General features: G+C 35.1%; 5 protein-coding genes across 18 annotated transcripts; 3 read left to right on the top strand and 2 right to left on the bottom strand.

Moving 5' to 3' along the window:
- Positions 1-960: 960 nt before the first annotated feature.
- Positions 961-7,181, bottom strand: LOC112294751 (uncharacterized). 5 transcript variants are annotated; one of them, XM_024545539.3, is made up of 11 exons: positions 6,769-7,181; positions 6,596-6,643; positions 6,035-6,305; positions 5,218-5,504; positions 4,206-4,971; positions 3,721-4,096; positions 3,496-3,575; positions 3,170-3,364; positions 2,152-2,838; positions 1,732-1,939; positions 961-1,424 (listed from the first exon to the last, which is right to left on the bottom strand). In XM_024545539.3, exons 3-10 carry the CDS (start codon positions 6,278-6,280, stop codon positions 1,733-1,735), a joined length of 2,844 nt encoding a protein of 947 aa, XP_024401307.1. In that variant the 5' UTR covers positions 6,281-6,305; positions 6,596-6,643; positions 6,769-7,181; the 3' UTR covers positions 961-1,424; position 1,732. The 5 variants fall into 5 exon arrangements, 3 of the variants coding, with proteins under 3 accessions (XP_024401307.1, XP_073396494.1, XP_024401308.1); XR_016497897.1 differs by having other exon boundaries at positions 2,286-2,388; positions 2,572-2,838; positions 6,035-7,065; XM_073540393.2 differs by having other exon boundaries at positions 2,152-2,388; positions 2,572-2,838; positions 6,035-7,065.
- An 11,159-nt stretch (positions 7,182-18,340) lies between these two features.
- Positions 18,341-21,657, bottom strand: LOC112294870 (putative inactive purple acid phosphatase 2). Of its 3 annotated transcripts, none has more exons than XM_024545821.3 (3): positions 21,588-21,657; positions 19,842-20,589; positions 18,341-19,635 (listed from the first exon to the last, which is right to left on the bottom strand). In XM_024545821.3, exons 2-3 carry the CDS (start codon positions 20,571-20,573, stop codon positions 18,361-18,363), a joined length of 2,007 nt encoding a protein of 668 aa, XP_024401589.1. In that variant the 5' UTR covers positions 20,574-20,589; positions 21,588-21,657; the 3' UTR covers positions 18,341-18,360. The 3 variants fall into 3 exon arrangements, with proteins under 3 accessions (XP_024401589.1, XP_024401590.1, XP_024401588.1); XM_024545822.3 differs by having other exon boundaries at positions 21,565-21,649; XM_024545820.2 differs by having other exon boundaries at positions 21,149-21,595.
- Positions 21,658-22,641: 984 nt separating this feature from the next.
- On the top strand, positions 22,642-28,124 carry LOC112294307 (uncharacterized). 6 transcript variants are annotated; one of them, XM_090243673.1, is made up of 7 exons: positions 22,642-23,565; positions 23,724-24,249; positions 24,449-24,808; positions 24,992-26,130; positions 26,353-26,428; positions 26,637-27,062; positions 27,205-28,124. In XM_090243673.1, exons 2-7 carry the CDS (start codon positions 24,102-24,104, stop codon positions 27,867-27,869), a joined length of 2,814 nt encoding a protein of 937 aa, XP_090099799.1. In that variant the 5' UTR covers positions 22,642-23,565; positions 23,724-24,101; the 3' UTR covers positions 27,870-28,124. The 6 variants fall into 6 exon arrangements, with proteins under 6 accessions (XP_090099799.1, XP_024400365.1, XP_090099800.1 ...); XM_024544597.3 differs by having other exon boundaries at positions 23,808-24,249; XM_090243674.1 differs by having other exon boundaries at positions 22,642-23,213; positions 23,332-24,249.
- A 130-nt stretch (positions 28,125-28,254) lies between these two features.
- LOC112294386 (polygalacturonase) lies at positions 28,255-31,084 on the top strand. 3 transcript variants are annotated; one of them, XM_024544715.3, is made up of 4 exons: positions 28,255-29,102; positions 29,434-29,576; positions 29,845-29,957; positions 30,290-31,084. In XM_024544715.3, exons 2-4 carry the CDS (start codon positions 29,498-29,500, stop codon positions 30,536-30,538), a joined length of 441 nt encoding a protein of 146 aa, XP_024400483.1. In that variant the 5' UTR covers positions 28,255-29,102; positions 29,434-29,497; the 3' UTR covers positions 30,539-31,084. The 3 variants fall into 3 exon arrangements, with proteins under 3 accessions (XP_024400483.1, XP_024400484.1, XP_073396163.1); XM_024544716.3 differs by having other exon boundaries at positions 30,296-31,084; XM_073540062.2 differs by having other exon boundaries at positions 30,402-30,540.
- An 8,694-nt stretch (positions 31,085-39,778) lies between these two features.
- On the top strand, positions 39,779-41,283 carry LOC112294272 (phospholipase D gamma 1). Its single transcript, XM_024544567.1, has 4 exons — positions 39,779-39,796; positions 40,514-40,711; positions 40,894-40,964; positions 41,100-41,283. Exons 1-4 carry the CDS (start codon positions 39,779-39,781, stop codon positions 41,281-41,283), a joined length of 471 nt encoding a protein of 156 aa, XP_024400335.1.
- The last annotated feature ends 30,806 nt before the right edge of the window (positions 41,284-72,089 follow it).

A 72,089-nucleotide genomic window follows, 5' to 3' on the forward strand; every position in this document is an offset into this window, starting at 1 on the left:
AAGTCACACTGAAAAAATAGCATTTGTGCTACATTTTCAAACTCAAAAACATACATTTCAGGCATATTCATAAACCATAATAAAAAATTAAATAAAAAACATAAAATAAAATGAAGATGAAAATGAAAATGAAAATTTAAGAAAATCTCATGTGTGTTTCATTTGACTATTAATTCGTGATAAAATACAAAAAATAAAATATATACATAATAAATCTTTTGTGATTTACATTTTTTGTATATATTTTATTCTACTTAGCAATTATAATTTAATTTTCTTGGATAAACCTACTTCAACACATTAGTTTAAGTCAAACAAAAACTATTGAAATATTAATATTTTAAATTACCAGCTATGAAAAATCATAATTACATTTTCTTTGCAAAAAATAAAATAAAATAATGATTATTTTAGTTTGATTTTAAAATACTTAATAAGTATTTGATGATTTTATGTTTAATTAAGTATGTAAAAATAATTTGGTTTGTAAATACGAATTACCAAGAGATATATATTTATATTTACATATATATTTGAACTATTTCTCCTAGTTTTATCTTGGAATGTAGTGTAATTACTTTTTAGATACATTGTAAGAATTTTTTTAAAGTTAACGTTATTTTGTATCTTATTTTGATGTGTCTCTATATATACTCTTTAAGAAAAATAATATCCAAATTAAGCTATATTCTCATCCACTAGTTTGGTGTTAGATAATATACTATCAGATGGAACATAAAAGTCAATATCTTGAAGAATGATTTTGGGAGTAATTAGTAGTTATGATTGCTTTTCAGAACTCATTGGACCAAACTCCATAAACAAGTTATGACAATATAGAAGATTAAAATTAAAACTTTTAAATACATTAAATTTGATTGTAAAATAGAATCATTTCTACATGAATATAATGAATCAATCGTAGATATATTCACCTCCATCACAAGGATTTCAATTGGCTGACTTGAATGAATAGGTGGCTCAATATTATTTATTCATCGTATTGAATGCCATGGCTCTTTTCTTTCACTCTGCTGCAGCTTCACACAACTGGGACTTGACTAAAATTTCACTCATACCATAGTTCCTGTTTGTAACTAAAATACAAGCAGCACCGTCTCAACTAACGTAGTAACACCCAACAACTTTTGATGTACATTTACATGTACCACTTTCATACCTTGCAGGTAGCTTTAGATGTTATGGATCGTGTGGTGGCTGATTGCAACCTCTTGTCAGACGAGGTATTCCAATTGACGTGCTTTAATTTTTCTATCTTTTTTTAAAAATAAAATAAAAAATGTTTTTCAACTTTATGAGTGGAATTTTGTAGTGTTTACTGGGAAGAGGGGAGTCCAAGGGTCTTCATCAGTCTGGTTGTGACGCCTCGAAGCTTAGAGAAAAGAAGAAGTACCAGGTCTGGCCTACAAGAGGGTAAAGAAGTCGTCAGTGGTAACAATTGAATAGGCATTACCTGTTCCCAGGTACAATCCTAGGAAAAATGAGCTCTGCGAATCAAACACGCTTGGATGAGCATGGATTCCATTCGCCACGCTTCCACTCTGAATTTCTACTACACGCTAGTTCACATTAGCTACCCAAAAATATTAACTTACAATTTCGTAAATTAGTATCATACTCTACATGAAGACTACACGATTGCTGACGCATGGAGAAATTGAAGGATCAAACTTGAGCATCACGTGTATAAAATAGATCACGTTGTAGTACCTCACTTACGACCGCTGCCTGGGTGGCGAGGAGATCCATCTTCACTACCTTCAGCTATCTTCTCCCGCAATTTCTCCACAACGATGCGGCGCCGTTCATCAACCTTGCTCCCGACCTTCTTACCAAAATTGAGCATTTTGGCGCGTCGTGATACTCTCGAATCCGAACCTTTCGACGGCTCTACCTCACTGTGTTCCTGGTTGGCTACCTGCAATTGCATCAGGAAGTAGTGTCGGATTTAGTAACAATGTTCGATAGCCAATATAGAATATGTAGGGCAAGGAGGTCGCATTACGCAAAAGAGCTTAGTCCAACACTCATAGGAACAATCGGAGGTGATGAGAGGCTGATCTGCCTACATTGGTCGAAAAAATTACAGTTAACTGATACTCTCAGTCTATGAGTAGTTAAGGAACTAACCTGATTGGGCAGATGATGTGACTCGCTCTTTAAAGCAGAGCCCTCTGACTGTTGCAAGTAATCATTGTATGCAGCACCTACAGCTCTCTCAGATACATCAGCGAAAAATTCACGATTCAGCTCCAAAGAGTTACCTCTACTGCGGTCATCGGTATCAAATGAAGGTTTCTTTGAGTCGGACTCTTTTCCTTTTATTGTTGACAAAGTTGCTGATGAAGGCTCGGATGCTCCTGGTGGCTGCACAGGTAAGGAATGCTCTGAGCTGGACTGTTCTGAGATGGCAGACTTTCGTGATTGGCCCCGACTCATTCCAGAGGTTTGAGAATTATTAAAGGACTGAGGATTAGTAGGGGGCTGGGCCAGTGTAATAGGCGGTCCGTATGGGGATCCAATACAAGGCAATCCAGATTGCTGAAAAACCTGACGAATTTCAGGCTTATCCTGTCTGTTATTGTCGGCGTTCAGAGAGCGAGAATGCGTTTGGCCACTTTTATTCTTCTCTTCAACAGGGCTAGATTGCATATCATTATCGTTTTTTGAGTTTTGGCGTTCATTGTCAGAGTGTTGCACAGCAGAGAACGCAACAGGAAAGGCGCTACGCGGAAGCCAATCATCTTTATCACCCATCATCCAATTAAGAAATAGTTCTTGATAGTGCGGCATGACAATTTTCTCCCGAATTTGTACCTGCATATGGAATTTTATATTCAAGTATGGAACTAATCAACCTGATCAAGTATGAAATTATATGCCGTTCAACATGTACTGAACCAATAAGAGCTAGTGATCAACGGAACAGAGCGTACCACATCTAGTAAATCAAACAGAAAACTATTATCCATATCCAAAATCATAAAAAACTCGCAATTTGAACAGAGGAACCATGAATTTACCAAAATAATCGCTGAGAAACTCTTGAATTTCCCTCATTTTAGAATTTAAAGAGACTGAGAAGATGCAGAGAAGATAGAGTCCACTTTGGTGCGGAAATAAACAGAAAGGAAGGCTTCAGTGATACCTTTATTTGATTGGCAATAAAATTCCCAAGACACCCATTCTTAAATTGGCGTTCATTAATACCTTGTTCCGGTACCAGATCAATATCAGGCATCTCCTTGAAAGAAAACCATAAGCGGTCAGAAGGTGGTGCTTTCAAGCTGATAATACAAGTTCCCTTCACTGAAACCAACCTGATTTTCAATAAAAAAGCCACCTGCCATTCACATCCCATTGGAAGAAATCAGAAAATTTTAAACATTTCAAAGCACGACCCAGCTGTCCATAGCAAAATATTAAAACAAAAACAAATGAAAATGTAAGACCCAAAGCAAGAACTCCAAAAACCTGAGAAACTTGATCAGCAACGTGAGAAATCATGGCCTTCACCGAGTGCATCCAACCTCCCCTTTTACTGCTGTCATCACCTGTCAACAGTTGCAGAACCTGAAGCGCTTATTGAAAAGTACTATAATCGACAGGAGGTCATGTCCCAGTTTCCACCAGGTCTTCAATTTCTCTATATTTCCAAGGGAGAAGTGTATACTTTAAACCTCAAAAAGGTTTCGGTACCTGTGCCAGTTGTTTTAGAGGCGGAAATTTGCCTTGCATCCATCAATGTTGAAGAAACCTCTGATAACTCTGTAGTCCCAAGAACCTCCCCTATGCTTGATTCAAGGGCCACAGCAGCATCCCCTGTTGACCCTGATTCCGCCGGGTGCGAAGCCATTTTCTCCCGGGCCTTTTGGGCTCGCGCATCTACTCGTGTCTCAATTGTGATGAAACATCCACCATGCCATTCCAGGTCAACTTCCATAGTCAAAGTCCCACGCGCATCCGCGGGCAGCATGCGGAATGCGGTTGCGAAAGGAGGTTCTTTTCCAAGATCAAACTCTTTGCCAGTAATCGATTTGATATAGCTGGGAGTTTCCATCCCAGATATCAACTCCTGAAGAGTTGCATAAACCAGGGTGAGGTTGACTATCAACTTGTCAAGTACAACTCTATCAGACAAGCATAGTCTACAAGATAGCAGATGACTAAATGGTAAGACTTGCCTTAAATTGGTGTTGTGTCCATTCCTCTCGTGTGTTGCTATGGTAAAAGTCAAAAAAGAGTCTAGCCACGATCATATTTAAACAGAGTTGTCCTTGATCAATTTCCTTCATAACCATTCCGTTGTCATTGCCATGCATCAGGGTAGCTGCAAGCACCTCCTTGACTTTTTTCTTGTCGTTCTGGGTTACTCCTAAGACAGACCTCTCCGCATCACTTTCGCTGGATGTAGATTCACTTCGTGTAATGCTCTCAATGCTTGCACATGATGCACTTTTGCTATCATCGTGGTCACCGGAGATAACATTTTCCTTCACACTCCGGCTACTTCCTTCTTCTGGCTCTCGTGAAAGTTGGTTGTTTCTTCTGGTGGAATTTTCAAGTTCCTCTATATCATTTGAGATTTTCTCTTTCGACTTTGTACCACACCGCAAAATTCTTTTCAAAATCAATCGTTTCTTTGACGGACTATCTTCTGAGTTTTTGAAGTCATTTAGTTTCTCTTCCTTACGCGTGACAAGCAGACGGTCTGAATCTCTTCCTGAGTGGAATCTGTTTAGATAAGGCACACGCTTTTCAGCTCTATCAGTGTATTCCCTAAATTCTTTCTTAAGGTGGATTAACCACATAGGATGTTTTGCATTTGCTCGAAGAACTTCGCACCAGGTTTCTTTCTCAAAGCCAGATTCTGCGTAGAATACACAGCCCTTGCATTCGCCATACAATGTGCGAGTAGGATGGTGCAACTTGATGGGAAACGTTTTCGCCCTACATTTGAAGTTTCCAAGCCACGAAAATCTACAAATTATCTTCTTGAAGAACATAGGAAGATAAACTGAAATCACGTGAGATAAATGAATAGCGCTATACAGTCGGGAGGAGATCATTCATTATCACATGGACATTTGACCCTTCATCACATGACTTAAAACTTAAACATCGAGACATTAGCAATTAGTTAAATTTAACTTTCCTAACCCTTACAGAACAGAATGAAAGCTTGTGAGCACACACCATTTCCCACCAGGAGTTGAATCAGCTGAGATGGACAAAACTTCGCAGCCTTCAAGCGCAATTTGCTCCTCTCTACCATCGGCTCCCTTCAACAGTAAAACCCCTTGTTTCAAGACGGCATGCCTCTGCACTGGAGCGATCTTCAGTACGCCTTTAGTGGCAACCCCCCGCTTCAAACTCTCTTTGGGCTCATCTTTCTCAGTTTCTATCTCCTTGTCTTTGCCTGGCTTCTGCAACGAAACCTTGTTCCAATCTCCTTCTGGTAGAGGTGCAACCCACAAATTTCCCTGCAGGATAGTTTGATGTCGTCTCAGAAAAGGAGTTTAGCAAATTTACAAGAAATTCTTCCACACTATACAACTCTTTCAAACGGGAACACCTTTCGCAGCTGAACACTTGTAAAAAAATAACGAATTTATTATTCATAACAACAAATCCATTATCTGCCATGGAAAATGAAACCTACCCATGAGAGTAATACTAATCTTCAGTAGATACAGAAAGAGTGTTCAATTCGATACAACAAAAATGATAAACGCGTAATCTAACCAAGCTTGAAACTAGGATTCGTCATAAGAAGGCATTAATATTCTGGAACGTCAATCCACTGGCACCTTGATGTGCTACAGCGTGCCATTTAGTTTCCGTTGAAGCCTCAGGTTTGCATCTACAAGACAGGATACAGTTTTTTGGGGGGGAGATACAACCATCAAATCTAACCAACAACAGGTTCAAAGGAGATTCCTGCGCAGGGACTAGGAGCATCAACTTGCGCGGTCCTAATTCACGTTCGATGTCAGAGTAAGAGAAACATGACCTGAAGGCTGAAAGTGCTGACGCCACCTTCACTTGCACATTTCAAAGAGGAGGCAGGGTTCGGATTTTGCGCCGGTTTCGCCGACAATAATAAGCTAAAATAAAATACACATACAAACTCTACAAGTGCTAGCACCAAGACTCCCGCAAAGAAATAGGACAAGCAACCAAATGCACTACAACAATTTGATGCACTCGGGATTGGCAATGAAACCAACGTCGTGGAAGCATCCACTAAATCCTCCATCTGTACGATACTCTGCCCTTATCTCCTATGAGAAACACCAAAATGCAGGGAACAAGTGCATTAGCATTGATCGGATGGGACATTAAGCAGGCAACACATCATTCCACGTCCACTACGCTCCTCTGGGTACAAATCCCACTCTCAAACCCTAAATGTTCCGAACACAACACTACGCCTCTCATCCAACAACACCAATTCTAAACTCCCGTTTCAGCAGGGGGGAGATGATATTGAATGAGCTCAGTGGTCAAAATCCGCACGACACAGGCTAAAGCGCACGCGACACCGACACCGACACCGAGAACGACTTCCCACCTTACTATGAGACTTCCAGCATCGGTCCACGCAATGCAGTCCCCATCTCTGGCAAGCGCAACCAAGGGGTAAGACGAGCCAAACCAGCGTTGAACACACACCACCACCACCATGTACCACTCTAAAACGCGAACAGGTCTCCGCAGTTGCACGCAAGAATCAGACAAACCCACCAAAGAATATTCACATCCTCCAAGTCAACCACCAACAACCGGGATCTCCGACAACTCGCGAGGGGAGTTCCGAGAAGGATCCCTGCCGAGAGCCCCATCCAAGACACATTCGAACTTTAGATTCGAGCGGGCCTGGCGACGCGACGGAGCCATGAAAATCACTGTGGGGCCATCCCCACCCACGCGGGCGGATTGCATGGCGAACTCCGAGGAAAGGCTCCTGTAGCCGCTTGGCAATCGGCAAAGACTGAATCGCATCGGCAGCGAAAGGATTGGCCATGTGAATTGGATCCGTCAAGTTTGGCACGTGATTCCCCTCCTCGTTATAGCTAAGTCGTGTGGGCGACGAAGCAGCCATCCCGCGTGGCGAGAGTTGCGAACTCGCTCGCTCGCGGAATGAAGGAAGGATGCGAGCAATCGGCAATGGCTTCTCCGAAACCTCGACGGCAGCATCGGAGATTCAATGCCATGGGCCACGCCCTCTCAACTTGACGCTCTTTACAGAGCTTCTCACAAAATCTATTGATCTGATTGTGTCTCGTATACAAAAGGAGAAGGGGAGAAACAGTTTCTCTCTGCTATAATTCTAAATACTATAATTATAGTATTTACTATAGACTACAATAAATATTATGGAGAGCACCAGCTACATTTAATGCTCTCAACACTCCTCCTCGCTCATCATAATATTCACATAATATAAAATTTATATAGAATTATGATCTATACTTTTTTGTAATTTTGCAAAATCAACAATTGTTGTCTCATTAAAACCTTATCTAAGAAAACCTTATAATATTTAAGGGCAAAACCATAGATGAAGGAAAAAGAGTACAATATCATTTTTTCTAATTATTTAAAGAGTTCATTAACTTTCTTATTTAAGAAAAGTAAGTTGTCGAATACTAATGCCATAAGTAAGTTGGCGATGGTTGCACAAAGGAAGAGTTTTGGTGGAGAGATCAGCAAGGTTATTTGCATATTCAAATTTTTTAATTATAAGTGCTTGATCAGTAATCAAGTCATGGATATAACTAAAATACTTTAAACCAATATGCTTTGTCTTGTCTTCTTTAATGAAACCAATTTGCATCTGTGCAATACAAGCACTATTATCTTCATACAAGATAGTTGGAGAATCATCATATGAAAATCCACAGGTTATTTGAATGAGTTTATGAATTGATTGCAATCAAATACATTCATGAGATACCTCATGTAAGGCAATAATTTTTGTATGGTTGAATGAAGTGACAGTTATAATTTGTTTTATTGATTTCCATGATATTGTAGCTGCATGTCTTAAAAATACATATCATATTTGAGATTTATATCCTACATTACAATATCTGACCAATTTTGGATTTACACATTGTAAATAGTATAATCCTAAGTCTTCAGTATCTTTTAAATAACGTAGTAAATATTTGACTCCATTTCAATGTCGCAGTGTTGGACATGCACTGTGTCTTGCAAGAATACTAACTGCAAATGTAATATCTGGTCTAGTAGATGTGGCTAAATATAAAAGTGCTCGAATTACTATGAAGTATGGATATTGCTCTCCTAATATTTCTTCTTCTTCCTTGCACGGACGGTATGAATCGTAACCATCAATTGAACCACAATTGGACCAAAGACTTTCCTCTTATGCAAAGAAGCATATTCTTCTTTGATGGCACTTTTTCATTTTAACTAGTCAGAGTGATGCATCCCTTCCTTGATGGTTTGAGGTTCAAGATTGTCTTCCTTGTAAGAAAGAGCTTTTATAATCATATATGCAAATGTTTCATCTATCGTAATAGATGGTTCATTCTAAATATTGCCTATAGCACAATATAAAATAGATAATTCTTTAGTCAACTTCAACTTATTCCTTCTAATTCCAAGATTGTTTTTCACAGGAATTGAAGGTACATTATGTATGGATATATCATCATGAATTTGTGGTTCTACAAGATGAGTGGAAATTTCTTGAGAAATAATACTAGGATTAGTCAATATTATAGCTTTTTTCTTATGTGATTGCTTATTTGGTCCATGAGTTCTTTTAATTGTTGTTATTATAACTTGAGGTATTATAGTCAGTGGCACTACAATTTGAGCATGTGCATTCTAAGCCTCATTAATAGGAACTCTTGTAATCCTAGCTACATCATTGAAACCATCAAGTATTTTATTTGCAATCCGTTTTAGATGCAAAATCTTAGCAACTTCAATTTCAGCCAAAGATGTTCTAGGATCGAGATTCATTGTAAACATTTTCGGTGCTTCAAATACAAGTACTTTATTTCTTTATTGATTGGATACTCCTCTTTAAAGAGATGGAAATATATTTTCTTCAAAATGACAATTTTGCAAATGTGCATGTAATAATGTTCCAGTTGATGGATCAACAATACAAATAATGTTTGGTGAATCAAAACCAACATATATGCCTTCTTGTCAATGAGCTCCAATGGTATGTTCTTAAAGTTCTATTATTAGAATCCAAACACGGCAACCAAATACTCGTAAATGAGACATATTTGAAACACGACTCAAAATGAGCTCATGTGGTGAAACAATTTCGAGAAAAGAAGGACAAAGGTGTACTAATGCTGCATCATATAAAATTGCATTTACCCACATAAATGTAGGTAAATTTACGTGAAGGAGGATTGGTCAACTAATGAATTATATACGCTTTATAAATGACTTTGCAAGTCTATTTTGAGCATGTTCATATAGAATACAATATGTCAACTCAATTTCTATTGCAATACAATAGTCTTCAAAAGTCTTTGATATAAATTCTTTTGCATTATCCATACGTAGTTCTTTTATAGAATAATCAAGAAAATATGCCTGAAAACAAATAAGAATAGATATAAGATTGGTAAATACCATATTTTAGATTGATAATAATAAAATATGTCATTGTTTACTTGATACATTAACAATGACCAAAAAATAATGAAATGGTCTCAATATTGGATTAATAGGACCACAAATATCACCATGCAACCTTTCAAGCATTGGTGATAATTCTTATAGGAGTTTCCAAATTCAAGGCCAAGTAATCATCTTGCCTTGCACGCATGTATGACATAATTCTATAGAGCCTACATCTGCAAGCTTTAAATTGTGGCCAATTATACATAGAATAATCTTTCTAAATATTATAGATCTTAGATGTCTCAATCGTCCATGCCAAAGAGAAGCATGACTCTTAATGATAGATGATGCAAAATTAAATATAATAGGAGGTCAAATCGTAATTTGATTTAAACCATTTTCTATATCAAAAGCTTTTTCAACAACTTTATGATTCTTCATAAGAACCAAAACTTCTTTTTTGTTTAAAATGGTGATCGAGATGTGATAACCATTGATATGCACATCTCAATTACTAATCAGATTCCAAAGTGCTAAGGCTGCAAACAATCCTTGTTTATATTTTATGATAAAATTCACAAGTAATTTTACCATCACTATTCCTTTTTAGAAACGAAACACATTTTCTCCAACCATGGTCATCATATTTTTAGTTTATCAAGTTGAAGATTTTTCAATAAAAAATCGTCTATCTTGCAAGATAGTATGTATTGTTGCAAAATTAATGAGTACATTATTTGATTCATCATTAGAGGTTTTGTCATTCATATAAGCCTCTAAATCGTCAATACTAATTGCATCCATGGATGCATCTATGGTATGAACTTCACGAGCCTCAGCTCGTTGTCCGAGTAGAAAAAGTTTACCTCAGGAAAGCATTGGGCTCTTGACTGCCACTAATTGCTCAATCAAGCTCCAAAATAAGGGAAGTCCTAAGTTTATATATAAATTTTTCCTTTTTGGAGCAATTACACCAAATATATAAGCCTCAAGTAACCAACAACATCCAAATATATGATAAAACCTTGTATGCTCTTACATAGAAATTTTCTCGAGCTTCAATACTTCATATCTCTTGATCCAACAGTCCAAACTTACTCAAATTTTACAAAAAATACCGATGTATTTCTAACAACTATCACAACAAATTTCAACTACAAATTTATTGCGGATCTTAAGATATCACCAAAACCCTAATAATAGCTTCAAATCTTAGTTTTTATATACCTACATGCAATTTTCTTCATATCGCACAAACTAAGCATTTAAATGCCATAAAATTTATATGTATAGCTTCTTGACATAATAATCTACCTTCTCCAAAAGATTTGAGCCAAAAACTCATCCAAAAACTCAAGATAGCTCTAACCATTGCTATGAATAAAATCACTTATTTATTGCCTTTGATTTGGATGCCTTGACTTCAACCGTCTATAACTTCTTCATTTAAACTCCAAATTCATCAAACAATATATGAAAAGTATATTTGAGAAAGTGTTCTCTTTAATTCTAATTTTTAATCTTTTTTTGTTCTCCGTAAACGTATGTTATGCCCCAAAGAGTGAAAATAGATATGAAATTGACACCTTAACTTTGAGCACCAATAACTCCTTCATTAAAACTCCAAATCACATAAAATTTGCATCCAATTTGTATCTAAAATCCTAAAATTGATGATTCTAGCTTCCAAAGCTTGAATGACTTCAAAAGAGCTCATCACTATAGGGAGCATCTATACTCTTTGCACCTAAGAGGGATGGTGGACTTTGGCTTTGCATCAACTATCGAGGCCTTAGTAAGTAAGCCGTTAAGAATGCATATCTATTTTCATGCATAGATAAACTTCTTGATGAACTTTGAGGTATGAATATCTTTAGTAAATTGGATCTTCAAAGTGGCTATTGGCAAACACCTATTGCAACAGAGGATATACAAAAGATGGCATTTCATACGCACTATGGACAATTTGAATGGCTTGTTTTACCTTTTGGCCTCACCAATGCTCAAAATTCTTTCATAGATCACATAAATAAATTGTTTTAGAACTTTTTGGACAAGTATGTAGTTATTTTTATTGATGGTATCCTCATATATAATAAAACTCCTAAAGAGAATGAGTAACACCTATGACAAGTGTTGCGCCGACAATAGATAATGATTTTTGTTGCAAGCAATCAAAATATAAACTTTGGAAGTTAAAAGTAACATTTTTGAAACTTATGGTGTCCTTTAAAGGCATGCACATGAAGCAAGATAAGATGAAAGTAGTGGATGATTGGCCAACTTCTAAAGATGCTTCTAAAGTTCACTCATTTTTAGGCCTTGCTGGATTTCATTGCCATTTTATTTGGCAATTTACAATCATTTTTGTCTCATTGATAAATCTATTGGAAATACAATCTTTTGTGAATTGTATAGAAATTGGCAATTGTACATATAAGGTGTGGCAATATTATTTGTTGGAAAAGCTAATGGTTGTTTAGATTGACCATTGACTCCTACTACAAAATTTACATCTAAAAAATATGAAATCATGACATCACTGTTGACAAAAATAGTTGCAATCTTTTGATATTTAGCTAGAATATAAACAAAGACGAAAATATACTATATCAGAAAACTTATTGTGGAGACCAAAATGAAGGTCAAATCATGAGATAAGACAAAACTTGCTACCATTAGTGGTCTCATTTCAAACCTAATCAAAGTTGTAGAATGGAAGGAAGCAATACATTGGGATATTTATTTTAAGATGGTTAGCAATTAGTTTAAGGTAGGCAATATACAATATGAAGATTATAGTCTTAGTAATGGCTTACTCTATTTTAAGAAGTAGATTTATATACTTAACAATGCTATACTCCGGACGTGTATACTTCAAGAGGGATATGACATCTCAATATCTCAACATCTATGGCGAGAAAAGACTCTAGAAAGAATCTTAAGGACATGGTTTTAGGTAAGTTTGAATTGTGATGTTTGAATTTTTGCATGCTCTTACTAGTCATGTCAACATAATAAACTATACGATGTAACGTTTCTTTAACTATTGCAGCCAATTCCACTACTTATAGCTCATTAAAAGCAAGTGATTGTGGATCTCATTACGTGTTTACCGCAAATGCCTCATAATCACACTATGCTTGCTATCTTTGTAGATCAATTCTTGAAGCAACTTCACTTAGCTAAGATACGCTTGAATATTGATATTCTAGCACTTATACGGGTCTTCTTCAATATTGTCTTTCATCACCATGGATTACCTTATGTTATTATTTCAAATTGAGATCCATGCTTCACAGAAAGTTTTTAACAAGCCTTATTTAAGCTACCAGGTACATGACTTGTCATATCTATAGAATTCCATCTCCAAACAAATGGACAAATAGAGCAAGCAAATTGAATCTTAGAAAACATATTGTGGACATTTGTGGTAATTCATCATAATGATTGGGATGAATATTTGACACCCTTAGAGTTTGTTTATAATGATAGTATTCAAGCAAGTATTGATCATTCACCATTTGTTTTTAACATTAATCAACATTTAATTATACTAATAACTTCTTATTGTCTCATTGACACCAACTCGACAATGGAAGAGTTTATACAATGGCTTACAATTGCCTAATAAGAAGAATGGTACTACCTCCTTATTACACAAAATCAATAGAAGAAATATGTGGATAACTACTAGCAATATAAGAACTTTTGAAAAAGTGATCACATATTACTTTCTAACGCCAATTTGCTACTTACTACATCAATCCAAATTTGTAAACTAGCTTCTTGGTGGCTTGGAACTTTTTGCATTTTTGCAATGATTTCTCATATTCATATTGCCTTGAGCTTCCACCACATATTTGGGTCCATCTAGTCTTTTATGTTTTTTAATTGAAGGAATTTCATATCGAACCAAAGCACATTCTGGATTGATATCAACCACCACTACCACTAGTTGTAGTTGTTAACTAACAAGAATTAAAATAGATAACATTTTGGAATATAGATACCTTCATCGTTGTAGTGAACGTCTACAACTTTAGTACAAAGTTTTTTAAAAAGGTTATCCCATCCATGATACAACATGGGATCATGCACAAAACTTTATCTATTGCTATGAAACAATTTGGATATTTCATTGAGAGCAAAATGAGGATGTTTTGCATTAGTGGAGGAGGATTAATTGTAATAAGACATAGATGAGATATTTGTATTGTTGACACATAGGGATAGTTGGAATCATATTTGAGAAGTTAATGGAAGTTTTTAGAATTGGAGCTAAATTAGTCGACTATGAAGGATCCTCCATAGAATATTTTAAAAAGAGTTTAAGGGAGTTATTTAAATAGAGCCTACCATAGAACCTTCTAAAAAGAGTTTAGGGTAGTTATCTAAGTAGGATCCATTAGCAAGAAACATTCCAGAAAGTCCACAGTTGAAGGACAAAATATAAATAGGATTGGCCAAAGGCTTTTTTGAGCATCTAGTTAGATATGACTTCAAATCTTTTTTCTTAGTAAGAATTGGTTTTGCATCTTCTTATTTAGTTATATTCTCTTTTATTTCCATTTACTTAGTTTTGTCTTTGTATCATATTGTGTTTAGTTTTTTTCACTTTTGTTCTAGTCCATTTAATCTTATCTGATGAAGTTTTTATATTGCTGTGGATTAGGAGGATCTTAGATTCTTAAAATAGACTAGTCTTGTTTCAAAGAGATTAACTATAATGGAGCATTTTTAATTGTTGATGTATAAAGATAGGTAGTTGGAACCATTTTTGAGAAGTTTCCAATAGTTTCTAGAATTGGAACTAAGTTGGTGGTCTATATCAGATCCATCATATAAAATTCTAAAAGGGCTTAAGATGGTTATTTAGATGGAGCTCATCTCTAGAACCTTCTAAAAGAGTTTGTTATTTTGATAGGACCTACAATTAGAAACATTCTAAAAAGCTCTAGGATGGTTGAACAAAATATAAATAGGATTAGCTGAGGCAATTTTGGTATTTGGTCAAGTATGGCTTTAGTCTCTTTTTTTCAATAAAATGTGGTTTATTTTTTTTTATTCTATTCTATTCTATTTTCTTTTATTTTGTTTTGCCTTTCATTGTTCTATTTTGTTTTATTTTTTTTTTCTTTGTCATTGTGATGAGATTTATATAGTTGTAGATTGGAAGGGTATTGGATCTTAGAAAGAATTTAGTCCTATTTTATTATCAAAGCATCATCATAATCCACTTTTCCATATTAATTTTATTTTGGATAGAAAAGAAGGTTGTTTCTTTATTGATGTAAAAAGAGATGAAGTACAAATGGTACAACTTCAACTATATTTTCTTATCTTCTCTCTTTTATATATTCTACTTATGTCTATTTGTAGACGAACCTTTTATATATGTTGTAATATGTTTTTGTCAATTTTAATATAAAAAGAAGATTTGTCATATTTTATTGTGTTTCTTGGAAAGATATATGCTTTTCAAGTCAATTTTATATATTTTTAAATAATTTTTAAAAAAAATATTTTTAGATTTTTATGAAGATGGATTGCATTTTTGCTAGATATTTTTTTTAGTTTATATTTTTTACTTGTAAAAATTGGTACTATTGGATATAAAAAAATTGATATAAAATAAGACAACCATATGTAAAAAGACTGCATATGTTTTTACATTATGAAATGGCAATATTGTAAAAATAAAAAAATAAATAAAAAATAAAAAATTGACACAAAATAAGGCAACATCTGTGAAAGTGCAACATACAATTGTAGCTTTGAGTGTCATATATAAAAAGATAACATATTTTCATACTATAGAAGAACATAATTTTTTATTTATTCTATCATATTATAATTCTATTCTATTATAAATAAAATATGATTAAATCATTGGCTTTGTCAACATTGAGTATGTTTTTGGCTGCCAATCAAAAAAATAAACCAATTAATGCTTCTTACTATAATTAAAAAATAGAAAATAAATAGAAAATATAATGCTATATCAACAAGGTGGAGATTGAATTTATTTACATCACTATTGCCACTGTCGCTATTATTCCAAGCTTGGCCTATTCCATCCTATCCTATCTTGGACCATCCCAATCCATTCCAATAACTAGATAACATAACAATAAATAGGTTAAACCTGTACTAGGTTTTATCACCCTATTGCTCTAGCAAATGAAATTTTTAACACTTTAGCCAAATATAAGATAGTTAATTTTTTTCATATAGATAGATAATTTTGTAATTGTAGTGTGTTTGAAGAGTCAAATGCAAGCATTAGAAGTTAAGGATAGAACTTTCTTACTTAGAGTGAAGAAAAAAAAACATAATTTATTTCAAGTTTATGATATTTGATGGTATTCTTATAGGTTTATCAAACATACCATTATCAAATAGTAAAATCTATCAATTTAAAGTACATTATATTATTGAAGAATTCTATAAAGATAAAAATAAAAATAACTTAAAAACCACATAAAGAATGTAGATAAGATTATAAGTGTTTTTTTTGATATACAAGGATTTTATAAAAAAATCTCTTTAACTATTTTTAAATATAGGAAGTTATTATGGTTTTTTTAATATAAAAAAATATTATAAAAAAATTAGAATAAAATTATAATAAAATTATGAATATATTAGTTTTATTTTATAAATTTTTATAATATTTTTTTAATTGATATTATTTCTTTTTTTATAATTTGATTTTATCATCATAATTTAATTATATAGTAAATTATTCAAAAAAATATCTACTTAGGTTTATTTTATAAAAATAAAAAAATTATCATAATTTCTTTTCTCTTAATTTAAAATATATATACGATTTTAATATATTTTTTAAAGTAGTTAATTTTAAAATAAAATAAAAAACTATTTGATCATTACTATTATCATTATTTATTTTTATTTTAAATAAATAATTATTACTATATCTAAATATACTAAGTTCTTTAAATTTAAGCTATTACTATTATTACTATTTACATAATATATTTTTAAATTTTTTAAATATATATGCCGATATATATATATAAGAAAATATATATATATATATATATATATATATATATATATAAGAAAAAAAAAATATATATATATATATATATATATATATATATAAGAAAATATATATATATATATATATAAGAAAATATATATATATATATATATATATATATATAAGAAAATAATAAAGTAATCCAAATTTTTACTAAATTAACGTACATGTGTAAACCATCATTGTATCTTTTCAACCGCATCCCCATTCTTAGATGTTCTCTTATTTTCAATTGTTGTTCCTATTTTCAACGTTCCTAGCCCCCTACCTCCATTCCTAGCTCCTTGCTCCATCCTTAGCAATAGATGGGAATGGAAAACGGTTAAGAATAGGAATGGAGTCTACAAATGTGCAATGATGGTTAAGATAGAGTGAATCACTTTAGTAAAAATTTGGATCGCTTTATCATTCTCTTATCTATCTATCTATCTATCTATCTATCTATCTATCTATGTGTATATATATACATACATATATATATATGTATATATATAATATAGTATTTTTTCTATATTAAATTATTATAATTTTTAAATATTACTTACAATACCATTTATGTTCTTAATTTTATAACTAGTTCTTTAAGAAAATTATTACATCTTTATTTTTAAATAAAAATAATATTTGTTTTAAGTAAAGAATATATAATGTACTTATTAGTGGAATTTATTTTTATTTTATTTTAAATTAAATAATATGATGTTTAATTATTTTTTAAATATACGATATAAAATTTATTATAATTTTAAAATTAGAATTGAAAAGATTGCTTTGAAGTTGTTTGTGATATCACACTTTGTAAGAACAATTAAAAAACAACACAAAAAAAGTATTTTTTATGCAAAACTATATATAAATAGGTTCTAAATATAAATATAAATCTAATAATAGAATTGAAAAACTAAAGTTTCTATTTATATAAGTTTTATTTTAAAATAATATTTTTTTATGTAATATGCTAAATACACAAATGAAATCAAAGATTATTCTAAAAATAATTATAGTGTTATTCCAAATAGCCTATCTTTATCTTTTAGCCTCCATCTAATATTTATTAGCTGAGATATATTTTTATCTTTAATCCTATGAAAAATCATCTAAGAACTTACTAAAGAACATAGATACCAATTTATTTGTGTGTATTAAAGCAAAGGATTAAAGGTTCAATTTTCAAAAAACTATAAATGAAGCCAAGCCTATGACATGGCTATTCTCAATAAAATACAACTTAGAAAGAAGGACGAAGTTAATTCTCTTCTATGTGTGTATATATATACATATATGTAGTATTATGTCATTGTTTTTGAAGTGTCAACGCACAAGATAAAGAACATCAATGTTCTATTGACCACATCTTGATTATTTTAAACCTCTAAATTTTAAAAAACCTTTAGGAGGTAAAAAATTACATTATGAAAACTCCAATCCGGTACACAAAAGGAGTGTTTTGCAAAACGCCCTTGTGAAGCATTCTTCTCTACATGTACTTTGATGTAGTCTAAATAGAAATCCCTACTTAGCCACGATTTTAGGAAGCGAGAGCAAAACAAAAAAGGAAAAAAATAAGAAAAGACCTCATGTTATCATACTACACAGGCGATCCACAAATCAATGAAAACAATCAAATATTGGTAGAAAACAATTTCTTATAATTGAGAAGAACTAGCTTCCTCACGGTTGACAGGCTGCCAAATCTGCTTCCTCTGCTGCCTCCGCATGAAAAAAAGAGTAGCAGCCGCCCCGCATCCACAACCCAACGCTAAAACAAACAGGAATGCTACAATATTCTCAGACCTGCCACAAGGTATTTGCACTCCGCTGGCAGTGTCAAAAAAAGACTCCCTCGACTCAACATATGCTCCAGACTTGATATCATCCAGAACTGGAATTTCGACAACATCATGCACCTTCCCATCGTGGTTACCAACATATGAAATCGTCATGAGATGTCTCGTTGCATGTAGCCTGATATATCCCCATTCAAATGTTCGAAATACTGACCAGCTGGGCTGAGGAAAGATAGGCTGACTTTGACTGGGGAGAGGGTCATCAATGGGTTGGTGATCAGCACCTCCCATTCCCACCACCATATGAATTGGAAGCTCACCGTTTGCCTTAGATGGTTCAATACAGGTGTAATTTTTCAAGGGGCACATTCGCTCGTACTTATGGACATGGCCACAAAAGGCTACAGTGACATTGGTATCTATCAACAAAGGCTCAAAAGTTTGAACTAATTTCTGTGTCATCGTGTCTAACAAGGCTCGGTAATCGGTTGTATAGAGCGGCCGATGGCCCAAAAATACCACAAAGGGCGTCTTGTTCCTGTCAACTGTTCTCAAGTCGTTGGCTATAAAAGTGTACTGGGGGGAGCCTACCTGGAAATCGGTTTCGGTAGAATAGAAGAGGAAATGCACAACCCCAACATCAATGGAATAATAGAGGTTTTTGGTGGCTGGGGAGGTAGTTCCAGTGGGTAAGGAGGAGTTTCCCGGCATGATGAAGCGTAAGCTATATGGCACGCCACATTCTCCGCCTCCATCTGTTTGGTATGGTGACCAGTCTGGCTTGAAAGGTTGCCCAGGCCAATCATATTCGTGGTTTCCCATGCAAACATGATATGGTGATCTTGCAGCTACGGGCTCGATTTGGGTGAAGAAGTTGTCCCAGAGCCAAGATAAACCACGAGCATAGCTTATGTCACCAATGTGCGCTACGAAGCTAGGTTTGTCACCTATTTGTTCTAGGTCCCGTGTGAGCCACTTCACGGTATTCTTGCTCTCGCTCTGCGTGTATTGATACGTTGAATAAGGAATCGAAGTACCCATGTCACCGAATATGAGAGCATTTGTTTCATCAGCACGAGGATGTGGAGCGATGAAGCTATAGGTCGAGCTCCATCCTCCTACATTGCTTCCTACCTGTCACACAGTTGAGATAGAGTCAAAAGAAAAGACCTTTAGCCAAATCGAAATAATCGTATTCAAAGACTTCAAAAAAAAGCAGTTCTGTGCCAAATCGATTGATACACTCATTCGCCAACCTAAACAATACAGTCCTCACCGGCGTAAGTTCTACAAAAGGCAACCAAGATTACTTACTTTCAGACCACCAGAACAGATCATACCCGATAGAAATAGCGACTCCCAGGATTCAGCCCCCCCATCACAACATTATGTATGTATCCCGGAGATCTCCACCCATAAGAACTTGCAGGTTCATCGCACATATCAATTTGAGAGTATGTGACTGATGTAGCATCAACTGTGTTGCCCAGTTCATCTCCATCTTCCCCGAATCTTACTTGGCTTCTCAGAGGATCCCTAGTGACAAACATAACCCTAACAGCAGTCTCGTCCGAGGAAAGAGCTAGATGAATTTGTGTTGGCTCGTTGTAATTGGAGAATTGAACAACTGGGCTTGCAGCTAACCGTTTCGTGACATCTGGTAGAGGATTACCCTCCCGATCCAATGATATCGTTGTAGCCCCATTGTTTGATCCAGTCACATTTGTACTTGCAGATACATTTACGAACACGCCTCTGAAAATTCGGAAACTGTAAGGAGCACGCATGTTGACCAAGGGGATCTGCAAGGAGCAGGCGCCTGTTGTCCATGTTGAACAGGAAGAGAGAAGTATGTACCCGATATGCTGGTCGTCAGGAGAAGTAGGAGGCGTATATATACCCAGCCAATCGTATTTCGTCGGTAAATTCACACCCTTCCAAGCAAGAGTGATATTTTCTCCTGAATGTTGTAATATTGTAGGTCTCGCGTCCAAAATCACAGATTCTGATGAAGCTCCATGCAGAAAGTACCCAAAGAACACCAGAAGAAAATGGAATACTTGCGATCCCATGATCGTCGTTTTAACTCTGAAGACAGAAAGTTCAGATAGTATCGTTGTTCAATCTATTGAAAACTTGCAGCAATTCACTACTAACACTTGCATCTCTTGAGAAAGCAGTAAAAAAAAAATCAATTGCATTTCAAAAGGTACACAATCCTCAGCAAAAGTTGATTGCCTACAAAATCTACAGGTGCCGATCCGATCAACATGTATCATCTTCTACAAGGCCAGAAGAATACTAAAACGCTTGCCTCCAAGTTTCAGAATCGTCCATCTACGTGCAACGAAACTCGTCCTACTCGCCAATAAAGATTTGCCAAGTAGAATACAAATCCTCAACATCTTGACTGCGCTTAAATTGATGCACAACTGCCTCAAAAAAAAAAAAAAAAAAAAAAAAAAAAAAAAAACTAAAAAAACTAAAAAACTATAACAAGACAATAAAAAACAGAATTAAAAGTACAGATTAGTCACTGTACGTGAATTCTCGATAACGCGTGCGGAATTACGTGGCACGTTCTACATTATTTAACAGTGGATCGAAAACCCTAAGTTGCTACAACGAAGGCAACGGATTTCCTTACCAGTAGACATACGCCTGATATACAATTCATCGGTGAGAGAAAATGCCAAGGTTGTTCAAACTCGTGCTCTACCAGACCGTATTGAAGTACAGATCTCCTTCCAAGCGCACATTCCCCGATTCAAACAGGGCAAACCCTAAAAGCCTCACTAGCACACCCCTAATTCAAAACTCTCAATGTGAGGAGGTTCACACACAAACTGGATTCAGGGCGTCGCAGAGAATCCAACACGCTGACATTGCACGAAACAAAGACCGAATCGCACGAAACAGACTCTTCGAATTCTCAAATTCTCCGAAGCTAGAAATCCCAAGACCCACCAGTCGAGAACCATGAAAAAAACAAAATTTTCTGCCTCGTGTCTAGGAGGGCGATTACTCCAACAATCGTCTAACACGAGCGAAAATTGAACCCACATTCATTCGAAGCTTGCAAATACCAGATGCCACGGAGCGCAGCTCCACGATCCACCTCGACCTCGCGGTCCGAAGCCGACCCCAGATCCCCTCTCGCACACACCAATCACCGAGGGAGCACGTTCACGAGATGAGAACGAGTTGCGAACTTTATTGGGAACAGGTACGCCATCCAGGACAGATTCCGCACAGAATCGACTTCTTGCGGGATGACGATCTGTGTAGAACGGTCCCTCTCTCCATTGTGTGTCAAAACGTAGCGGATGGCGAACGCCGACACCAGTTCCACACGAAACTGTCATCCCTGAATTTATTTCTTTCACTTCATTGCTCTATGCTAAATGGCGTTAAAGCGATTACTTGAAGAGATGATATAAATGATATTTTAATAAATTCTTGTCCGGTTTTTTTATATGGAAAAGTACCGAAACAAGTATTAAAGGGTATCCAGTTTGTGTAGCATTACGATAGAAAAATTGTTCCTTTCTGGTTTTAAGATTGTGACGAATGCTCCCCAAAAAATAAGATAATTTCAATGAAAAGTAAACCCTAATTCCCACTTGGTGTTTGTCAGGGTACCAGAGAGTTAATTATCTACAAGACAATTAGCAAATTAGAAACACAATGCAGCAAGGACAAAACACTAGATAAAAATATGCATACGGTCCAAGGCAAAAACTGAAGGGAAGAATTAATGAAGAGGAAGGAATAAAAACTGAAAGGAGACAAAAAAAGAAGGGGGAGGGGAGACAAAGCAATGAAGTAGATAGAGAGGCTGTTGTCAGTGGGGCCATTCAACAGGGACTGTCTTAAATAACCAACCTATTATCTCCACCCACTATCAGCTTCTCATTCCACATAATCTGGCTGGGATTTGATAGGCCACAAAAAAAATAAAAATAAAAAAATAAATATATATATATATATATATCTATTAGCATCCACCCCCCAACTTATGCCAACCCACGAACAGAGCCTTCAACTTCATGGTAATGATGAACGACTCTGTTCATCCTCCGGCACCGCCACGCCGTGAGTGGGCACAAAACTGTGGGGTCGTAGCGGGACTGTAGAAGAAGACATGGCAATGAGCTCGTCGCAGGAATTGACAAATTCTTCTCGAGACTGCCACGGTTCTTAAGGATTTCGTGCCCAACTTGCAGTTTTGCCTGATTTTGGAGTATGAATATGAGCCTCATGAGCTTGGTCCAAGGACCGAACTCAGCAACAGGCGGTGTTGGTCTGCAGGGTTCAAGGTGAAAGAAGATTAAGGTTGCAAAAGAATCGTGAACCTTGTGTGAGCTTTGAGTAGAATATGATTTCGTAGAGTTTGCGCTGTACATGAGATTCGCCGGTGCCACCTCTTTGAAGTCTCAGCAGACCTGCGCACTAGGTCTCTCTCTCACACACTCACTGGGTCTGTGTGTTTTGATGGCCTCGGGCCTTGGAGCCTCTCTGTCTCTAGGTAGGACGTAGGCAAGGCGTGCATAGCGAGGCGTAGCCTTGCCTGCATTCCGAAACATCTCGCATTGTGTCTGTAACAGCTGGGAGCTTCTCTTGCCCGTGGTGTCGGTTGTTGTTGTTGCAATGCTCCAGTTCGGGAATCCGCTCACTGCAGGTTCCACATTCCTGAGTCGGTGGATGTGAAGGTACCGCGTGTCCGTCCCGATCGCACCGGCTGAACCTGTGGTTGCTACCCGTTTCTGTTTTCTGTTTCCCCCCCATATCCTTTTTCTTGAGGTTGGTTAGTCCTTTGGCTTTGCGCAGGATTGGGAGCTGGTGTTTTGCCAATAGTTAATTGAGCAGGAGATCAGCTTAAACCCTGCATGTCTTTGCCCTGATGCACTCTTGTTTGCGGCGGTCTCACTGTTCACGCATTCTTCAAGTCAACAGTAGAGTGATGGCATGTGAGGAAGATAATTTTTTTAAGGAAGGATCGAGTGAAGAAGCTTCTCTCATTCCAAATATACATCTCGAGTAGACTCAGTGATTTTCACCCTCGTAAGAGCCATGAACCTGAACCTGTTGTCGCGACCCCTCTCTGATGGTTTGCTTGTGATGCGTAATTTGGCAAGAAACAATTCTTTCCTTAAAAGATCAGCTTGTCTTAAACGGCTTCAGGTCTCAATTTGCTGTTGACATTTCAATGCCATGTCTAGGTCTGTGTGTTCCTGCTGAGTCATGAAGGGAGAAATACTTGATTAAGTCAACTCTTGCTGTGGACCTCTGCTGTCACTTCTCAGAGGAGGAATCCTCTGGATTTGGAGCGCATCTCATGATCATGTTTCTCTGTTCGAATTAGCGGTGCAACAAAGGAGTGTTACCGTATTTTGAGGGGCAGCTGCGGATTTTGGAAATCACTTGGAATTCCTACTTCAGGGTGCACAACTTAAGCTCAAACATCCCTGCTTAAAAGAAGGCATCACCCGTCTTTCTTACTGCAGATTGTTAAGTTTAGCAGATAAGAAATTGTCGTTTGAGATGTAAAAAATAATCTACCAACGTGGTCAGTGACCCGAAGACCACCAAAAAGATCCATGGCGCCTTTCCCTGGTGCTAATCAGAGTGCAATGCGGAAACCAACCTTTCTTGACGGCACTGAGGAACATCTGAAAGGTAATGATGAGGTTGGAACTGGAGGGCCTTCGTCTGACAGGAAACCCATGAGCTTCAATCCATTCCGAGGTTAGTCTTGGTTGTAGTCATGGCTCTTTCCATCATATTACCGACATTTGATTTGATCAGTTGGGGATCTTTGTGGCATTTGAAATATTGCGGTGCTTTGTAAGATGGACAGGTTTGCCATTATTTTAAACTAACACACATGCTCTTAGTATGAACACAATGGCTGAAGTTATGGAGGAATGTGAGCATGTAATTTTAGGTCATAGGAGGGTTAGTTCTGGGAATATCATCACATCCTGCAAGTCTGTGGAATCGACACTGAGGGAGAAAGGGAGAAGCTCATCGTTCAGAACCACGTCGTCCGAGAATCCACCAATGGAGAATGGAAAGATCTTGTCACTCAGGACGGACAAATACTCAGTTGCAAAGATTGCAGCGTCTTTGATTCAATCCCCAGGAAAAATTGAGAGCTCTGTGTCAATTTCGAGGCTGAGTCACAGAACCTTGCCAGAGCAAGTAATATCTTCGCGACAACAATTTCATGTAGCACCAGATCACAAAAGAGACGCAGGTGGAGACAAAGAGAAGGGCTGTGATGATGTAGTCAAGAACACGGAAGGTAATAAGACATTATTTCTTCTGATCTATTAAACTTATGAATTTAAGGCATTAGCTTGATGTATTACAGATGACTTATCGATCAACGATTGCACTAAAATTTTACTTGCAAAGTTTATCAAGAAGCTGATAATTCCCAGATTACCCTAATTCTCTTACCTGTTTCTTTCCAACGCTTAAGTAGATTCTGATGTCCCAGCAATTTCACAAGCGTCATCATTGCTCAAGTATGCTAATGGCAACACTAAAACAGTATTGAAGGGGGAGGGTGAAGCAGAAATGTCAATCAGTGGAGGCAAGAAATCCCTTCCATTTACAGAGGACGCTGCTTCAGGATTACCTTCCGTCCATTCTGGAGAGTTCCGACATGGGTCTGAAAGTATTCCGAGCTGTAACTTGACTCTCACGGATCAACTGTCATCGTGCATCAACAAATCCAATCCTCGTAAATGGGTGCTAAATTCCTTCCCATCTAATGTGACACCAGATAATCCGATTCTACTCTCAAACGAGACTCGTTCTGTCCACGGGGCAAATTCAGTTGTCCACGAAACTTGTTCAGATATGGGTGTGAGCGCAACAATCTTCATCTCCCAGTCACAACCGTCGCACATGGACGCAGATGGAGACCTTTTTTCACTGGCTACATCAACGGCGGTATCTTCGTTAAGCTCGCAACAGAGCAGTACACAGAACTCCTTTCACCTAGATCCTGAAAGAGTCCTGAAATTGCCTCTGAAAACTGATTCGCCTGAAGCCAGTATGATCGACATCCAGGCTCTTCTGCTGGCTAATGAAAGAGTAACTGAGGCAGAACTTACGGAGGCTGCAGTGAGGTCTAGCATCAAGGGAGAAGACGTCTTATCTGACCCCACAAGCATATTCGAAGATTCTCAACAGAGTGATGTACTGGAGGCATGTAGAGAAATTGGGGGCAACCAAGAATCGCCACCAGCTATGAGAAATGAATTGGCTTATTCAAAGAGGTCTTGTCATTTTGACGCTTGTTTGGGAAGAACTGTGAGCTTTGAACCTGGATCAGGGCCAGAGCGGATGAAGAATTTTCGTATGAGACGGCGAAGCATTTCAGCCTCGGTACACGGAGCCATGCTGCTAAAAGCTGTGTCTGAATCACACTCTGGACCCTGGGCGATGAAAGGATTGTCCAAAGTTGGGCCAGTTGAAATCATTTCGGGAGAAGAAGCTTTACGAGCTAGAGAATATGTCCTTCGGAAAACATCTCAAATTTCTATGGGGCGAGCTTCTGAATCGTTCCGATCTCCGAAGTCGACTCTAACAGTCTGCCCCGAATCAAAAGCTGCGGTATACGATATTTTGGAACTCTGTGTTTGCTAGGTCCTTGTAAATGGTGGCTGCTGAAGGGTTTCTTCTCTCATAGTACTTGCAAGAGGTCTTGAAATCTAAACATCTTGTGATCGTTTACTATTTATGACGGGAAATCGATACTTCAAGGGTTATGTCAAATCTCCATACTCTAATTTTTTGTTTGTTTGTTTGTTATTTCATTTTATTTTATTTCCCCAGCTTCGTTCTGAAAGCGACGACCGTAAAGAGCTTGTTCAACATTCCAGGGATGCTCATGTCAGCGTTGAGAGCACAGGTGGGTATGTTAATTGAGAATGTGGATGATTTTGACTGATCAGAAAATCAGGGATCTTCTAAAGAAAAGGCTTCACGTAAAGTAGCACGCAGCTCAAGCCCAGAATGGGGAAAATGCGTATTCAAAAGAGAGGTGAATCAAAGTGGCGATTACCAAGTGGATAAAGCTTTACTCATTAAAGTCCATACTTGTCACTTGTGTTGTGCAGTTGCGTCTTTAATCTCTGATGCCTGCTCATTAAGAAATATGTGTTTACCTTGCCGACTTCGTCTCACGTATATGCGTTTGAAGCGGTGTCATGAGGACTACGGAGTAGCTTCTACCTGTGAAACTCAAAAACGAAATTACCATGAGGAGGTTCGGGGGCATCATCTTGACGTCATAAAAACTGGTACGAAATACACCTGCATACATGAAGGCATAACCGCTACTTTTGATGAGGCAGAAAGTTGCTCTCGCGAAAGAATACTCGGCGAGGCAAACTCTAACTTTCAAGACCCAACATCCGACGATAAATATAAGTGTACAAACACATCCGAAGCAAATTCTGTAGCAAATGAGGATGGAAGCTTTGGCAAACCAAAGAGAACGACGGATCCGGATAGAACCTTCTCCGACTTCGACTCTTCAACAGGTGATGCTTCATTAAACATCCACTCTGAGATTCACTGTACTGTTTGTAACATAGTGCTTGGATCCAATTTGATTGGAAACTTTCAAGGAATTTGATATAAAGGAACATATCACTGAATTGCTCTGGAAAACTTCATGTGTAGAGGGACTCTCGAATTCGAATTCCAACAGTGGCCCACTTGGGCAAGCTCCATCCTCCATGGACGCTAATGAGGCCATCACTCGGGCCAGATCACGGAGTTTGGTATCAAGCTTGCATTCCGCCCCACTTTCTGAAACGGCATCTGTAGATACCCTCCGCCTGGGTTTTTGCTCCGGAAACATCTACGCCAACTCCTCGTTCTCCAGCTCTCATCAGGATAGGCTTTGGGAGGAGCAAGCAGATATTTACTCCAGCGGGGGCCGAGGGACCCCTGGTCGTGGATTCGAAACAGCAGCCACGACTATGTCCCTCCATGATGCTCCTCCTCAGGTTTTTACAGCCTCTGGGTCGTTGAGAAGAGGACTCATCGACCCCACTGGGAGAGATCCCCCCTTCACCCCATTCGCAGTGAACAGACACCAGGGGCGACAGCAGCGAGGCAATAAGAGAGGACGACCTCGTGGTCCACTCCGGAGCTTGTTAACTGACGATGTGCATAAGATGGGCTGTGGAACCAGACACCCAGAGGGCAGCAGCCACTTCATACAACAAATCATGCAGAAAATCAGAGGCAAATCGTCTACGTCCCTCAGTCCGAAGAGCACGAATGCCACAACCAAGAGAAGGAACACTTGGAGCAGCTGTGTCTGGTTCTCTATTAAATGATCTTCATCCGCTGTTTTGTCATTGTAAAGGAATCTCACGTGATGTAATGTTTGGAATGTGTGTAATCAGAAATGTGTAGTGCTCGAGAGGTGGTGATTCATTCCTGTTCATGGTCATAGTTTCGCAGTCAACTGCTGCAACAGTTTCAGAATCAGTTGAATTCAACGAACCATTTGGTGTTCCACTCCATGCGCATCACTGATGGAGGCTCAGTGTATTATCACACATTAAAATAATTTTGTGCTTTTGCTAGAACTTTTAAGTCTAAATTAATAAGTCTATTATAAAAAATGATGAAAATACATTGCTTTTTAGACAAAGCATCTATTATATTCATTTATCTATAGATAAGTAAATCACTAAGTAAAAATATATAAATATCTATTATAGATTACAAAATATGTTACATTCTCTAAAAAAGACCTTGAATACATCAAATTAAAAAATATTTAAACCTTCTGTGAAGTTTATATTTATTATTGTAATATGTAAATTTTAAGAAGGTATGTTCAAATAATTATACAATGTCAATATTGAATTTTTTTACTTGAAATCAAGACTGACAAAGCACGGCGAGAGTGGGTAGGGAGGCTCGGTGTCAGGTCTGATGTGTCCAGCACAGTAACAGGAGTAAGCGACACAGGGCAGCAGACACCAAGCACCGGAGTTGAGTCCATATCCGCCTACCCGCCACCCTCGCTGCGGAAAAGCAACACCACGACGCCTCGCAGCCGATGCGAGTTTCATGTTTTGACAACTCAGGCAGGGCCATGATCACGGTAGCCTCGCAGTTGCTGCTGCTGGTAGCGTTGGAGAGTTATCACAACACCAGATTGGTATCTGACAACACCATAGCACGTACCTGAAGTCAAAAACTGGAAGCTACTGCAACCAGCTGACAGTCGAAGTGGGAAGCTGGAGAATCTAGGATAAGAAAGAGGGAACATATATTAGAGCCCAGGCTCCCTGCTTGCATCTATTGCTTGCTTGAGTAGAGTCGACCAGAGAATAGTGGGCGACAGGACGTCGGTCAGTACGCCGCAAAGAATCTTTCATTTTTTTTTTCCATAAAAAGTTCTTCATACTGAGTGCTGAATAAAAAGCGCTCCGTCATTGAGACCGTAATCTGTATGTGTCACGGTGTGGTATGATCTCGACTTGTTGGTTATGCGGGTGTTGTGGCAATCCTTGCGACCAGGCAGCGATGATGTTTTCTAGTCTGACGATACATGGGTACTGCACTTTGGGCTCCCTGGATAATTCTCAGCATCTTTCATCAGTAATACCATCTCGGAGTTGTTCGAATTCTGAGTCAGAAGCCTAGATATAGATTGCGTGTTGGAGGTTGTAATAGACGGTCAGTCTGCAGTGTGGTAGCTTAGTGTGATCAATTCTCATCAATGCATCATACTTTCTGAAATAGATGCCCGAGGAGCAATTTAATCAATCCTCAGAGTAGGGTCTTAAAGTTTTGTTCTTCCTTAAGGAACCTTGATATTGAATACTAGGTGAATATATTTTTCAAAAAGGGACTACTACTCAAGAGGTTTTGCTGTTGTGATAGTTAAAACCGCACTCGGGAATACTGAATCACTCATAGGGAGTCGTATGTGAAGAAATTAAAGAGGATGCCAATTCTCAAGTATCGGACTTTGCTTCTTCTCACAATGTTTACATTCCTGGCTGTTGCTGGTCGAAACATTCCTGGTGAGTCCTTCCGCACAACTCCAGCTCAGATGTTACTGTTCTAGGAAAGCTCCACAGGATCAAGATAATCTGAAGTCTATCAAAGACGATTGTCTTTGGAAACCACTGCGGAAAATATCTCTTGAGATCATATAACGCAGAGTAGTATTATTTTTGCTTTCAATCCAAGAACGCTTTGTACATCCGTTGTTAGGGACGGCTAGATCATCAATTATTTTGATAGTGACTAATATGAAATCGTCTTTGTTTATTGTCATATACATATTAGCTGCGGTGCCATCGACTGCGATTTTTGCTCCAACTACCAAAGTCAAGCTTACACCGACCAGGAAATTGTGGTTTGGAGTAGTCTCTTGGGCACAAAGTGGCAGCCAATCTCAGGTGCATAAACAACCCCAATGCTTTATAAACAGAAGCGTTTGACTTTAACCACGTGATAAGCTCCTTAGTTTACACCTTACAAGCTGAACATCTTAGGTGTTAGTTCCGAGGGGTGACTACATTTGATCAAACCATTTTAATTGCTACTTCGAAATTGAATCATCCTTTAAGACCCAGGAAGGAGCAGCAAGATAATTCACAATAAATTAGAACTAACTTAAGGGACGGATTGTGTTGATTCAGTTGGTAATTTTGGGGTTTTTAATAAGCAAATATTTAATCCTTCTCAACATGGGACTATCTAAGCCAGCACCGGCGTGTACGCTATGAAGTTGCAGGATATGAATCCTTCTTCAAATACTAAGACAGTTCGCGGCAACAAAAAAAATGACTTGATCTATGAGCAAAGATTATTGGTGGGCTCATCTCCACCGTCATGCGCAGGAAAGTGTGGGCCGTGCACGCCGTGCAGACCAATTCACGTGTCAGTCGGGAGTCCGCATGCAAGGTCGGTGACAGAGCATGAATACTATCCGGAGGTCTGGAGATGTAAATGCAAGAACAATCTCTACGAACCTTAGGTGCCAAATTTTTGATGCTGCATTACTCTAGTGGAGGACATTCAAATTGATTCAAGTTGATGACTCAACTATAATGGTCTATAGAAGAAGCCCAAAAGTTAAAACATATGGCATTATCATTTGTATCATTTACTCGAGCAGCATTTTCTCAGCACCACAAAGCTAAAACTTAATTTGGAATGGCTTGTAGAAGTCAACACCGCAGCTTCCAGTATATACAAGCTTCCGAAGAACGAAGGTAGAATGTATAGGTCTCTTGCATATTGTGTACATGACTCTGATGATAAGGTTTGTAGTGATTATGGTTTGAGATTAAATATCTGATAGATACAAAAAAAGTGTAACCGATTGAAGAACAACTTCAAGGTTATACAAGCTTCGATATCTGATTTGTAGAGGTTGAGCTGGTAGATTTTCACCAGTTTCTTTATGCAGAAGATATCCGTAGAGGTGTTTTCATGAGGTTTTTTTTATGTTGCAGCATAACTGCTTAAAAGGCCCCTAGGCAACGTGGGGATCGTATTTAACAGCTTATTTTTTAAGTCAGCTGCAGGTTTTTGCTAACAATCTATTCCTCTTCCTTTAGTGATAATACTTTGAACACTTTGTTTCAAATGCCTTGACTTCTATCCACCTTTACAAACAAGACCAATCATAAACTACACATGTACAATATGTTGTATGACGAGTTCAAGTGCAGTCCAGTGACGTTGTGGTCATCAGCGACAAGCAGGAAAAGACATGGACCAAAATTAGGCTGTACTTGTGGTCATTCATCGGGAGCTGAGAGACAAGATCAAACAAACAACCGCCAGAAACTGCACCCATAAAGGCGTGGTCAACAGAATCAACCAAGGGAGCGATCAATATGATCTACTGCACCTCAAGCTAACATTCACTCAAACAGGCCACCAGTACCGCTTTATTGTTCCGAACCTCCACTTCGTCGCATGACCTGGTACGAAAGGAAAATCACCTCGCAGTCACTGATCACAGTGGTCTGAGTACGCTTCACCTGCAGCCATACGGCAAGGAGTTGCTTCTCAAACAAAGCAGGGTGTGGACCTTGCTATAGTAGCCTGATTGACTGAGTGGCATGATTGGCGTCCGTCTTTGCCGCTGCTGTAGAACCACGCACCTCCTTGGTTCGTGGGTTCAAGCATTTCTCAATACTTCCACATATATATATATATATCCAACCTCTGAATCATTCATCTAGCGGTATGACTCTGCCTCTGCAAGTTACTTCTTCATCTTCTTTGCCAGAATTGTCTTATCTCTATGACTTTACAGATGAGAAGAACAAACAACGTTACTGTGTGACCTCTTTGACTGATAGAGCTGAGAATTACACAAATTGTACCAATTACAAGCATGCAAGTAAAACGAAAAGCTCTCTGAAGCAATCACACGCTTGACACTTGTGCGTCGAATAGCTCCAAATTAACTTGTGCAGCTGACGTGGGCAACACCAACATCATTGCTTCCACTGGAAACTTGTATAGAGACAGTTACAGTTGATTGATGATTGATCAAGTTGCTTGTGCCTGAAGTCTGATAACATTTAAGTGTTCAAACACGGTCAGGTGACTGAATTTTGTCAAACTGTGGCGCATTGAGATTTATGTAACCAAGCTGGGCACTTGAGTGCAAGTAGGACAAGAAATTGGGTCTACACCATTCCCAACTTAGCTTGTGCATGAAGCACCTTTCATATTATTGTTCTAATTTATCAATATTTCTTTGATTTTCTTAATAATTCCTTTCACTTAATGTATAGTTTCTCTCACGTTGAATCCTGTAAGTGTTAATTGTTGTTGACATTAATCAAGAGCTTTGGCATGAGACCTCAAGTGTGGAGCTGAATGATGAATTCTACCAATTCTCACAAATACTGGTAACATATATATATATATATATATATATATATATTTTACGTGTCCCTATCTCAATTAAAGAGCGAGTGAAAGCCTGTAAATGTAAATGTATGCATATTTTATACCAATGAAAAACTTTGTTGATCAATGGATTTCCATGGAATAAGTTATTTGCTCCTTTCTATCTTTCTAGTGAAAAATGTCACATTGGATAATAACTTTGTGTGCGAGATTATTAGCTATGCACCAATTCAAGATTTTTTAACCTTGTCCAAAGCGGCTCCCTCACTTTTGTAGCAAATACAACTACTTTTGAATGTAGGCACAATATTGGGGGTGTGCTGCAGCTTTCCTAAGTCTGTGTTTCCTATTTACCTTGTCTTTGCAGCATCTTTCAGAACTTGAAGTTAGAATCTATTTATTTCAAAACTACCACCACGAATTAATATTTGGGAAGCAGCAACTCATGGGGAGGATAGTTTCGCAGAGTTACATTACATTATATTTGCCGTGTCAATAGCACCATTATCTAACTGGAAGAATTTTCTTTGTAATAAATGTCAGTGAATGCCCAAGTTGTTCCAGTCAGGAAGAGTATGGTAAAGAGAAGAGACATACTACTGGTGAACTGGTAGACTGCCGGGCCCATTATAGTAAGCTCACCAGTGGTATTGTTTGTCAGCGAGTTGCACACATTGATCCCTTGACAGACACTGGGACGAGTTGGTTCCAAAGCTGGTGACTCCCCCCGCCGTGACAGTAGTCAACTTGCCAGTGTGCAGCACCGTTGGATCGAAGATAAAACATTAAGAGAGTGGCCCAGAGAACCTCCACACCCCCATTGCAGAATATATACTGTTTGTACAAGCACAGACTAAGCAGATTGCAGGTCTGAGCATCGTCAGGGCTGTGAAAGCATTGCCTGCTACAGGAAATGGAATCCTCCCAGTAAAGAATTCGTCCACTTTTGTCCCGTATTCTGCAATTTTGCATTCTGCACAAGTCGGAATGCAGTGCCGAAATGAAGGAAGAGTTTGGCTCATAAGCGCAGTAGCTCTCATCCTCCATGCTTGCTTCCGACTTGGGCCTCCATGTTTCTGTCCAATACAATAATGTGAATATATAAGTTGATAAGCAAGAGCAAAAGCTGAATGCCTCACAATATGCTGTAATAACATCCAATAAAGGGTGGTTACTTAATCGACAAGTTGCATGGTGTCAAGGAAAGGTTTCAAGCCCAAAGGAGGAGATATTCCAATTTTAACAAATATTATAAAAAAAAAAAGGAATAGTTTGAATACAATATTATAATGTAGAACTATGCAATGAATAGTTTTATTGTCATTTAGGTTCTTGGATGCAAATAAGTGAAATAGTGGGAAACTATTAAATATCAAAAAAATTCAAGTAAATTATTTATGTAAAGTTTAAGTGTGTTTTTTTTTTAAGTAGCAATTTAGATCATTTTAGTTGTATTAAGTATCCAATATGTAGATGTATAGATGTATGTGAATATATATATATATATATATATATATAAATGTTTTAAATTTGAATTTATAGTTTAAAAATACACACATACACACACACACACACACACATATATATATATATATATATATATATATATTATATTATGATTCATTTTTTTCTTTTTGTTTGCTACTACTACCACAACTTTTTATCTATTATATGCCATATTTGTTAGATACCTTTTAAATCATTTGTTTGAACATTTTTTTGGATTAAAATAAAAATATATATATATATATATATATATATATATATATAGAGAGAGAGAGAGAGAGAGAGAAAGAAAGATTGTAGATAGTAGATTGTGGTTGTAATAATAAAATAATATTAGTATTAATAATATTTTATAACTATTTCTAATTTTAGTTTTTAAATTTCGAATTTTAATTATTTTCTAATATGACAATAAAATATTTATATTATCCTAACCTAAAGAATTTTATTTCATAACATTTAAAAAGTATTTGATTAAATATATTTTAAAAAATTGATATAGTATTTATTTATTTTTTCGTGTGGATTTTTCTTTATTAGAATATTTATATTAAAATTTTATAATTTTAAGAGTCTTATTGCATGAGTAACATTATTCTTTTAAAAAAATTATTATTAATGTATGTTTTATGAAATTTATGAAAAATAATTATAGAATTTTTTCATAGTCTCTTGTAGTCTAATATAACAAAGTAACCAAATATTTGTGCCCAAAAATTAACTCAATTTATGTTTTATTTTTTTCTACAATACATAAAGTCTTCATTATTTCTTTATAAGAGCCTTTTAGCTTTAAAAAATGTTTATTTTGTCACATATTATAAATAGGTTTTTAAAAATAATTTATATAATTTTAAAATTTTACTTTTGGATTAATTTTATTGGATTAATTTTACTAAAAAGTATATAACTTTAATACTTTGATAAATATTTAGTATCATAAATTTAAAAAAATCGTAATGAAATATTAAGATTTCAAAGCATAAAGTAAATTTAAATTTCTATTCGTATAATGTAAAAAATTAAAGTTAATGTAATGTTTTATATTTATAATAATAGATATTACTACCAAAAATATGATTTTATACTTTAAAATGATTTTTATATATTTTTTTAATTCTTGAAATTTGGAGGTTTTTTTTTTTTTTTTTTTTTTTTTTTTTAAATTTTTTAACCACCTTGTATAGCTATAACTATTAGAGGATGACCTGGATTTTTTTTTTTTTTTTTTTTTTTTTTTTTTAATTTTTTTTGGTAGTCTTAAGTTTAAAATAGATATATTTTTTTCTTATTGTAAGATTTTTATTATAATACTTAATCTATGAAAATATTTTTTTAGGATTAAATTGGCTAAAATATGTTTTCTTAGTGTCATCTTTGAGATGTAATATAACTTCAAAAGATTTCTAATACCACGATCTCAAAGTTACTATCCAACTGTTTCTTAAATTTTAAAAAATCTGTAGTTTATTTTCTATAATTTTCTATTAATATATTTTTGTAAATTTTAGAAGATTAAGTTATTTATTTTTATTGAAATTAAGGTAAATTTATATATAATTATTTTAAAATATTAAAAAAGTAATAAATATTTTATTATATATATATTTGAAAAATCTCCATTTAGAAACATATTATTTAAATTTTTTATTATTAATTTATAAAAGAATAGTGGTAGGTTATAAAAAAATATAACTAAAAGTTAGTCTTTATAAATATCTACATAATTTTAATAATATTATAAAAATAAATATTATTATATTTATATTTATTTATTTTTTAAAAAATAATATTTTACTTATTTAAATGTAGCTAATTGAATCTAATTGTAATTAAAAATATCAAATATAAGTCTTTTGATTGTAAATTGAACTTAAATTGATAGAAAATATTTTTATGTTTTTTATGAATAAAAATTCCAATTAGTAAATTCCACCTTCAAAATCTAATAATGCTATGGAATGTTTAAACTTAAAAATCATCATTCTTAAAAAAAAATCAACTCTCATAATATTTATAAATCATAAGGCAATGGTCTTATAAGATAGACTTTTTTAATGTAAATGTTCTAAGAGCTTATCTGTCAATTAATATATAATTGATTAAAAAAATATTAATCTTATTATGCTATATAATAATATAACATGTTACAATAGGTATGTAATTTTTCTATAAATTCAAAATAACTTTAATGAATTAAGCATTAATGAAATGATAATTATTTATAATAATATATATGTAATGCTTAATAGAAATTTTTGATGCCTTGTAATAATCTTTCAACAAAGTTTGAAAACAAAGATAGAAGCTACTTTTAAATATTATAACAAGTAAAAATATAAGCACAAAAATAATAAAAATAAATAAAATTTAATAATTTTATCATAGTTATAACTAAACTATGATTAAATTTTAAATGCAGGGCGAAGTTCCCAGAGCAATGTATGCACAAACTGTATTGTTGACTGCCTTGATGTTAATAAATATATTCAGTCATTCATTCATTCTCATTCGATTATCTGGGTGGATAATGTTTTCAGCCAGAAGAAATGCCGGTTATGTACTCGTTGTGGGGAGTGATTAGTGCCTTCTTTGATTCTTGCTGGATCTCCATAAAACGATGTCACAACAATTTATTTGAAAATACTTGCAAAATACATCAAGGCATTCAACAATAGTGCTCTCAAGGGAAGAGGCATTCAATCACAATTGGGGGTACTAGCCTTGTTGTCACTTCACCAATTTTTTCCCACTGTGGTGTTGGTTTTTGTCATATTTTTTGCATTTAAAATATCTATATTCTATCTATCAAAAACATAGATAATTTTGGTGATGTTGTTGCTTATTTAGATTCATGTAATTCATGTAAAAAAGTACCATGAATTTAAAAATGTTTAATAAATTATACGAGTAATCATCTTAAATCTAAATTTTTTAAATTTTCTACCTTGTGCCAAAAATACAAAGTATCATTGTTTTTAAAGAGCAAGTAAAAAAAACTAAAGTAAAATATACTAAAAAATACAAATTATCCTAATATTTTAAATAAATAAGATGAAATTTGATTTTTTTTTATTAAGATCCAATAAAAACTATATTCTAATTAGTTAATTAAAAATAAATTTATAGATATTTTTTAAAAAATTATTTTTTAAATAATAAAAAATATTTATCTTTCATGACTATTAAATTTTTATACTATAATATATATATAATTTATATATAATATATATATATATAAAATAAAGCATAATATATATAAAATAAAGCATAATATATATAAAATAAAGCATAATATATATAAAATAAAGCATAATATATATATATATATTTTAAAAAAAAATCAGAGGATATTTTTAATTTTTTATTTCTAAATAGGAAGCTCTTTTAGATTTTTATAGATCATTTAAGTCAAATTCAATATTTAATGAGATTGTTAATGACCACATTTAAAACTTGATTTTCACTAGTATCACTATAAATGCTTTTTAGTGTGACTTACAATTTCTTTGTATACAATTAAAAAGAACCTTGTTTAAAATAAAAAACAAATAAAAAAAAATCAAAATGTAGTTTTTTTTAAAGACATATTTAATTTTATATTTATTTAGAAATTAATTTTTATTGACATTTTTTCTTTAAGTTTGACCATTTTAAGTTTCTATATGATTAAAATATTGCTTTTCGATAATTAAAAAAACATGGATTTTTATAAAAACCTAACTGATTTTTTTGCTGCTATAACCATTAAAATTTAATAAATAAAAATATAAAAAAAATTTATAAAAATTTAGATTTGTTAAGAAATTTAATAGAGTAATTCATTTATGATGTTTATATTTGATATATTACTCAGATCAATCAAATTTATTCATAATGATCATATGTTTTTGCAATTTTTTAATAAAATTTAATATAGTTTAAAACAAATTTCTTGATTTTACCTTTAAAAAATTGTACCAGATATTATATATTATTTTACATATTACAATTCTATATTTAAATCACAGGTTTTCTAAAATCATTTTAAATAGTGACAATAACCTTTTTTTAGTTTATGTATATAAATATAAATATAAATAAATATAAATAAATATAAATATAAATATATATATAAATATTTTAAAATTTTCTTTGGTACTAAAAATAATAGAAAAACTATTAATTTAATTTCTGAAACAACTAAAAATTAAAATTAAATATTTAAATTCTTATAAAATCAAAATATTTTAATATTATAGTAAGAACTATAATATATTTTGATCTATAGTTGACCACTTTGATTCAAAACACTTGCATTTGAGAGAATTTAAGCTTATAAACTACATCATGAATATGCAATCTGTGAAGGATAACATATTCTTTATAATAGATAGAGATTTATTCATGGATATGGATTTTAACTCCATGGCCATCAATGGTTTTTGACTAGATATCCACAATTCGCCTTCCAATTTGATGGTCATACTATAAAAAAAATACAATTTACAAAGGCTCATTTTTTGGGGCTCCATAGTACAAAGTCTTGAATTTGGAGTTTTCAAGATCATCATCATTGTCAGAAACCTCATAAATATATCCATTCCTTTTTCTAATAGCATCTTGTCCAAATCCCACCATACATGAAGCTAGCTTCTGGCAACAGTTGCACCAATCTAAATCCCAAAGCAACAACTATTTACTAGATTACCTTGCTAACATCCTCTGATCCATTCTACTTCATAGTTGTTGCAATGAAATAAATTTGTTTCTCCACTGTTGGAGACAATAAATAAAATTAAGTGAACAAAAAAAAAAAGAAAAAAAGAAAGAAGTATCAATAGCAAATGAATAAAAAGTTGAGGAAGTGAAAACCTTGGGATTGCTTACTGTGTGGATATGGTTGAGCTAACTGATTCATCATTGTTGGTACTGAAAAAGGTGTCTTCAGAAACATTGATGTGGGACTCATTGAAATAATATGCTTTAACAAGTTCAATATCTTGAATACTATTGTTCATATGAGTTGCTACAAAACCAGTATAAAACACTGTCAACAAAGCAACAAACACAACAAAGGTGGAATTTAGAATCCAACAATTTGGAATCAAAGTAGGCATGTGTAGAAAAAATATCAACATCTTGAGATTTGTAATCAAACAAAAAAGATCAAATCAATTGGGATCCTCAGCACTCAAAACTTCTAAATCTTCATCACAATCAATAAGAAAACCATTCAAAGCATCATCAATAAAACACGAGTATAAAACAAACTCACAATAAAAATAAGGTGCAGGGAAAACATAGCAAACTAATTTTAGAATTATCCAACTGTACAAGTAATTGTCAGAGTAGTGTAGAGTTGACATCAGTGTTAGACAATGTACTTTTAGGATATAACTTTTTACTTCACCTGATTCACCGATGGAGCATATGAATGGAAGTTTCACAAATATAATTTCGATGTTTTCTATGAGTGACGAGGCCATTGTTGACTTCAATATGTTCAGCGTCATTCATCGGGAAAGAACATTACCGTAGATCTCAGCATACAAATTGCCTAAATCGAAGCCATCCGGTTAGCTCAGCACTTCATCTACATCGAAAACCAGTACTTTCTTGGTTCCTCTTGCTACTGGCCTGATTACAAGAATGCTGGTGTGTATTTGGGCACATATCAGACTATATTTGGAATCGATTGCTAGATTGTACTCTTTTTACAGGCTTTGCATCACTTACAAGTTTATCTTTCTTTAAGTTTGAACACTAATAAAGCATGACAACTAAGCCTAACATGACGTTACGTGAGGAATTGAACTGAAGCTGCGTTCAACCAGGTGCGAACCAACTGATCCCTATGGAATTAGCACTTAAGGTAATTTTTCTGGTTATAATGGAAGCATGGTGAAACCCGAAGTTGCCTTCTTCCTTGCTTACTAGGGCCAACCCAACACATGGTATTTTTGCGTGGGCACCCTTCCTTGGTTCAACCCACACATACAGGATCCAAGAGACCTCCAAGATCTCTCATCACTTCACCATGGATATCAAGGCAGATCTTCACTGCATTTTCAGGGTTGAGAATCTGCAATTGGATGTTGATGGACCTGTTGAATTTGTCTTCATTCTAGATATTTGAATTGTGCAGCCAACAGCTGCTGAAGTTCAAGTTCTCGTCGCAAATTTTCTTGTGTGGTTCAGGCACAAACGATGAAGATGATGTGCGTGTTGTAACTAACGCTTTGAGAGACGTCAGCAAGCTTGGTGAACGGCTCCCATGTGACTATCTTAATTTCTACTGACTTGGCAACCGAGAGACCAAAAGCGAACTGGAGGCACAAGCGGATCCTCTTGCCAATCCACCCAATTCAGACTCTAAACATGTTAGATTATACATTGAACGTCGATGTTGAGATTCATCGTCTACAGTAAAATGACCAGCACATCATGATGAAAATATTTAAGTACCTCATTTAAGAGACTCAATTGTATCCTACTATTCTGAGCCTTCGACTGAGATGATTTTGTTCAAATCGTATGCTCCTCGTAATTGCTTGCTACTGGATTTGATCGTTTCAATTATGACATACAGGGTCAAACTCAAAAATTCAGGCGCTTCATGATCTACGTTCATGCCAAAGGTATGATTGTCGATGATGAGTACATCATTTGTGGGTCGGTCAGCATCAACCAGCGCTCCATGGAAGGATCTCGCGATACAGAGATTGCAATCGGAACCTTTCAACCTCGGTACTCTTGGGATCAGAAGCAAGGACATCCAATGGGACAGGTTTGTAAAAGATTAGCACCTCCAATGCTCCTGGTGTTGGACTTTCGAGATTACAATTTTGTGAATTAAGTAGTAGCAGTGAACGTTCTTAAGCTCCCGCTAACTTGGGTCATGTTCTGTGAATATATATATATATATATATATCTTGTACATACATATTGAATCTTTCGTATGCATGTCAGTCCTTCATTCTCAAGGTTCCTGAATCTTGTTGTAACAATTCTATTGTGCAAACAACGTGGCTAGTCCAACGGTCTGCGGGGGCTGTCGTATCTTTAACACATTGCTGCAGAAGTTGTTTTCGGTTTTCTGAAAAAGTCACGGGCAGGCTTGTCTTGAATACTATTTGTTAATGATTACAGTTGATGGAACTGGTTTCATACTGCAGGTCTATGGCTACCGAATGTTATTGTGGGCCTAGCATTTTGGGTCGTGTTGAGCCCCTTTACACCGACGCCGGAAGTCTGGAATGTGTAACTGAAGTGAACCGAGTAGCGGAAGCTAATTGGAAGCAATACACTGCAGAGGATGTCACCGACATGAAGGGGCACTTGTTGTCGTACCCCATCTAAGTTAACCAGGATGACACAATCGGACCTCTGCCCGGCTTCGACAAGTTTTCAGATGTGGGTGGGAATATTTTGGGAACGAATCAAATGAGTCTACCCGACGGTTTGACAACCTGATTGCTGATACTTTGAAGGCTCTGGATTCTGATTCGTCCTCGCATTTCTTTTGGAATTTTCTCGTTTGTGAATTGAAAGCGCCTAGAATTCAGAACGGTCAAGTTGCCTTATCGCTTCTTCTGGTTGGAGAGGCTTGTACTTCACAGACTTGTGTTTTAGGCATTGCTCCGTTGTAATAATTAGATTGATCACCTCTGGCTCCTATGGTTCGCTGTCAGCTGGTCTGAAACAGTGTGAAAGGATCCATGGGTTTTATGACATTATTTTCAGCTTTGATTTTAGCTTGTGGTGCCATCTCTTACGGAGGGTGAATATGGTCACAAACAATGGCTTTGTTGATTGCACACAACAATGGTATAGGGATATGACTCTTACTAGTGACTGTATAGACATCAGGTATTGTTCTTTCAACTGCTTAAGCTGAGTATCCTCACAATTCATGAGGATTAAGGATGGGAATAAAACCATAACCTTGCCATCAATATTGATTGCTGTTGAATATCCCATATTGTATGTACCGAAAGCTGTGATTTATTCAGCTCTTAAGCAAGATACCTCATGTACCCTTCCCCTGGCTTTGGGCACCTTTTGTTAGCAATAAATTCTGTCAATCTTGCATTCATGCTTTCATCTTATTTTCGTAACATGGTATCAGAGCCAGAAGAACATCGGTTTGGATAAATAGTGCTGCGGATAAACATCAACTTGGATGAATAGTGCTGTAGATGGATATCAATTTGGATGAATAATGTCATGGATGCATTTTAGAGTTGGAGTTTAAACTCTATTGATGCTAGTTTTTACTTAATTAAATCCCATTTGTTGCTGGTGGTAAAGGCAAGTTTTTTTGCTCCAATATAGCTTGGTACTTCTATTCTCTAAATATCACATTTTGTAGATTATTTGTTAATTGTAGATTATTTTTTTCCTTATAGTTATTTGTTGTTATTGCATTGATTGATTAAATGAAAAAAACTATGGCACATGGACATTTGTTATGAAACACTTGATGTGCTTTTGCTAGCTCTACATGCATGTAGATGGAACATTAAAATGTCTTATAAATATTGATGAAAAATTAAAATAGAAATCAAGCAAAGTAAAGACACAAGCATTAATTACATTCAATGTTAAGCCTATGCAATTAACTCATATATGCAAATGTAATATTGAAAAGGACATGTGGGATGTATTGGCTAAGATCCACAAGCCTTGAGGAATTATTACTAAGATATTTTTAATAAAGAAATTATACAATCTTTAGAATATGAATGAAGAAGCTATGGAGATTTTTCTTAGAGAGATTTTTGATCTTAGAGATCAATATATTGAAGTTGGTGGTAAAATGAAAAAGAAAAGCATAGCATTTCTTATACTTATTATATTATCAAAATCTTTGGATCCAATTATTCAATCAATTGTATGAAGAAAAAAAGAAGAGATCACAAAAGAGGTAGTATAATCTATTCTCTTTGATGAAGAGATGCAAAAGAAGGATAAGACTACTTCTCTATTTGCTGCTTTAACAATGCATGCAAGAAGAAATCAAGTCTTAAAGAAGCACCATCTGCAACAAAAATAGAAGCCTTAGATTAATAAATCTAGGAGTACTTGTAAGGCTTGTAGTCAGAAGGGGCATTGGTGAAGTGATGTAGAATATCCTATAACAAATAATAATGGTGTAGTAAATGTTAATATTGTTATTGTTCTCTCAACTCAAGAAACATCATTTAATTCAAAAATAAAGGTTGCATTATTATCTCAATTATGACATTATGTATGCATTGATAGTGCAATAGATATACATATCCAAAGAGATAGATATAAGCTTCTCAATTTTGATAAAAATGTGATTATTCAACTCTAAGGCTATAATGGTGGCATTAGCAAATGATGAGGCTCAAGTGAGATGCATCTCACAATTTTAGATCCTACAAAAAAATATATTCTTGTGAAGGATGTCCATTAGGTTTGAGGAGTATATGATATTTTATTATCAACTGCAACTTTATGGAAGAAAAGGTTGCAAATTTAACTTGGATATCAATGGAGTCAATTGGATTCTACTTTTAAGAAACTTACACATATAAAGCATGCTAGGAAGTAAAGCTTATCTTATGCCTTGTGAAATTGAAGAGGTTGCTACAATTTTTAGTTCAACTATTTCAAATTGTTTACTTATTGAATGACATCAAGCATTAGCACATGCTTCACTGCATACAATAAGAGAGGCAAAGTAGATGAATTATGTTAAAGGATTAAAGATCAAGGGGGAAGAGGATAAAATACCTATATATGAGACATATATTGTTGGAAAGATCTATAGTAGACATTTTCCTATAAGCATAAACATGCCAACAATATTTTAAAAGTAATAATTTTTGATCTTGGTTATATTGACATGGCTAATTTTACTAGCGCCAAATGGTTAGCTATGTAGATTGATGAATATTTTGGCTATTGTAGCCTTAAATTTCTTCAAACTAAGAACTAAATACATATTCTTTATAAGACTTGAGAAGCGGAGGCACAAAGAAGAACTGGAAGAAAGATAAAAACTTTTTTCACTAATTAAGGTACTGAATTCTTTAATAGTAAGCTTGTTTTTCACTTCAAAACTAAAAGAATTTAGCACATGATTATTTTTGCATATACACATGAACTTGTTGACATAGAAAAATATATGATATCCATATCCATATCATATGTTTTTCCATGTCTAAAAGTGTTTGTACTTGACAATGTCAAATACTTTTAGACAATGCCAAGTTGGATCGTTAATATTAGATATTTGGAGCAAAATTTGTGACTTAGACTTGTAATTGCCTTCTACTTTCAAGACTTTGTAGTAAGACACCACATGAAGTTTTTTATGGTGAAAAATCTTCTCTTCAAAATATTCATCACTTTTATTTTTTTGTTTGGTACCATATACAGAAAAAATAAAAAAATATCAAAAGCTTCATTTAAAGGCAAGGAAGGATATTCTTATTGGATAATTAGAAGTAAAAAAAAGATATGAAATTTTTCTATATGAAGAAAAGAAGATAATTTTTAGTCAATATGGGATCTTTCTCAAAAATAAAGATAAATTACTTGATGAACCATTAATTCTTCAAGGAAAAAATTGAAGAAGATATAGATCATAGAAATAATCTTGATATACTAGATTTTTAATATCTAAATGAATTAGAAATATTCCAACTTCAAGCCTTAAGATTGCATGTGCACAATGGATTGGATGGAAAATTGGTTGAAGAAGAAGCAAATCCTATACCAATAAAAGTAGTAGAATTCTATCAATTAGAAGTAGAAGTAACCATTGAAGCTCTACTACCAAGACATCATTATATAGGTGGCATCAACTTGGAAAATATTATAAGTGGTAGTAGGATGTGTTGCACGCCTTCAGAAAAAGATAAAAAAATTATTTGAAGAAATTATAACTTGCTGATTGAAATAGTAGATGTGGTTCATATTGATGAATATGCAGAATTAGAAACTATTGAGTAAGCCATGAATTCACTTTTTTTACAGAGAATGAAGTCATACCATGAAAAAAGAATTCAATTCTTTGAAAGATCATTGTACATGGAAATTTTTATTGTTATTCAATGGTAGGAAGGCTATAGATTTAAAATAGATTTTTGAGAAAAAACTTGCTAGTGATGGCTCCATTGAACATTTTAAAGTATAATTGATTGCAAATGATTTTATTTTATTTTATGAGTTTAAACAACCTCTTTGAAGGTAAAAAACAAATTATATTCTGAATCCAAGTAAATCTACTAACATGGCTCTCACCATGTTACTTAAATAAATTATATATTAAGTACATGATTACATTATTTTCATATAGTAGCCGAACCACAATATGACAACGTTGTATCTCGCCATCTATTTGAGGAAGGACATGTCATTCTTGAAGATCTTCATCTTGATTCTATCAACTTGAAGGTTGTGACAATCGCAATGTCTCGTTTGATAAGTCCGCAAATAAAAGTTTTTGAGTTGAATCTGCATGTTGTGAGTACTCTATCTCATCACAAATACACAGAAGCTACAATAAAAGATAGAAGGTAGAATGTTATTTTCCTTTGATCTTGTTTCTTTTATAACAAAGATTTGCTATTCTTCATCTTGATTTTGATGGATGTCGTTGATGAAAGTCTTCAACTTTCTTTGGTGCATTTACAAGATTCTTTGATGGCTCCAATGTGCATTCAGTAATATCATATCTGTGCCAATAAATAAGATATTTCAATCTATTTTGGTGCCACCTTGAGTCTAAGACTTCTTCTACCTCAAATTCTTAATTATTATCTACTTCTATAGGAGGAGGTGGCATTTGTCTTCTTCCCAAGATATTCATTGTCTTATATGGCTCCATAAGAGATATGTGAAATACAGGGTGGATCTTCATAGACTACAGTAGATGTAATCGATGGAAAATAGGATTGATTTGTTTACAAATAAGAAAAGGTCTCAACCTACGATAATCTAATTTATCATAAGGATGAGTAGTCTTGATATTACGACAAAATAACCATACTTTGTCACCAATATTATATTATGGTTGCTCCTTGCAATACGCATCCACGTTGATCTTTTGTCATTCTTGAGCTTCCTTTAATTGTATCTTCATTGTTGTATGTAGCTTTGACAAGCCATTTGCTAAATCTTTTGCCATAGGATTATCAACTTTTGAAAAGTCAAAAGTATCAAGATGTAGATGGTAACCATAATTGTGAAAGAAAGGTATTTGTTGAATGGAAGAATCTACCAAATTATTATATGCAAACTCTGCCAATAGCAAAAGAGTTGTCCAATCATCTTGATGATAGTTAATGGTATATCTCAAATACTGCTCCAGAACTTGATTTATCCATTCCGTTTGCCTATCAGTTTGAGGATGAAAAGTTGAAGAAAGCTTTATATCCACCTTTAGAATCTTGATACAAATTGAGTCCCCCTATCTAATATAATATCCATTGATAATCCATGATAGCGATAGATATTATCAATGAAAAGCTTAGTTGTTTCTTCACTTGTGATAGATTTTGTACATGATACAACTTGTGCCATCTTGGTAAAACAATCTACTATCACGAATATAGAGTCATAAAAACCTGAGATTGGAAGATCCATAATGAAATCCATAGAAAAAGAAGACCATGGTTGTTTTGGAATGGATAATGGCTGAAGAAGTCCGTAAGGTCGATGATGAGGAGTTTTTGATCTTGAGAAAACATTATAAGATTGTACAAAATCTTTGACTGCCTTCCACATTTGGGGCCACCAAAAATCTTTAGATATTAGTTCCAAAGTTTTATTGTATCCAAAATGTCTTGCTGTTGAAAAGTCATGACGAGCTTGAAGAACACGTAATCAAGCTTCACCTTTTGGCGTCCTTCAAAATATAATAGATTATTCTTAAATTCAAACTTGGAAGTATCATGAGACTTAGATGAAGTATCATTGATATCCTAAACAAGAGGATCAGAGGACATGCTTGATTGAATGTGCTTCATAAATGATATATCAATAGTCAATCTTGATTTTATAGGTGAAAGATGAAAATACTCGAGCTTCAAGAGAATTGATCTATGTTGATCAAAAGATGCATCTCCTTCTTTTGGTGTAAGATGAGAACGTCTAAAAAGAGCATCTGATAGACCTTAATAATTTTTGGATCAATAAGTGATCTGGGAATTGAATCTAGATAAAGACATGCTCCAACGGGCTTGATGACAATCTAAGACACGTGCTGACATGAAGTACTCAAAGTTCTTATGGTCTGTATACATGGTGTCATGTTGTAATTCGGCTACTATATGAAAATAATGTAATTATGTACTTAATATATAATTTATTTAAGTAACATAGTGAGAGCTATGTTAGTAGATTTAGTTAGATTCAAAATATAATTTGATTCTTACCTTTAGAAGAGGTTGTTTAAAAAGATTATTATAGAATTTGTATAACTTTAATTTTAATTGATAGTGGCTTTTAAGATTGATTTTGGTTGATAGTAACTTCTAAATATTTAGAGTCATCTTTATTAGACATTGGTGATCTTTGAAAACTTATTTTGGTTCTTTTATTTGGTGTTGAGAGCATAAATTATATAAATCTTATAAGAAAAAGGATTAAAGAAGGATTTTGGTAGCAAAGGGAGTAATTAGGGCACCAATATAGATGAATGGAGATGGATGATGAAAATCTCCATTCCTATTGATCAAAAATCATGACCAATAGGCTTTGAAGAGGCTGCCTGAGCCCATATAAGAGATTAGGATTAGTTTCTCGGAGCTATTTGAACTTTGAAATCTAAGATTAGTAAGTTTAGATTTTTGGCTATGGTTTTGGTGCAAGATTTTTTTGATTTGGAGTTTATATGAAGGAGATACAAGTGCTCAAAGTTAAGGTATTGATTTGAAAACTACTATCACTCTTTTTGACATAACACACGCATATACATAGAAATTGAGGATCAGTGACCGCAATTTGAGAGAGCAATTTTGCGGCTATACTTTTCACATACTACTTACTAGATTCCAAGTAAAAGTGAAGGAGTTATTGGATTTTGAAGTCAGTGCATGTAATCTAAGGGTAGTAAGTGATCCGATTTGCTAGTGGTTGTGTCTTGAGCTATATCTTGAGCAATTTGATAAGGTCTTGGCTCAAAATTTCAGAAAATGTGTAATTTCATGTTAGTAAACTTTGTATATATATTTTATGACATTTGAGTATTGAATTCTTGAGATATTAAGAAAATAGTGATCAAGTGCTTGTAAATTAGGGTTTAGAGCATCTACTAGGATTTCTTAGATGCCAAAAGATTGGATGTGAATTTGTTGTTGGTTTTATTTTTGATTAAATTTAAGGATAAATTCTACCTATCCTACAATTTTGAGACAAATTGAATGGCTAGATCAAGAATTATGAATTTCTTAAGTTTGGGATAAGAAAACCCTTTGTGGAAAAAATATGTTTTGAAGAGATTTTGTTATATTTTGAATTTTATACAAATCAAAGGAGTTTTGGAAGCTAAGATAAGATTCATGTAAAGGTTTAAGCTAAACCCTCTTTAGCTAGATACCCAGTGTATTCCCAGATAGGAAATCATGCCATACGACAATGGCTTCTATAAAAAAATCTGACGCATATGTTTCCATAAAAAATGCCTTGAAGAAGTCAATACAATATAAGATTGGTGTAGAAATAAATTCCTTCTTTAAAGCATCAAATGATGTTTTTTTTTTTTTATTCTACTTAAGTTTGTCTTTATAAGTCAAATGTGTAAGTGGAGCTATAATTTGAAAAAAATTCTTGATGAAGGTTCGATAGTAGTTAACAAAGCCCAAAAAGCATTGCACATCTCATACTGTTCTTGGAATCTTTTAATTTATGGTAGTTTGAACCTTCTTTGGATCCATTATAAGGCCTTCATTGAAAATAATGTATCCTAAAAAGTCAACTTGAGTAGTGTAGAATACATACTTTTCTAACTTGACATGTAATCCTGCATCTCTAAGTTTTTGTAATACGCAACAAACATGAAGCTCATGTTCTTCTGTGTTCTTAGAATAGATTAGAATGTTGTCTAAATAACAAATAACAAAATCATGTAAGAACTCACAAAAAATATCATTCATAAGATGTTGAAAAGTAGCCTGTGTATTTGTAGGTCCAAAAGGCATGACATTATATTCCAAATGTCCATACCTAGTTTGAAAAGTAAACTTCCATTCATCTCCTTCTTTGATACAAACTAAGTTGTATGCTCTTCATAGATCTATTTTGGTATAGATCTTTGCTTGATTGAGTTGGTCAAGAAGTTTTGAAATCAAAGGCAAAGGATACCTATTTTTGATGGTGATCTTATTGAGTCCTCGATAATCTACACACATTTGCAGAGATCCATCTTTCTTCTTTACAAATATGATAGGATCCCCAACTGGAGATTTAGAATGGTGTATGAGGTTCTTTGCTAAATTTTCATGGATATACTCTTTTAATGCAGCCAATTCATTCTGCAATAAGTTACAGATTGGTCCGAATGATGGTTGAGCTCCTTCTTGTAGATCAATTGAACAATCATAAGGTCAATGCTCAAGAAGAATATCTGCATTCTTCTTTTCAAAAACATCTTGGAGTTCTTGATATTGCTTAGGAATATCACTCAACGTTGTTTCACCATTAGAAATGGATGTAGCATATATATCAAAAGATGATCCTTCTTTTGCAACATGCATGAAGGCTTTTGCACCTACTAGTAAAGGTTTACATGTACTGGACTTACATACTTTTACTTTACTAATGCAATCTTAGATTAAACTATGAGAAAAGTTAAGGTTACGAGAAATCCAATCTATTTGAGGGTTATATTTTTTTAGCCATGATAATCCTAAAATAACCGGATTAAAGGGAGATTTTATTATATTAAATACTACTATATTGTTATGACCTTTAATTGATATATCTAAAGGAACAATTTCATGGCTGACATTTTCAGAAGACAAGAAACGACCATCTATGACTTCTACATATACAGATTTAACTTTCTTCAATAAAGATATTTTTTGATTTTTGGCAAAATTTTCGTCTATAAAACATGCCGAGGCTCTTGAATCTAATAAGATAAAAACTTTGTGATTATTAGGTTCTAAATATACTTCTATTATAAAACAAGGTGAGGGGTTTAAGGAGAAGATAGGACCTTTACTAGGTATTGCATATGATTCCAGCCGCATGATCTCTATTGTAGTTGGATAAACTTGTTTTCCAACATATTATCTTCTTTGGTAGTTGTGCTCCTCATTTTATAATTTTGTTGCTTCTTTGGACAATATTGAGCAGTGTGCTTAGCTTCTCCACAATGTAAACACAATCCCTCTTAGCAACGTCGAGTCTTTTCTTGCTTCACGAGAGATTTAAAATGTATCATATGAATTTGCATTGGTTTCGGCTTTGATGAATACGTTTCAGAAAACTTGAGAGCTGCCGCCATTACTTGACTTATTCCTCTTCAACCAAATCTTTATTCTTGATGCCTTTCAAATAAATGATTATCACATGCAATGGCTTGAGTAATAAATTATTTCAAAGATTCTACTTATGGCATTATTAATAACAAATCTTTGACGCTATTTTTCAATCCATATCAAAATTGGTTGATAAGTGCTTTGTCGTTCCACTCGACATCGCAAGTAAGATTTTGGAATTCAGTAGCATATGTAGTAGCTAATCATGATCTTTGCCATAAGGATAAAAACTTAGTCTCTATTATTCATTCTCAATCACTTTCTCCAAATGTGGCTATAAACACTTTTAGGAATGAATTCAAATTATAAAGGAGTCTTGAAACTTTTTCTATTAAAAGTGCAAACCAAGAGAGCGCACTTTCTGATAGTAGTTTGTCTATAAATCCGACTTGGATAAATCCATCAGGATATTGGAAAGGGGGCGGCCTTAGTTAGAGCTTGACTTGTTGCAAAAATCCTCGAAATTTTGATCTTGTTCCATCAAACTTCTTAGGCATACTAATCATTGTCCCTCTCATACTTGTAGAAGCAAAATTCTATAGATTTGGTTGTGACTTTGATCTACTTGCTCCTTTCAATTGCATAACTTCTTGTCGGAGACTCTGAACTTCTTCTATAGGCATAGGCATAGTACTTTCATGATTCACATTAGAAATATGTGAGATTTCCTTTCTTAGAGTGTTGACAAGCTCATGAAAATCTGCTATAGTTATAAATCTATTCTCACTTCTATTGAGAGTAGTATCCATAATCTTTTCTTCCATAGATAACTCAAACGAATTTAAAAATTAAATTAGAGGAGGATAATCCGCAACCTCTAAAAACAAATCCCACAAAGAGAGATAATCTACTCTCTTTAAGGAAAAGATCAGTGTTGGAAAACAAGATTTTTTTTTAAAGGTGGATAGTCCGCAACCTTCAAAACACAAGATTAGAAGTGGGGTAATCTACTCACTTCTAAAACAAGATAGAAACAATATGTTAGCACTCTTATCAAACTATTACGGACATGAATCTCGAAGAAAGAGAATCCTCAATACACTCTTCTATCACTAAAGAGAACTAGAAAGTCATTCAAAAATGATATATTATTGAACTAGAATGGCTATTGCCAAAAACAAGAAGACTAGAAAGTCTTGGAATAAGACTAAGGACTAGGAATGCATTCAGAAGAGTGAAGAAGGCTTCACTCTCGCCTCCATATCTACTATCTAACTAAGAGATATGTGGCAATGTCCTATAGAACTTCCAACATGTATTGACTTTACTAGCCACATGTCTTATTTTGCAAGACAAGTTATCTATGTATGCGCCATGTAGTTGGCTTGTTCCACAAGCTACTATATGGAGATAACTTGTTCCACAAGCTATCAATACATGATTAGCTTTTTGGCCAAGTTTCTAATCTATAAACACATCTAAAGTCAAAATTGTGTCATAAAGCTTCTAAGAAGCTTTTCTAGAAGACTTTATGAAATTATTCTATATTTACCTACTTCTACTTAATCATATAAGTAACTATTGAAATAAATATATATGTTCATGACACCTCCAATATGTGTTGACTTTGTAGGACATATGCCTTGACTAACACGACAAGTTTTTCTATGTGTGGACCACATAGTTAGCTTGGTCTTCAAGCTAACAACATGTGTGGCACATGGCCAACTTGTTGACCACGTTTTTAATCCAAAAAGTCAATTAAAGATACCTATAAAGTCAAAGCAGTATCTATAAAGCTTCTTAGAAGCTTCCATAGCAAATATTATAGAATTAACTTACTTTTACCTATTTTTATTTACTTCTATCCATTTATATATGTAATTGGTGGCTTACATGCATATGTTCATGATATTTTCCCCTCTTCTAGGGACAAGTTCCACGAGGAGTGGTCATCATATATTGAGGAAATCTATGATGCGACAAATTGTATTTACCACATACTTTGATCTTTGTTTTATTTGAAGATGATTGATAGGGCCTCTCAACCATTGATAGTGTCCCATCATAGGACGAGAAGACCATCCAGTTATTTGATCGCTGTTGAAGCCTTCATAACTTCCTTCAAATAAAATATTTGGAACATTGTTAAGAATTGTTCCTACGTCTAGTAAAATCACCAAACATCGAGAGTTCCTTTCAAGGTCGTGATACCAAATGCGTTGTATTTCGCCATCTATTTCAGGAAGAACATGCCGTTCTTAAAGATCTTCATCTCGATTACATTGTCTTGAAGGTTTTGACAATCGTAATATCTCGTTCGGTAAGTCAACAAACATAGGTTCTTGAGTTGAATCCTCTCGTTGTTGGTTCTCCATCTCTTCAACATTACAACTGTAAAGAACTTACAAACAAGGATTGAAAGTAGAATGTTATCTTGCCAAGATCTTGTTTCTTTTTCAAGGAAGGTTTTTATCTTAATTTTGATGGATATTGTCAATGAAAAGCCTCCACCACCTTTGCTACATTTGCAAGATTCTTTATTGGCTCCCATGTGCGTTCACTAATATTATATCCGTGCCAATGGACAAGTTATTCTAATTTATTTTGACGTCACCTTGAATCTAAGACTTCTTCCTCTTCAAACTCTTCATTATTCTCCACTTCTATATGAATATCCAAGTAGTCTAGTGGGTTTCAACTATCTAAACACAAACTATTTCGGATTTCAATATAAAAGCTTAATCCCAATACAAAGTATTTAGAATACTATTTTTAATAACTTTTGGATATATAAGCACAGATTCTTTTGTTATCTATTATTTTTATTTCTATTTTATTTATTTTTATTTATTTATTTATTTATTTATTTTTTAAATCCTAATCCTAGATAGCAAGCCTCGACAAGTTGTAATTCTCAATCTGACAGTCTAATTGTTGTGAGACTTTTACCACTAGTATCTTTACAAGTCTTCTAAATGATCAAGAAGTTCAATCCAATTCAATTTACAGATTGCAAGAAAATACTATAAATCCATGCTGAAGTCCCTTGACTGCTGCCTAAAAGCTTGATGACGAACTTTAACTTGTAATTTCTCCTTCTCTGACCTTTAATTCTCATTCAAACTTTGTGTGCAGCTCCACCTTTGAGTCCTCAACTTACCGTGTCAAAATTCATCTTATTCCAGTTGATAGATCTCAGATATTGCAAAAACCCTAAATAACTCCAATATGCCAACTTCTGATACCTCTTTATACTAATGATCAAATATCTTCTATCCGTACCGTAAGATTAACACAAATTTTTGCATGCACTTAATATACTCAATCATGTAGACACCTCTAAAATTTCAACCACAGTTGTCTCTCCAATTTTACAAAATAGTCAAGAGTAATAGCCTTTACTTTATTGCAAAATCCGAATTCACCAATACAAACAAAGACTTTGAGCAATGATTGTAAAGTCCTCCCAAACCCTATGAAATCCAATTCTATACCTTTCGAAGGAGCTTAAAGCTAGCACTCTGACTCCAAAATCTTGATCTCTGAATGCCCCTTTTATTTTTCGCTCTTTTCTTTTAACTTCGTGTTAGGGACATAGTCCTTAGACCTTTCTAGAGACAAGTTTCTAGAACCTTCTAGAAAGAAGTCTCTAGAAACTTCCAGAAGATTCCTTGAATATTCTCTTAGAATATTCTCCAAAGATTCACTAAAGATTCTTTGAAGATTCCCTAAAGATTCCCTTAGAAGGCTCTAGAAGATTCTTAGAATATTTTAGTAGATTCTAGGAAGTTACTTGAGAAGCTTCCTAGCTCTTGGGTAGTTGCTCGAGAAGCTTCATAGTTCTTAGGAAGCTTCTTGATGCGCTTCCTTAGAACCATAGGCCAGTAGTATATATAGGAGTCGAGGCTGAAGAGTTCTTCAGTCTCGACAACACATCTCTTGGAGTTCTAGCTCACCTTTCTGGTGTTGTTCTTGTACTCATCTGTTTAATCTAGTTCTGCCACTTCTTCTTGAACTTCTTGTTAGATTTCAAGTCTGTATTTTGTGTCCGTGACACTTCGTGAGATCTCCTATTCTTTCGCCCTAAACTTTGAATTAGAACAGCAGACCTGCCTTCATGGCATTCCTGCCTCTAAGAGGATCTTTCCACGGAAAGGACGTTTCTCCGAAACGACATAGAGAACAAAATGACTTGAAATGGAACCAAAGCTTCCATATTCGGGACCTCTTTGGGTTGCCCAATCGAATCAGGTCTCATATTGGATAAGAGGTCCATACTAGGACATGGATTGGATGTCTCCATAATTGGGTCAATTTGACCCTTCACATCAGACTCACTCGAATATTGAATTGGTTCTTTCACCTTTTGCCGACTCCTGATAAGAATGGCTCGGACTTATTCCACCCGATTTATCGGAGAATTTGAAGACCTCGATTTATCTCCTCAATTTTTCCCTGGCTTTGGATCTATTGATGTTGATTATTGAAATTGGACGGAGCATTATATTGCTGATAAGTATGCCCCGACTACTTGCTATTCCCACACAATAGCGCATAATTATCACTGGTTTTGGAATTGGAACATTCACTAGCGTTATGATCAATCTGTTTGCAACGAAAACAATGAAGTGGTCTTCTTGTACCCCCATCAGGCATATTGGGTTTCTCCACCAATATATACCTACTAAGCTTATTCCACGTAGGGTTAGAAAATGATCTTAGTCATCCCGTTGGTACGGAGTCATCTTTTAGAATAACCATAGTCACCTTTTAGAACATGTAGGCATCCCTCACAATATAGTAGATTGTTCTTGAATTCAAACTTAGAAGTATCATAAGACTTTGAAGGATTTTCCTTAATATCACAAATAAGAAGATTAAAAGACATATATGACTGAATTTGTTTAATAAAAGTTGAATCAACAGTTAATGTTGATTTCATTGCTCGAAGATGAAGATGCTTTGGCTTCAAGAGAATTGTCCGTTGTTGATCAAAAGCAGCATTTCTTTCCTTTGGTGTAAGGTAAGATTGTCTAGAAAGTATATTTGACAAACCTTGTTGTTTTCTTAGTCGATAAGTAATCTTGAAGTCGAATCTTGACAAAGACATACTCCAACGGGCTTGGCAACAATTCAAAATACATATTAATATAAAATAGTGAAGATTCTTATGATCCATTGTCGTATGGCGTGATTTGCTAACTGGGAATACACTAGATATCTAACTGTAGAGATTGTAGCTTAAATCTTTATATGATTCTTGTCTTAGCTTCCAAAAATCCTTTATTTTTGTATAAAACTCCAAATATAACAAAATCCCTTCAAAACATATTTTTTCTGCAAAGGGTTTCTTGCCCCGAATTTTAGAAAATCATAACTATTGATCTAACCGTTCAATTTGTCTCAAATTTATAGGATAGGTAGAATTCATCCTTAACTTTTACCACAAAAAAAAACTAACTGCAAATTCACTCTCAAACTTCTGGCATCTAAGAAATCCTAGCAGGCACTCTAAACCCTAATTTACAAGCACCCGAAAACCTATTTTCCTTATATCTCAAAAACCCGAACTTCAAATGTCATAAAAATTATGTACAAAGTTTACTTACATGTAATTACACATTCCCTGAAATTTTGAGCCAAGACCTTTTCAAATTGCTTAAGATATAGTTCAAGAGACAACCACTAGTAAATCGGTTTATTTACTACCCTTAGATTGCATGTGCTGACTTCAAAATCCAATAACTCCTTCATACCAACTTGAAATCCAGTAAGCAGTATGTAAAAAGCATAGCTGCAAAAGTGATCTCTTCAATCGCAGTCGCCGATCCTCAATTTCTGTCCGTACGCGTGCGTGATGTCCAAAAGAATGATAGTAGGTCCAAAACTAACACCTTAACTTTGAGCACCTATAACTTCTTCATAAAAACCCCAAATGAGACAAAACTTGCACCAAAACCATAGTTAAAAACCTAAATCTTCTGACTCTAGCCTTCAAAACTCGAATGGCCCCGAGAAACTAACCCTAATCTCTAAGATGGCCTCGGGCAGCCTCCTCAAAGCCCATTGGTCATGTTTTTTGACCAATAGGAATGGAGATTTTCATTATTCATCTCCATTCATCTATATTGGTGCCTTAATTACTCCCTTTGCTACCAAAATCCTTCTTCAATCCTTTTTCTTATAAGATTTACATAATTTATGCTCTAAACACCAAATAAAAGAATCAAAAGAAGTTTTGAAAGGTCACCAATGTCTAACAAAGGTAACGCTAAATATTTAGAAGTTATTATTAACCAAAACCAATCTTAAAAGCTACTATCAAAAGAAAATTAAAGTTATACAAATTCTATGGTAATCTTTTTAAACAACCTCTTTTCAAGGTAATAATCAAATTATATTCTACAACCAACTAAAATCTACTAACATGGCTCTTACCATGTTACTTAGTAAATTATATATTAAGTACATAATTACATTAATTTCATATAGTAGCCGAACCACAACACAACATTGTATACACAATGACTGGGCTAGAAGCACCTTTTAGATAATGGTGCCATTCTTGAAATGAATCCACGATTACAAGAAGTTTTTTGTTGTGGATCTCGTAGTTGATTTCAGCTGCTTAAAATTTTCTGAAATAAAAAGCTATTAGATGAAGTTTATCATCTATTCCCATTTCTGACCATATGGCATCCAAAGCAGAGTTTGATGCGTCTGTTTCCATAAAAAATGGCTTAAAAAAATCAATACAATATAAGATTGGTGTAGAAACAAAAGCTATCTACAAAGCTTCAAATACTACTTCTGCTTCTTGATTCCATTGAAGTTTGTCTTTACAAGTCAAACATGTAAGTGGAGCTGCAACTTGAGAGAAGTCTTTGATGAAGATCCAATAGTAGTTGGCAAATTTCAAAAAGCATTGGACATCTCTTACCATTTTTGAGATCTTCCAATCCATAATAGTTTAAACTTTTTTAGGGTCCATCATAAGTCCATCATTTGAAATGATGTATCCTAAAAAGTCAACTTGAGTAGTGTGAAATATATACTTTTCTATCTTGGCATAGAATCCCACATCTCTTATTTTTTGTAACACATAACAAACATGAAGTTCATGTTCTTCTGTATTCTTAGAATAGATTAAGATGTCGTCTAGATAACAGAAAACAAAATCATCTAAAAACTCCCAAAAGACATCATTCATTAAATGTTGAAATGTTGTTGGTGCATTTATAAGTCTAAAAGGCATGACGTTGTATTCAAAATGTCCATACCTAATTCAAAATATAGTCTTCCTTTTATCTCTTTCTTTGATGCGTATCAAATTGTATGCTCTTCATAGATCTATTTTTGTATAGATTGTAGTTTGATAGATCTCATCAAGGAGACCAGATATCAAAGGTAGCAAATATGTGTTCTTGATGGTAATTTTTTTGAGACCTTGATAATCAACATACATCTACAATGATCCATCTTTTTTCTTTACAAATAAAATTAGAGCTCTTGCTAGAGATTTGGAATGGTGTATGAAGTTCTTGGCCAAATTTTCTTCAATATATTCCTTGATTTCAACCAACTCATTTTGTGATAAATTGTAGATTGGTCCAAATAGCGGTTGTACTCTTTTTTGAAGGTTAATTGAGCAGTCATAGGAACGATGTTCCAAAATAGTATCCATATTTTTCTTCTCAAATACATCTTGAAAATCTTGATATTGATTTTGAATGCCACTTGAAGTCTTTCCACTAGTATAAATAGGTGTGGAATAAATGACAAAAGGTGATCCATCTTTTGTAGCATGTAAGAAAGTTCTTGCACCTACAAATATAAGTTTAATTATATTAGACTTATGAATTTTTACTTGATTAAGTATACTCTTAGTTATACTTTCAAAAAAGTCAAGACTATAAGAAGTCTAATCTATTTTAAGATTATATTTTTTTAGCTATGATAAACCTAAAATAACTGGATTAGAAGAAGATCTAATGATATTAAATATTACAAAGCTACTACGACCATTAGTTGTTATTTCTATAGGAAGGGTTTCATGAATAACATCTCCTAAAGACAACGGACGACCATCTATGACTTCTATATGAACAAGTTTAGTTTTCTTCACTAAAAGTATGCTATGTCTTTTAGCAAATTCTTCATCTGAGAAACATGTTGAGGCTCCTGAATCTAACAAGGCAGAGACTTTGTGATGTTTAGGTCCTAGAATAATATTTATTATTGTCGGGATAGAGAGAATTTGTCTCAAGAAAGCATTGGGCTTCTAGCTGCAACTAAATACTCAATCAAGTCTAAGTTATAAAAATATCAAGTTTATATATATAATATTTTTCTTTTTGGGCAATTACATCAAAACACAAGCCCAAGTACCAAGAAAACATCCAAATGTATGATAAAGAATCTTAAAACCTTATATATTCTTATGAGAAATGTTTTCCAAACTTCAATAACTCATATTTCAGGATCAGACCATCCAAAAAAATCTTAAATTTTACATGAATTACTGATATACTTTCAAAAAATTCCGCAAAAAATTCAATTACAAATTTATTACGGATCTTGAGATATCACCAAAATCCTAACAGTAGCTTTAAATCCTAGCTTACATACACCTACATACTAATTTCTTCATATTTCATAAAATAAGTACTCAAATACCATGAAATTTTTATTTATAGCTTTTTAACTTAATAACTCACACTTATAGAAATTTTGAGCCAAAAATTCGTCTAGAAACTCAAGATATGGCTCCAACCATTACTATCAACAAAATGACTCACTTATTGACTTTGATTTACATGTGCTGTCTTCAATGCCCTATAACTCCTTCATCTGGACTTCGAATTCATCAAATAGTATATGTAAAGTATAGCGAAGAAAGTGTTCTCTTCAATTCTAGTTGCCGATCTTTCATTGCTCTCCGTACGCGTACGTTATACTTCAAAGAGTGATAGTAGGTACAAATTTGACACCTTAACTTTGAACACCTATATCTCCTTCACTAAAACTCGAAATCATACAAACTCTTCACCCAAATCATACCCAAAATCTTGAACTTATTGATTCTAAACTCCAAAACTCGAATTACTTCAAAAAAAAAATCCTAATCCCTAATAAGACCTCGGGTAGCCTCCTTGAAGCCCATTAGGTATGGCCTTCGACCAATAGGAATGAAGATCCTCATTCCTTGCCTTCATCCAACTATGCCTTGCTTTCATCCCTTCCAATAAGCCTCCTAATAGTTTAGACTTTTAACTTTAGACTCCAACCTTCTCTTAAGTTTTATACTAAATATCTAAATCCTACATAATATAAACACTATAATCAAAATAGATAAATCTCCAAATAAATTTTCTTAGATCAATTCTCTTTAAATTTATTTACAAGCCACTCTAATTTACATCAAAACTTACAAACATATTATATGTCTTAATTAATTTTTATATACTATAAGAAATTATACTACAACATCGTAAAACATGGAGAGGATTCTGAGGAGAGAATAAGACCTTCACTAAGTGTTGTACAAGGTTCTAGCTGCACAGTCCCTATTCTAGTTGGACAAATTTTTTTTTTGACATGTTATCTTCTTTCATTGCCATACTCTTCAATTTATAGTTTCGTCGCTTCTTTGGGCAATGTTGAATAGTATGCTTAGATTCTCCAAAATATAAGCACAATCCTTCCTGACAACAATGAGTCTTTTCTTGCTCAGTAAGAGGTTTGAAACGTACTGCATCAATTTGCATATCCTCTACTTCTCAATGTATGTGTTGAAGAGATGTTGGTATTGCCATTCAATCATAGTAATATTGAGGTCTACTTGTACGATTCTTAGATCAAAATTCAAAAAGACAATTGTTGCACTTTACAACAAAGTCAATTGCTTCACTCAATGTTTGAGGATCAGGTAAGTTGAGCATTAATTTTTTACCTCATACTATAATCCATAGAGAAATTGGCTAACTGTCATGGACATACTCATGTAAGCTAGTAATTATATATACAAATAAGTGGAAGTAAGTAAAAGTAGGTAAAAGTAAGTTAATTCTATAGTATTTAATATGGAAGCTTTCTAAAAGCTTCATAGACACTGCTTTGACTTCATAGGTGTCTTTAATTGACTTTTTGGATTAAAAACGTGGTCAACAAGTTGGCCATTTGCCACACATGTTATTAGCTTGAAGATCAAGCTAACTATGTGGCCCACATGTAGAAAAAATTCCCTTGTAAGTCAAGGCATGTGTCCTACAAAGTCAACACATATTGGAGGTCCTATAGAATGTTGCCACATGGCCCCTAGTTAGATAGTATATATAGAGACAAGAGTGAAGCCTTCTTCACTCTTGTCAACTCCTTTCTTGCTTCTAGTCTAGTTTCAAGGGTCTTTAGTTTTCTTGTCTTTTGACAATACCCATTCCAGTTTCTCTTTCAATATACATACTTGGTTATTTATATTTTGTTACCTTTCTTTGAGTGAAGGCTCACTTGTCTGAATTGCTTTTTTCATCGAGTTCTTATCCTTGACAACAATAGCCATTCTAATTTCTCTTTCAATATATATTCTTGTTTATTTATATTTTGTTAACTTTCTTTGAGTGAAGGCTCACTTGTCTGAATTTTTTTTTTATCAAGTTCTTGTCTTTAACAGATTGACAAGAATACACCTACAATATCAGAGATTTGTCTAATCTTGATTAAGAGTGGATTACTCATTTTTCTTGATAAGATATAAGCATATTAGAAGTTACGGATTACCCTCTTCTAAATTGATATTGTCCTTAGTTTTTTCTTTGTTTCCAAGTCATGTCTTCTATTTTTCTTGAGCGATATTAGACATCTTCTCTTTTCTAAGTATTATCATAGCAGAATTTGTTGAAATGAAGAATGCAATAGCACAAATGCAAGAGCAATTGAGGGAGTTAATACTTGCGATGCATCAACTCAATTTATCACTACAAGGAGCAACAAGATTGGCAGGAAGCGAAGATATAGAAATGGTTGAAGCTGCTTCAACATCTGCACTTAACCATGTCCTTTTTTCTATGGTGGAACATCCTTCTAGTGTTAGAGAACGAAGAATTACCCTATCCGAGAAGTTTAATGGCCAGATCTAAGTTTCGAGGATTTATCAATCAAGTACAACTTGCGATTGAACTTCAACCCCAAAGCTATCCAACTCCAGGATCACAAGTTAGATTCATTGGTACACTTCTTTCAGGTTCGGCACTATCGTGGTTTTGAACGACGAGATCCAATATTGGATAATCTAGAGGTTTTTTTGGCAGAGTTTTGATCCATGTATGGAGAACATGATGCAATTCATGTTGCAACCAATAAGATCCGTATTTTACGACAAGGCAATCGATCAGTAACGTTATATGCTTCACAATTTCGACAACTTGCAACTGATATCAAGTCGGATGATGCTGCACTTATTAGCCAATTTTTCTACGGATTACAATATGAGGTAAAAAAATTAAGGCTCAACTTACTTGATCCTCAAACATTGAGTCAAGCAATTGACTTTGCTATGAAGAGTGACAATCGCTTATTTGAATTTCAATCTGAGAACCATACAAGTGGACCTCAACGTTACTATAATTCAATGGTAACACCAACACCTCTTCAACACATACATTCGGAAGTAGAGGATATGCAAATTGATGCAGTATGTTTCAAACCTCTTACTGAGGAAGAAAAGACTCATCGTCATCAAGAAGAATTATGATTATATTGTGGAGAACTAAAACACAGTGTTCAACATTGTCCTAAGAAACGACACAATCAAAAAATGAGGAGTATGGCTGTGAAAGAAGATAATATGTCAAAAAACGAGTTTGTCGAGCTACAATAGAAACCGTGTTGTTGGAATCTTGCACAACATCTAGTAAAGGTCTTATTCTCTCCTCAGAGCCCTCTCCTTGTTTTACATTAAATGTTATTTTAGGACCTAAATAATACAAAGCCTTTACCTTATTAGATTCAGGAGCCTTGGCATGTTTCTTAGATGAAGAATTTACTAAAAGACATAGTATATCTTTAGTAAAGAAAACTAAACCTGTTCATGTAGAAGTCATAGATAGTCGTCCATTATCTTCTAGAGATATTACTCACGAAACCCTTCCTATAGAAGTAATAATCAATGGTCATAATAGCTTTGTAGTATTTAATATCATTAGATCTCCTTCTAATCCAGTCATTTTAGGTTTATCTTGGTTAGAAAAATACAACCATCAAATAGATTGGATTTTCCAAACTCTTACTTTCACTAAAAGTATAACTAATAGTGTAGTTAATCAAGTAGAGAGTCATAAGTCCAGTTCAATTAAATCCATATTTATAGGTGCAAAAGCTTTCTTGCATGCTGCTATGAAAGAATCACCATATATTATTTATGTCACACCTATTTCTACTGGTGGAAAGTCTTCAAGTCACATTCCAAGCCAATATCAAGAATTTCAAGATGTATTCGTAAAAAAGAATGTGGATACACTCCCAAAACATCGTCCCTATAATTGCTCAATTGACCTTCAAGAAGGAGCACAAGTGCCATTCGGACCAAACTACAGTTTATCACAAAATGACTTGACTGAATTCAAGGAGTATATTGAAGAAAATCTAGCCAAGAATTTCATACGCCATTCTAAATCTCTAGCAGGAGCTCCAATTCTATTTGTGAAGAAAAAAAATGTATCATTGCAGATGTGTGTTGATTATCAAGGACTCAAGAAGATTATTATTAAGAACAGGTATCCACTACCTTTAATATCTGGACTTCTTGATCAGCTGAATCAAGTTAAGATCTATACAAAAATAGATCTCCAGGGAGCATACAATCTAGTATGCATCAAAGAAAGAGATGAATGGAAGATTGCATTTCGAACTAGGTATGGATATTTTGAATACAATGTCATACTTTTTGGACTTACAAATGCACCAGGAACTTTTCAACATCTAATGAATGATGTTTTTTGAGAATTTTTGGACGATTTTGTGGTCTGTTATCTAGACGACATCTTGATCTATTATAAGAATCCAAAAGAACATGAACTTCATGTTTGTCATGTGTTATAAAAATTAAGAGATGCAAGATTCTATGCCAAGATAGAAAAGTGTGTATTCTACACTACTCAAGTCGATTTCTTAGGTTACATCATTTCAAATGATGGAGTTATGATGGATTCTAAGAAAGTTCAAACTATTATAGATTAAAAGATTCCACAAACGGTAAAAGATGTCCAATGCATTTTGGGATTTGTCAACTACTATCGGATCTTCATCAAAGACTTCTCTCGAGTTATAGCTCCACTTACATGTTTGACTTGTCAAGACAAACTCCAATGGAATCAAGAAGCGGAAGTTGCTCTTGATAGGAGAACCCAAGATTTTAGTGGACTCTTTTCAAGATTCTAAAAGTGGATGTAAAACCATCTTCGGGATTCCATCCTCAAACTGATGGACAAACAAAGCGTGTTAATCAAGTTTTGGAACAATATTTAAGATGTACCATTAATTACCAACAAGATGATTGGACAACTTTTTTGCCATTGGTAGAGTTTGCTTACAATAACACGGTACATTCTTCTACAAAAAAAACACCTTTCTTTGCTAATTATGGTTATCATCCATGACTTGATACTTTTGACTTTTCAAAAGTTGATAATCCTGCTGCAAAAGATTTGGCGATTAATTTATCAGAGCTACATGCAACGATGAAGGCACAGTTAAAAGAGGTTCAAGAATAACAAAAGGTCAATGCAGATGTCTATAGAAAAGAACAACCACCATTCCTCTTAGGTGATAAGATATGGCTACTTTGTCGCAATATCAAGACCACTCATTCTTGTGACAAGTTGGACTATCGAAGGCTTGGACCATTTTCTATTTCTGCACAAATCAATCCAGTTGCATATCTTTTACATCTATCGAATTAAATGAAAATCCATCTAGTATTCCACGTGTCTCTTCTTGAACCATACAAGATAGTGGACATACCAAGAAGACGACAAGCTCCACCTCCTTCTATAGAAGTGGATAATAATGAAGAGTTTGAAGTAGAAGAAGTCTTAGATTCAAAGTGGCACCGAAATAAATTAGAATATCTTGTCCATTGGCACGGATATGATATTAGTGAATGCACATGGGAGCCAATAAAGAATCTTGCAAATGCAGCAAAGGCGGTGGAGGCTTTTCATCGACGACATCCATCAAAATCAAAATGAAAACCTTCTTTATAAAAGAAACAACATCTAGGCAAGATAACATTCTACTTTCAATCCTTGTTCGTAGCTTCTTTGTAGTTGTGAAGCTCAGGAGATGGAGAACCAACAACCAACGGATTCGACTCAAGAACCTTCATTTGCTAACCTATCGGATGAGACATTACGATTGTCACAACCATCAAGACGATGCAATCGAAATGATGTTAGAGACATAGTCCTTAGAACCTTTTAGAGACAAGTTTTTAGAACCTTCTAGAGATAAGCTTCTAAAACCTACTAGAAGCAAGTCTTTGGAACCTTCTAGAAGCTTCTTAGTTGGTAGAAGATGTTAGGAACATAGTCCTTAGAACCTTCTAGAGATAAGTTTCTAGAACCTTCTAGAAGCAAGTCTCTGGAACCTTCTAGAAGCTTCCTAGTTAGTAGAAGTTGCTTGAGAAGCTTCCTAAATAGGAGTATATATTGGAATCGAGGCTGAAGAGTTCTTCAGTCTCGACAACACATCTCTTGGAGCTCTAGTTCACCTCTCTGGTGTTGTTCTTGTATTCATCTGATTAATCTAGTTTTTACCAGTTCTTCTTGAACTTCTTGTTAGATCTCAAGTTTGTATTTCTGTATCCGTGACAGTTTGTCGAGACTTCACTCACCTCAGATATCAGAGCTAGTTTCTTCTTTGTTAGAGTGTGGATTACCCCTCTGCTTGGAAGTCTACTAGTACTTTAGAGGTTACGGATTACCCTCCTCTAAACTGATACTTCTTTTGTTACAATATTGGAGTCTTATTCTTCTTCGAGAGAGTGGATTACCCCTTTTCTTGAAGCTCTTAAGGCATTTTGAAGGTTGCGGAGTACCCTCCTCTAAACCAATATTGTCTTTTTGTAGAGTCATTTCTGTCCTTCTCTTAGAATGGCCGGAGGCCAAGACATTAGTATGACGGAAAGTTCAGAGTCCAAGTTAGATGCTATCATGAATGACCTCGCTACATTATTGCAAAGAACTGCAGAGATTGAAGGAGTCGTGGCAAGGCTTCATAATAATGGAGCATCTGAGATGGCACAATCTAGGTTGCACCAGCCTCAAACTTCTGCACTTAGAGAAGCAACTTTGCCTCAGGTTCGACAAGCACCACTAGTTCTACAACATAAGGAGCTCCTAGTTAGCCTTCCGAACAAGTTCGATGGTACGCGTTCCAAGTTTTGAGGATTTGTCAACCAAATCAGGTTGATAACAGTTTTATAGCCCGAACGCTATCCAACAGAGGAGTCACATGTTGGGCTTGCTGGAACCTTACTTACATGACAAGCTCTATCATGGTTTGCTCCTTTGTTTGAGAAACGATCATCCATACTAAACAACTTTGAAACCTTTTTGGAGGCATTTGCGGAAGCATTTGGTGAACACGACAAGGTTCGATGGGCTACAACAAAGATCCGGTCACTACGACAAGAGATGTGTTCTACATCAGTTTATGCATCAGACTTCAGGCAATTAGCATGCGACATCAATTGGGACGAAGAAGCGTTGATGAGTCAATTCTATTGGGGTTTAAGGGATGATGTGAAGGATTTGTTGTTAACTCTTCCTGATCCGCAAATGCTCAACGAAGCTATTAGCCAAGCTGTGAAGTGCGATAATCGCCTATTCCAACGTCGCCAAGACCAACGTTCAAGATAACATATGGTTCACCACACCCCAACTATGTCGGCAAGCAGCGTGAATTCACATTCAGAGGTAGAAGATTTGCAAATTGATGCGGTACATGTCAAATCTCTTACTTTAGAAGAAAAAAAGCGGCGTATGGAAGAAGGTCTATGCTTGTATTGCAGTGAAGAAGGCCACAAAGTTGAAAATTGTCCCAAGAAGCAAAATCGACGTATTATCAAGACTAGGGGCACGTTTATTCAGAAAAACGAGGATGCCCAGCCACAATAGGAACCATGCGGCTGGACAGTGAAATATCGCAACAACAACCAGGTTCCTTTCTTTCTGCTCAACCTGCCCTTTGTTTTACAATCGCTTTGCTTATTGGCCCTCAGAAACTGAGAACCTTAGCATTATTAGATTTAAGAGCATCTGCTTGTTTCTTAGACGAAGAAGTTGTGAAGCTTCATAAGATCTCTTTTGTACAAAAATCCAAACCTATTCACGTTGAGGTCATAGATGGACGACCTTTATTGTCTGGTAGTGTCACCCATGAATCAGAACCTACAGAAGTGACGTTTAAGGGCCATAGTAGTCATATTATTTTCAATATTATTAGAACCCCATCAAATCCTGTTATTCTTGGTCTTTCCTGGTTGAAAAAGCATAACCCATCTATAGATTAGAAGTTGTGGAAGATAACCTTTCCCACAAAACCACCCAAGAGCAAGCCTAGTAGAAAACCCCGAATAGAGATATCCTTATTTATTGGAGCAAGAGCGTTTATAAGATTGTCGAAGGAAGGCACACCGTTTGTCATTTATGCGGCTCCAACTACCACGGAGAAGATCTCGACAACAAGTATACCGAAGCAATATAAGGATTTTAAAGACGTGTTTCAAAAGAAAAATGCCAACATGCTACAGGAACATCGACCATATGATTGTGCCATAGACTTGCAGGAAGGAGCACAACCACCTTTTGGCCCAATCTAGAATCTATCGTAGATGGAATTGGCAGAGTTGTTGAAGTACATCGACGAGAATCTAGCCAAGAACTTCATCTGTCATTCAAAATCGTCAACTGGAGCATCCATCTTATTTGTGAAGAAGAAAGATGGCTCATTGCGGATGTGCATGGACTATCGAGGCCTCAACAAGATAACAAAGAAGAATCGTTATTCGTTACCCTTGATTTCTGGTCTTTTAGAACAACTTGGACGTACAAGGATCTTTACAAAAATTGATCTAAGAGGAGCTTACAACCTCGTACGAATCAAGGAAGGAGATGAGTGGAAGACAACGTTCCGTACAAGGTATGGCCATTTTGAGTATAATGTCATGCCCTTTGGTCTTACCAATGCTCCAGCGGTCTTTCAACATATGATGAATGACATTTTTCGAGAGCACCTGGACGATTTTGTTGACATCTATTTAGATGATATTTTGATATTCTCCAAAAATGAGGAAGAGCATGAAAAACACGTTCGTTTGGTCTTGGAGAAACTACGCGAGCGAGGACTATATGCTAAGTTGGAGAAGTGTTTATTTCACTAAATAGAGATGGAATTTTGGGGATTTGTTGCGACTATGGAAGGCTTGAAGATGGACCCCAAGAAGGTCGAAGCAATTGTGTCCTGGGAGGTTTCGAAGACAGTTAGAGACGTACAATGTTTTCTTGGTTTTGCTAACTTCTATCGGATCTTTATCAAAAATTACTCTCAAGTTGCTACTCTTCTCACTCGGTTGACATGTTAGGATAAGCTGGAATGGAAACCTCTAGCAGAGAAGGCGTTTCAAGACCTGAAGACCGCATTTACTACGGCTCCAAACTTGGTATATCCAGACTTTACAAAGGCCTTTTATTTAGAAACTGATGCTTTGGATTTTGCTTTAGGAGTTGTACTTTCACAAATGGGAGAAGACAAGAAGCTCCATCCGGTTGCATTCTATTCTTGAAAGTTCTCTGCTGCTAAAATCAATTATGAGATCCACGATAAAAAACTTCTTGCTATAGTGGATTCTTTCCAAGAATGGCGTCACTTTCTTGAAGGAGCTGCACATTCAGTGATTGTATACACAAATCAAAAGAATTTGGAATATTTCATGTCGGCTTGAGTTCTAAATCGAAGTCAAGCTCGGTGGAGTATGTTGCTATCTAGGTTCGATTTTGTTTTCACTTATCAACCTGGAAAGCAGCAAGGCTTATCTGATGCCTTATCGAGGAGATTGTATCTTGTACCATAGGCTGGAGAAGTAGCGTTTGATCAACAATGTATGACATTTTTGAAGCCAGAGCAATTTCAGCTTTGTGCTACTATTTTGCCAATTGATGTTGACTTCCTGAATCAGGTACGTGCCGTGACCATTAAAGATTCAGTAGCCATTGATATTAAGCAGCATGCCAATGACGACAAGTTTAAGGTGGAGGGAGATCTTTTATACTTTGAGGAGCGGTTATATATCCCAAAAGGACCAGTACGACTCTGAGTTCTTTAATCTCGTTACGATTTTCCAAGCTGCAGAATATTTTGGATTCAACAAGACCTTGAAGCTTATTTCTCGAGATTTTTGGTGGCTCCAAATGTGGAAGGATGTGAAAGATTTTGTCCTCTCCTGCGACATCTGTTCAAGATCCAAGAATCCTCGGCATCGCCCTTATGAACTTCTACAACTATTGCCGATTCCATGTCGATCATGGTCTTCAATTTCCATGGACTTCATCACGGACTTGCCATCATCGAACTCATTTGACAGCATCTTTGTCGTGGTAGATCGGCTTACAAAAATGACGCACTTTGTCCCTTATAAGAAGACATCGTCCAGTGAAGTCACAGCAAGGCTCTTTCTCGATAATGTGTATCGTTATCATAGACTACCAGATGATATCATATCAAATCGAGGAACCCAATTCGTATCAAAGTTTTGGAGATCTCTCTTTGAGATACTGTTAGGGACATATTCCTTAGAACTTTCTAGAAGAGAAGCCTCTGGAACCTTTTAGAGAGAAGTTTCTAGAAGCTTCTAGAAAAGAAGCCTCTGGAACTTTCTAGAAGCTTCTAGAAAAGAAGCCTCTGGAACTTTCTAGAAGCTTCTAGAAAAGAAGCCTCTGGAACTTTCTAGAAGCTTCCTAGTTAATAGAAGTAGCTCGAGAAGTTTCTAGAACCTTCTAGAAAGGAAGCCTCTGGAACCTTTTAGAAGCTTCTTAGTTAATAGAAGTAGCTCGAGAAGCTTCCTAAATAGGAGTATATACAGGGATCGAGGCTGAAAAGTTCTTCAATCTCGACAACACATCTCTTGGAGTTCTAGCTCACCTTTCTGGTGTTGTTCTTGTACTCATCTGTTTAATCTAGTTCTGCCACTTCTTCTTGAACTCCTTGTTAGATTTCAAGTTTGTATTTTGTGTCCGTGACAGTTTGTCGAGACTACACTAACTTGAGATATCAGAGCTAGTTCTTTCTTAGTAGAGTGTGGATTACTCCTCTACTTGAAGGTATACTAGCATTTTTTAGAGGTTGCGGATTACCCTCCTCTAAAGTGATACTTCTTTTGTTACAATATTGGAGTCTTATTCTTCTTAAAGAGAGTGGATTACCCCTCTCCTTGAAATTTTTAAGGCATTTTATAGGTTGTGGATTACCCTCCTATAAACCAATATTGCCTCTTATATGGTCATTTTTGTCCTTCTTTTAGAATTGCCGGAGGTCAAGACATTAGTATGACAGAAAGTTCGGAGTCTAAGTTAGATGCTATTATGAATGCCCTCGCTACGTTATCACAAAGAACTGCAGAGATTGAAGGAGTGGTGGCAAGGCTTCATAATGATGGAGTATCTGGGATAGCACAATCTAAACTACACCAGCCTCAAATTTCGGCACTTGGAGAAACAACTTTACCTCAGGTTCGACAAGAACCACTAGTTCTACAATATAAAGAGCCTCGAGTTAGCCTTCCAGATAAGTTTGATGGAACACGTTCCAAGTTTCGAGGATTCATCAATCAAATCAGGTTGATAACAGTTTTATAGCTCGAACGATATCCAACGGAGGAGTCATGTCTTGGGTTTGTTGGAACCTTACTTACGGGACAAGCTCTATCATGGTTTGCTCCTTTGTTTGAGAAACGATCATCCATATTAAACAACTTCGAAACCTTTTTAGAAGCATTTGCGGAAGCATTTGGTGAACACGATAAGGTTCGATGGGCTACAACAAAGATCCGGTCGCTACGACAAGAAATGCGTTCTACATCAGTCTATGCTTCGGATTTCAAGCAATTAGTATGCGACATCAATTGGGATGAAGAAGCGTTGATGAGTCAATTCTATTGGGGTTTAAGAGATGATTGAAAGGATTTGCTGTTAACTCTTCCTGATCCACAAACGCTCAATGAAGCCATTAGCAAAGCTGTGAAGTGCGATAATCGCCTATTCCAACGTCGCCAAGACCAATGCTCAAGACAACATAGAATTTGCCATGCTCCAACTATGTCGGTAAGTAGTGTGAATTCGCATTCAGAGGTGGAAGACATGCAAATTGATGCGGTACGTATCAAATTTCTTACTATAGAAGAAAAAAAGCGACGTATGGAGGAAAATTTATGCTTTTACTGCGGTGGAGAAGGCCACAAAGTCGGAAACTGCCCCAAAAAGCAAAATCGAGGCATAGTCAAGACTAGGGGAGTATTTGTTCAGGAAAACGAGGATGCCCAGCCACAGTAAGAACCGTGCGGCTGGACAATGAAATATCCCAACAACAATCAGGTTCCTTTCTTTCTGCCCAACCTGCACTTTGTTTTACAATCCCTCTGTTTATCGGCCTTCAAAAACTGAGAACCTTAGCACTATTAGACTCAGGAGCATCTGCTTGTTTTTTAGACGAAGAATTTGCAAAGCGTCATAAGATCCCTTTAGTACAAAAATCAAAACCTGTTCATGTTGAGGTCATAGATGGGCGACCTTTATTGTCTGGTAGCATCACCCATGAATCAAAACCTATAGAAGTAACATTTAAAGACCATAGTAGTCATATTATTTTTAATATTATTAGAACCCCATCAAATCCTATTATTCTTGGTCTTTCTTGGTTGGAAAAACATAATCCATTGATAGATTGGAGGTTGCGGAAGATGACTTTTCCAACAAAATCATCCAAGAAAAAACCTAGTAAAAAACCTCGAAAAAAGAAACCCTTATTCATTAGAGCAAGGGTGTTTATAACATCATCTAACGAAGGCACTCCATTTATCATTTATGCGGCTTCAACTACCGAGGAGAAGATCTCAACACCAAGTATACCGGAGCAATATAAAGATTTTGAAGACGTGTTTCAAAAGAAGAACGCCGACATACTACCAAAACACCGACCATATGATTGTGCCATAGACTTGCAAGAAGGAGCACAACCACCTTTTGGCCCAATCTACAATCTATCGCAAACAGAGTTTGCAGAGTTGCAAAAGTACATCGACGAGAATCTAGCCAAGAACTTCATTCGTCATTCAAAATCATCAGCTGGAGCACCCATCTTATTTGTGAAGAAGAAAGATGGATCACTAAGGATGTGTGTGGACTATCGAGGCCTCAACAAGATAATAAAGAAAAATCGTTATCCATTACCCTTGATTTCTAGTCTCTTAGAACAATTTGGACGTGCGAAGATCTTTACAAAAATTGATCTAAGGGGAGCTTATAATCTCGTACGAATCAAGGAAGGAGATGAGTGGAAGACAGCATTTTGTACAAGGTATGGTCATTTCGAGTATAATGTCATGCCTTTTGGTCTTACCAATGCTCCAGCAGTTTTCCAACATATGATGAATGA

The sequence above is a fragment of the Physcomitrium patens genome, chromosome 17 (assembly GCF_059467195.1).
Source record: "Physcomitrium patens ecotype Gransden chromosome 17, ASM5946719v1, whole genome shotgun sequence".
Taxonomy (NCBI): domain Eukaryota; kingdom Viridiplantae; phylum Streptophyta; class Bryopsida; order Funariales; family Funariaceae; genus Physcomitrium; species Physcomitrium patens.

Coding starts and splice junctions, on each gene's coding strand:
- LOC112294751 (XM_024545539.3), bottom strand. CDS start 6,280: ATGGAGGATTTAGTGGATGCTTCCACGACGTTGGTTTCATTGCCAATC. Junction 4,972..5,217: donor TCAACTCCTGGTGGGAAATG/GTGTGTGCTCAC, acceptor CTTCAAATGTAG/GGCGAAAACGTTTCCCATCA. Junction 3,576..3,720: donor CTCTAAAACAACTGGCACAG/GTACCGAAACCT, acceptor AACTGTTGACAG/GTGATGACAGCAGTAAAAGG.
- LOC112294870 (XM_024545821.3), bottom strand. CDS start 20,573: ATGGGATCGCAAGTATTCCATTTTCTTCTGGTGTTCTTTGGGTACTTT. Junction 19,636..19,841: donor GGAGTCGCTATTTCTATCGG/GTATGATCTGTT, acceptor ACTGTGTGACAG/GTAGGAAGCAATGTAGGAGG.
- LOC112294307 (XM_090243673.1), top strand. CDS start 24,102: ATGGCGCCTTTCCCTGGTGCTAATCAGAGTGCAATGCGGAAACCAACC. Junction 24,250..24,448: donor GAGCTTCAATCCATTCCGAG/GTTAGTCTTGGT, acceptor ATGTAATTTTAG/GTCATAGGAGGGTTAGTTCT. Junction 27,063..27,204: donor CGACTTCGACTCTTCAACAG/GTGATGCTTCAT, acceptor CTTCATGTGTAG/AGGGACTCTCGAATTCGAAT.
- LOC112294386 (XM_024544715.3), top strand. CDS start 29,498: ATGCCAATTCTCAAGTATCGGACTTTGCTTCTTCTCACAATGTTTACA. Junction 29,577..29,844: donor TGCTGGTCGAAACATTCCTG/GTGAGTCCTTCC, acceptor TATACATATTAG/CTGCGGTGCCATCGACTGCG. Junction 29,958..30,289: donor AAAGTGGCAGCCAATCTCAG/GTGCATAAACAA, acceptor TACGCTATGAAG/TTGCAGGATATGAATCCTTC.
- LOC112294272 (XM_024544567.1), top strand. Junction 40,712..40,893: donor AAGGACATCCAATGGGACAG/GTTTGTAAAAGA, acceptor TATGCATGTCAG/TCCTTCATTCTCAAGGTTCC. Junction 40,965..41,099: donor ACAACGTGGCTAGTCCAACG/GTCTGCGGGGGC, acceptor TTCATACTGCAG/GTCTATGGCTACCGAATGTT.